We start from the raw sequence: 72089 nt of genomic DNA, 5'->3' as shown, positions 1-72089 counted from the left end.
TTAATATATAAATATGTATTTCATATATATATGAAATACATATATATATATGAAATTTCATATATATATATGAAATACATATTAATCTGTGAGCTGATTCTAGCCTAAAAGCTATCAGTATGATGTTGGCCATAATGTCTCTGAGAAAGTTTTAGGCAGAAGGAGTTGTGTGGGGGAAAAAAAAAAAAAATCCTGTGCCTAAATTTTAAAGAGGCAGCCAGTGTTGGATTAAGCACATGCAAGTAAGGGCATTAAAATATGTTTAAATGGATTTTATGTGTTACATATATAAATACATATGTATGTAATGCATTGATCTAGTCATCATTAGAAGAATAAAAACAGTCACTTTTACTCTCTCACTCTCTCATATTTTTAACAATGACATAAAACCTTCCATGCATAATCACTCTTGCAAAAAAAAAAATCTTAGTTTTTTTGAAAAAAAAAAAAATAAAGTCTTTTTTTTTCTTTTTAAATTATTAGTGATCTTCTGTCACTAACGTCCTCTAAAGCTTTGGTGTGGCCCAGGGGACAGATCCTTTAACCAGCATGATGACAGTACCAAAGTAAGAAAATTACAAGGAGAAAACAAACTTTTAGAAGCAAAATTGGGAGTAATAAAAATAATTCCCACCTCATTTCCATATTCAAGATTTTTATTTCAATTATTTTTTAATTTCTAGGGTTTATTTTATAAAGAATGATATCATTACTTTGAGAAAACTCTAATAGGTAAAAACCATGAAAAAAATGAGTTTTAAATATGTGTAAAAGGAAGTTATAAAATATTTCTCCAAATTAGAAAAAAAAGGTTTTCTTCTTCATAGGATTTAATATCTCCATACACAGTAAAAATGATAATTTTATAAGCCATGTTTTAACATAGCATACAGCTGCATTTACAGATTCGAAAAAGTTTTTAAACCTAAATAAGTCCTTAGAATAAAAATTTTATACAGTGTATCAAAATTTAAAAAATATATGTTTCTCCCTGTATTTCTCAAGTTGACTGCTGTTCCACACATCTGATCCTAAATCCTGTCACAATATCTTCTGAACTTACAAAGCTCAAAATCAGAAGACACCTCTCATCTGTATTACCAGCACCTTAATTTCAGAGTGTGATTTTCAACAGCCTCATATCATCCTGAGTATAGGGAAACTATTCTTCGTCATTCTGCCTACCAGGAAGTGACTGGATCCATCTAAGAGCCAATACACTTATATCTAACCCTAGAAAGCATCTCTCTTCTTAAATTTGAAGAAAAAGAAGGGAAGGGAAGATTACATTTAACTACTTTTATATTTGAATCACAGCACAGCTATCCTAGAAATGCTAATTTACTAATTTTCAAATTAAAAGATGACTGCCATGGAGTTTTATCTTGAGTAAAGTTCAGAATTATTTTTACTAAGTAGCTTCAATAGGTTGGTGGCTTGGATAAATTAAGTTGATGCAGATCTCCCTTTTGTTACACTTAATCTACTATGTCTTTCCCCATTGGGTAATTGTAGGTTTGCTATTAGAGGTGCAAAGCTCTTAATCTTCCTCAGTATGATAACTACAGCCACACAGTCCTGAGGACAATCGTGAAAAGAGGCAGAAAGCAGTAGCACATGCTGTTCATTCATCGGGTGCTGATAGTGCTTGTGACATGGGGCATTGTTCTGATTTACTTGAACAAATCTTCAGAGCTTTAAGTGATTTCAACAGAGACTTTAATCTCTTGCTGCAATTAGTGCTCTCCACAGACTTGACATATTATCTAATCATTATATCTCTGGCCTTAACAAATCTCACTGCCCTTTTACTAATTTGATTTAAAAAAAAAAAAAAAAAAAAAAGGGCTTCTTGTTTCCAGAGCTGGTGGTTTTTACCTCTAAAATATATTCTGATAACATTAAAATACATATAAAATGCCCACTTATAGCTCACAATATATATGACAGAAATCCTTTGTTCTCAAAATTCTACACTCTCAACAGTTCTTGAATTTTCTCGATGTTAAGAGAAATGTATACAAGCAACGGTAAAAGGTCAAAAGTGGTTTTCTATTTTATATTTCAGTTTTCACACTAGCTTTGAATACCACAATTATTTTGTGAAAAACTATCCACTCATCTCCACAAAAAACCACGCAGACATTTTCTCTGGTTCCCATCTTTCTATAGCTACTGACTTTTTCCAAAACATTTTCTTATAAAACTAATTAAACTCAGAATACAAAGGAAGAACAAAAGACACATATCAAACTCATTGCCTCTCATTTTATTTTTGCCAAAAAAGAAAGGAGAGAAGAGGAAATACATGGACATAAAACATAATTGACTCAGTTTTTTTATCAGCGGCTATAAAGGTCCATAAAGGGATATGGTTAAAGTATTTGCTAGGAGATAGTCTGGACTTAACAGTGGATTGTCATAAGCACAGATAAACAATTCAACATTGAATTCCATGCTTTTTCTCTACCATGCCTTTATTCATGCTGTTTTTCTACTTTGAATGCTCTTTCTTCCTCACTCTGAAAATTCCACTAAGCCTTCAGGGCCATTTCGAATGCATTCATCAGTGAAGCCATACCCCAAAATACCAAGGCTAAACTATTTCTTTCTCAGTGTTCCAAAACATATTTTATATTTTACATTATAATTTATAATCCAAACTCCTTATATATCTCCCCTCCACGACCACCAGGGTTAAGAAATACCCAGTATTACATAAGAGTAGACACACATTTATAGCAAACTGAATTGGCAATAAGCTTATAAGATCTCTTACACAGAAACAATCAGAAGTCAAATAGCAATGCAAAACTCAGTATATCCTTTTTTTTCTCATCCCTGTGATTACCTGGAGATATATATCTTTTCAATGAAATATTGCACAGCCATTAAAAATATGTTTACCAAAAGCTAGGGAATTTTTCTGATATACTGTTAGGTGAAAAAAGCAGAAAGTTAAATTGTATAGAATTTTGGTTTCAACTATGTATGAAATATATACACTGAGAAAAGACTGGAAGAAAATACCAAAGTAAATAGCCTTCAAGATCTTAAAATGATCAAATATATTTAACTCCTCTTTCAAATTCCTAACTTGGAAATAAGTGGGTGGCACTGACACCCCAAACAGAATCCCCACTGACAATTCCCAAAACTTAGGGTGGCAGAGACTGCAGACAGAAGTGGACTATGAAGTAACTGTCACTGTGGATTCTGCCCGCAGCTCTAGGCAGAGACACCTGTCCCCCCACGCAGAAGAATGGGCCATGATACTCATCCCGGCCCACCCTTAGAAAAGCCCAAAGTGAGCAAGAGAAGCTCCTAGGGTGCAGAGTTTGAGAAGGTGCCGATTCTCAGGTTCCTGCAGTCCTGCTAGGCTTGCCTCACACTAGTCAGCCTCATACTCTAACCAAATAGAGAGTATCTACCTATTTGGTTACATTAAAAAATAAAATAAAAACAAATTTCTAAAAAGATGCCCATTATCATATGGGTGAGAGTCTTGCCAAGAGGCTGCTGCCTACTCTTTCTCTACATCATTAAAAGTAGTTAGTCCCCTAATCTAGCTAGGTAAAATTTAAAGTAGTTTTGCTTTTCTTTCTCTCTTAAATTATATAAATTCCAATATTGTACCAATATACACTTCCTCCACCGCAAACACAACCATCACTAACAAAATGAACAATAGGGAATTAAAGGGAAAAAAAGCAGCCTTATGAGAGAATTTTTTAGTTTGAAAGATATTGACCAATCTAAAAGAATTAAAGCAAATACTCTTTTATGAAGCATATTTGCAGCAAAAACGAGACATTATTAAATATGATGTTAGTGTTCTTATGCAAATTTGAAAACACTGTATCTATAAAGAAAAAATAACAGAAATGGATGTCAAAACATACTATAAATTTATAATAATTAAAAAGTATGATACTAGCACCAAAATAAACATACACTAGAAATGAACACAGTAAAAATCTCAGAAACAACTCTGTATATTAAGAAATAATTGATTTGACCACACTGATATTTAAAAATTTGCATATAACTTTAAAACCTCATTACAAACAAAGTTAAAGGGTAATCAAATGTAAACAAAGATAAATAGAAAAAGCAAAACTAGGAAAACAACTTTTAACATGAGAAAGAGAAAGTAAATATTCTTACAACATAAAGAGCTACTTTAAAAAGAGAAATAGAGCAATATCTCAAAAGATAATTCAACTCAAAAAAAAAAAATATTGATCATTGCATTAGTTTGCAAGTACTGCCTTAACAGAATACCACAGGCAAGGTGGCTTACACAACAGAACTTTATTTTCTCACAATTCTGGAAGCTAAAAGTCCAAGATCAAGATGTTGGCAGAATTGGTTTCTTTTGAGGCCTCTTTGATTTGAGAATGGCTCCCTGTATCTTCACATGGTTCTTCCTCTGTGTCCAAATCTCCTCTTCTTCTAAGAATGCCAATCATATTGAATTAGGATCCATACTTTCATAACCTAATTTTAACTTAATTGCCTGTTTAACAATCTCCTCTTCCAGTAGAGTCACATTCTGAGGTACTGCGGGCCAGAAGGTTAGGACTTAATGTAAGAATTGGTTAGGGGAGGATATAATAGCCCCCCAAAGCACCTACCATTTGCCATTTTTCTAGGCACATCAATACACAAAGCAGATGACAAATCTTTGCCTTATACAGCTGACATTCTAGCAGAGATGTCCATTAGAGATAAGCAATAAACAGCAAACATAATAAATTATATAATATGTTAGACAGTAAGAAGTACTACAGAATAAAACTAAAAACAATGTAGTTTAAGAAGGATCAGAAATGCATAATGAAGATTGCAATTTTAAAATAGGATAGTGAGGATACGCCTCATCAAGTAGAAGGCACAAGAAATGACTGGGAAATTATACATACTCAAAATAATTAGAAATAAACAATAAACCTGAAATTTGCTCAACTCCAGCAAAGCATCATTTATCATCTAGTAAACTGACAAAAACATTTTCAAAATAACACCAAATGCTGGCCAAGGTAATGAATTAAGGGTTAATGGGAGTATACATTTGTACAACCACAAAAGAATAGGGAAATTAAAAGAGAAAGTCTACGGAGAAAAAGTTCCCTACATTGCATCATGATCAAAGATGAATATAAGATGAGTCAACAATCTAAATATGAAAGGCAAACACAAAAATAAATAAAACAAAGATTATAACAAAATAACATTTTAAGAAGCATCTACATGACCTAATGACAGACAAATATTTCTTAAAAGAGATTCCAAAAACACAAATCATACATTTAAAAAAAAAAGATGGATTTGATTCTGTTCAACAAAGAACACCACAGACAACAACAATGACTAGGAGAAAATAATTGTAACATCTGAAACCAATAACAGATTACTCTCTCAGGATATATGGGGAATATTTACACATCAAGAAGAAAAATATTCTGTAGAAGCTTAAGCTCATTTTAAAACAAAAACAAAAAGAGAAGAAAAATAAAGTAAGCCTATGAAAAACAAACAATTCCCTGAAAAGAAAGCCTGAACGGCTCATAAATAAATAAAAAGATACTGAAACTTAAAAATAACCAGAGAAATGCTAATGGTGATAAGAAGAAAGATACTAATTCATATGATTGGACTTAGAAAACTGTCAAAAGAGGAAAATACCAAGTGTTGGCAAAGCTATTAGAAGTAGAGCCCTCACACACTAGAGAGTAGTGTCACCCAAATATAATCTGGTAGTATTTAGGTTTAACTGCCCTATGCCCCAATGATTCATGTTTGCAGATGAATTCTTGCTCATAGAGTTCCATGAAGGGACAAATGACATGGTTGTTCACTGCAGGTACATTAAATAGCAGGTAAATGGAGCCTGAGTGTCCACTAACAGGGAAATGAAAAAACAAAATGTGGTAGAGATATAAAATAAAATAAAATACTATCCAGCAGCTAGAACTAGGTGGTCTACAGTTAACTACAACAAACTAGATATACATACAGCAACATGGATAGATGCCAGGGGCATTGTTATGAGTTAAAAAAATTAAGAAATATATATATTGGACAATATTATCTATGTAAATCAAAAACATACACACCCACAATGTAACTAGAACTATACAAGGATACACATATATTTGAAGACATATGTCAAACATGGTATCAGAATGGATGTCTATCAAGAGTAGGCAATGGAGGTGGCAGCACTTCCATAAAGGAAGGAAAAGAAAACATGAAATAAAACAAAGAGGGAAAAAAACAAGGTAAAGCGTGAATTGATCATAATAATATGTTAAGAACTGAGAAGTATTATAAATTCAGGTCTCTCTACCTGAGGGCCACAAAAGAGAGGGAAGATGAAAACTATTCCATATAAATTATTGAAATTAGTGCAATGCCAATTAGGAGTCCAATTTTTGAAGCTGAATCAGGTTTAAAATTTAATTTAGAAGCATAAATAGTTAAGAAGAAGCATTAAGAAGAAGCATTAAAATCTTCTACTAAAAGAGGAGAGAAGATTTACACTTCCAGTCATTAACAAAAACAGAAGCTTACAATAATTAACAAAAGATAGTATGGGTGTCACAAGAACATACAGTCAGGGAAATAAAGTTCAGAAGTGTACCAAAGATTGTATTAGATTCAGGGTTTGGAGGAGTTAGCCTTTCTTCAGTCTCAGAGCAAGTCCTTTATCTATGCCCTTAAAGCATACTCTCCCATCTCATCCATTGATTGGAAAGATGTCCACAATATACTAAATCTACAGTGAGTTAAATAATTTTACTTATTTTTATGATCATTCTAAATAAAAAAGAACCTAGAAGAAACCTCAAATTTTATCTAATCCAACAATTCTTAAATGGTTGTCATCAAAGCACTTCCACTTGGCTTGTTGTTCCTGTCCTTTGTCGGGACATGGATGAACCTGGAGACCATCATTCTCAGCAAACTGACACGAGAACAGAAAATCAAACACCGCATGTTCTCACTGATAAGCAGGTGTTGAACAATGAGAACACATGGACACAGGGAGGGGAACATCACACACTGGGGTCTGTTGGGGGGAAATAGGGGAGGGACAGTGCGGGGCAGGGAGTTGGGAAGAGATAGCATGGGGAGAAATGCCAGATATAGGTGAAGGGGAGGAAGGCAGCAAATCACTCTGCCATGTGTGTACCTATGCAACAGTCTTGTATGTTCTTCACATGTACCCCAAAACCTAAAATGCAATAAAAAAATATTTATTCCTTTATAATCTCACAAAGTCTAAAGGAATGGCAGTCAGAAAGTGAGGCTGTCCATTTTGGCTATCCAGTGTGGAATCTTCCACACCCTCTGGTATGATTTGGATTTGTGTCCCCACCCAAATCTCATGTTGAATTGCAATACCCAGTGTTGGAGGAGGGACCTGGTGGTAGGTGACTGGATCATAGGAGTGGACATCCCCCTTGCTGTTCTCATGACAGTGAGTTCTCACAAGGTCTGGTTGTTAAACAGTGTGTAGCACCTCTTCCCTTATCCTCTTCCTCCTTCCCCTGCCATGTAAGACATGCTGCTTCCCCTTCACCTTCCACTAGTATTGTAAATTTCCTGAGGCCTCCACAGCCAGGCTTCCTGTACAACCTGCAGAACTGTGAGTCAATTAAACTTCTTTTCCTTATAAATTGCCCAGTAGTTCTTTACAGCAGTGTGAGAACAGACTAATACACCCTTCCCACCCATTTTCCCAGTACTCTGAATACCCTCTATTTACAGGTGTTTTTCATCTATTTGTACTGGAAGACTCCCACTGCCCTATCCCAACTCCCCCCCTACCAAAAGTCTCTGACTCATCTTTAACATTTGCAGGTATTTGGGGAGGTTTTCAGAAAGAAGTAACTTCCAAGGTGAGAACTGAAGGAGAATGAATAGGGCTTAACCATATGAAGGAAGTGACATGGGGGAAAAGCCAAAAGTTCCAGATGACTTGACAGCAATTTGAACAAGTAGACACAAGAGGACTTAATGACTGACTAGGAGGCACATTGAAATGGAGGAGGAAAGCACGATGCTCTTTCCTGAACTGGGTACCTGAGAGGACGGGAATAGGATTAATTAAATTAGAAAACATGACAAAGCAGAATAAGATCCACAGTTTGAAATAAATCAAGGAAAATAGTATGTCCATTGGAAATATAGTGTTTTGATGCTAGTAAGATTCAAGCTAGATGTGTAGATCAGGATCCACAGCAGCCAAGCTTGGAGAAGAGAGAATGGAAGATGTAACCAACAGCCTGACTGTAGAGAGAGAAGGGCAGAGCTGGAGTGACAGAACATTGGGAAAACTCATTTCAGCCAACTGGGAGATTGAATGAAAAAAAAGATGAAAAAAACAGAGTAAAGAAAAAAATGGAAGTGTAACATAAGAACCTCTGTACATTTCAGTATGAAACAATCCAACTAGGAAACAAGAAAACAAAATGGTTGTAAAAACTAAAACCATACAAATGTATGAGAAAGAAATAATTTTAAACAATTTAGGTTGTAGTTTAATCGTAAAACTAAAAAGTAAAAAATATTTTCTTAAAAATATACATTGTAATTTTGGATAAGTTAATATTTTTAGAATATACTAATTCAATGTATTAATATGTAGACTATCATAACCTATCTCTATGTTAATGTTCAATTACACATTAAAAATATATATTACGTTTTAATATAGTCAACATTAATAAAGTTACATTTTAATATTTTAGCATAATTTTCCTTTCACTAAAAACAAAATATACTTATAGAAAACACTCATTTAATATTTAGTGTATATGAACCAAGAGTAAAATAAGTGAAAAAGAAAAAAAAATCATCCAATGTTCTCTGTAAATATTCCTGACGGCCTTGACTACCCTTGATCTTTTGAACGAACAGCCTTTTTACATTTGGAAAATTCTCATCTCAAGAATTCACTTTCCCAGCATAAAAGTCAGAACACAAAATGCAGTCTGCTTAGCATTCAGGCAGCTGGGTTAGTTTCAAATATGCCTATAGAAAACTTGGAATCAGATATCAGCAACAGGAGGTAACAGACTGTGTGTGGAAGTTCCTCCTCACCTGCATTCCATGTGTGGGTGGTGGCAGAGGTGCCTGGGATTCAATTGCAATAGCAGTGGGGGCATGATTTTACCCTATCTGATCATTCAAGTTCTCAGTACAAATGACTTTGGTGATGCATCCTGGGTGGCATTAGTTTCTTCTGAAGCACCACAGGATGACAGTCACAAATGACAGTTTCCCCTTCAGGTTACATGTGGAACATGGTTTATATGTTTCTTTTTCTGATTCTCTATGCATTCTAATATTTTTGTGCTAACATCATTTGTCAGAACTTCCCTAATCAATCAAAATTCACTCCTGACTGCTGCTGATGCATCTGCCAAAAAAAGGAATCTGGTACCTAGTACCTGAAGGTGCTCAGTTATGAAACTGCTAACCAAATTACCCCTGTGGTCACTGGGATGATGTGACCATTGGAGGCAATGCCTTGAGGGATCTAGTGACCATGGCCATAGAAAAGCATGAAGAACGTGAAGAGCACAAGGAGTATGAGTTCTGTAAGGAGCTGTCTGCTACGTACTTTACTGGACAGCTTAAATGAAGACAAGTTCGAAGTCCTAAATTCTCACCTCAAGGCAAAGACTTAAAAGCATAGAATGTGTATAACAATGGAATAAAAAGTTATTCACAGCTATAACAAGGCCAAAGTAGCTAAAAATATTTTTTCTTGCTGATTCCTTATCTTAATCAGAAAATATTGACTTTATACCTTCATCAAGTTTTTCTGTGAAAGGTAGAACAATAATTGGAAAATAGTATGCCCCCAAACATTAGAATGGAGATGTATAGGAGGTATGAAATAACATAAATTATTCCAATATCTAAATCTGCTGAGGAGCCCTTGCCAAAAGCAGCCCATTCCCTCCTGATTTGTGGGGTTGTTTTTAATTTGCTTGAAGAGCAAGGTCTTTCAAGATTTTTCTAAAGCAACTATTTTTTAAGGAAAAGACAATTCCCCTCAAATCCCTTAAGATTGCCACTGGATCTATAACCAGAATCAAAGTGTAGCATTCGATAGAGAGCCAGTTACAAAATTCAACCCAACAGAAAAACTTAATCATGAAAAAAACTGCAAGGGTGATTTTTATATATATACTTTAAGTTCCGGGGTACATGTACAGAACGTTCAGGTTTGTTACATAGGTATACACATGCCGTGGTAGTTTGCTACATCTGTCTCCCCTTCATCTACATTAGGTATTTCTCCTAATGCTATCCCCCTCCCCTATGCCCCTACCTCCTGCTACCCCTCCTGTAGGCCCCACCCCTCAGTGAGAAGTTTAAAATGCCCACATGGATTAACAGAAACTTTGAAGTAAGATGACAAGAGGATTAGACATGAAGTGTATGGAGAAAGAGGCACAAGGATAGACCTCCCAGAAAGGGCCAAAAATGTGAAAATATTTGTGTCTCATATGATGATTACCAGCATGCCACCTCTACACGAGAGGCTCCCAACAAAAATGAAAGAAAAGACAATGCAGCCTGTCAACGTCGGTCAATTTCCTTTCCCAGATAACCCAGTATTTGCTTAATAAATTTATTAATAAAATGGCCATGATGGCAAGGGTGGAGGTTTGCAATGTTTTGTCAATACATATTTTGCCTCACCTGGAGGATCTCATTGCAGAGAAACAAACTTGCAAGCAACAGAAACCGACAGGGAACTTCCAAGAGGGTACCAATCCCTGAGGACCAATCAGCAGTTAACTTCCCTGAATTTTTCCAATCATGGAAGGCCAGTAATTTATCCTTACAAAAGAGACACTTTTTCTAGATTTGGATTTGCTTCCTCTGTTTGCCACTCTTCTGCCATAAGCTATCATCTGAGTACTTACTAAATGTGTCATTGAGTGTCATGATACCACACACACACACACTGCTTTTAACAAACAACTAATTTTAAAGTAAAATAAGGAAGAATAATTGTTACTGTTTATGGAATTCATTGGCCTTAACAGGTACCTCATTACGAAATGCAACTGTCCACTAACAATGGTGAATTAGTTGATCGAAGACACACTTCTCATTCTGTTCAAAAGACAATAATGTAATACCTTGTGAGGTTGAAACGCAGTCCTAATAGATGAAGAATATGCTCTGAACCAGCCATCCATGTATGTCCCATATTTTCCGTAGCCAGAATAAATAGTTCCTGGAACCAAATGGTGGAAATCACATCTAACTTTTACAAATAATGACTTGCTTGCAAAATATTTATGTCCCATTACTATTCTGGTCTCTTCTATTTTAGATATTCTCATTACCCAAGAGAATGCTTTCACTCAGGGATGCAATAATCAGTCCAATTAAACACCTAAAGAAAAAAAACAACACTCAGTCTGCTACCTGGCTATTGATGACTCCTAATACCACTGGATGAATAGATTCTTTAGAAAATGCAGGGATGGGTTGTAATGTTGTTGGCTGAAGTGACTGCTCCTAATTTTCAATGAAAAATAGGAATCCCTTTTCACAACTGGGACAAGGAAGAGAATGAATAGAATTCTTGGAGTTCCCCTGGAGTGCCTCCTGGCACTACCCTACCCAGGGCTACAGAAGAGTAGGATGATGCCATCCAGGCAACACAACAAAGGCTCAGGTTCCTCAGAAACAAAGATTTCTATCCCCTGTCATGTAAAGAAATAAGATCAGACAAGGTGCTGGATTAAAGAAAAGAAGCCATGAAACAAATGCATAATAAGAAAGGAAATAAAATCATAGTAACTATGGACTCATAACTAGTTGAAGAAGCAAGAGCTGTAGCATCTCCCCATACTTTCTTCCTTGCTTTGTTGTAAATGTATTTATAAATTCTAATTTATTTGCTCCCTCCAGTTCCACTATTATTTTTGCCTGGGATGTTTTGATAGTGGCTAATTTCACATTTTGGTCCACAAGTTACAGAATGTCAAAACAGGATTACAATAAAACTAGAAAAGAAATGGATATCACTCAGAGAGGCCAGACTTACAGTCAAATGAATTAATTTAGGATATATTGGGTTGTCCCTTTTGAGGGTATTGTGATCATGTATTTACTTCCTCTTTTTTTTTTTAAACTTTATGTTCTGGGATACATGTGCAGAATGTGCAGGTTTGTTACATAGTTATACACATACCATGGTGGTTTGCTGCACCCATCAACCTATCATCTACATTAGGTATTTCTCCTAATGCTATCCCTCCTATAATCCCCCACCCCCTGGCAGGCTCTGGTGTGTGATGTTCCCCACCCTGTGTCCATGTGTTTTCATTGTTCAACTCCCATCTATGAGGGAGAACATGCGGTGTTTGGTTTTCTGTTCCTGTGTTAGTTTGCTGAGAATGATGGTTTCCAGCTTCATCCATGTCCCTGCAAAGGACATGAACTCATCCTTTTTTATGACTGCATAGTATTCCATGGTGTATAGTGCCACATTTTCTTTAACCAGTCTATCATTGATGGGGATTTGGGTTGGTTCCAAGTCTTTGCTATTGTGAACAGTGTTGCAATAAATATATGTGTGCACGTGACTTTATTATACAATGATTTCTAATCCTTTGGGTATATACCCAGTCATGTGATTACTGGGTCAAAAGGTATTTCTGGTTCTAAATCCTTGAGGAATCACCAACTGTCTTCCACAATTGTTGAACTAATTTATATTCCCACCAACAGTGTAAAAGTGTTTCTCCATATCTTCTCCAGCGTCTGTTGCTTCCTGACTTTTTAATGATCGCCATTCTAACTGGCATGAGATGGTATGTCATTGTGGTTTTGATTTGCATTTCTCTAATGACCAGTGATGATGAACATTTTTTCATATGTGTGTTGGTTGTATGTCTTGTTTTGAGAAGTGTCTGTTCATATCCTTTGCCCACTTTTTGATGGGTTTTCTTTTCTTATAAATGTGTTTAACTTCTTTGTAGATTCTGGATATTTGCCATTTGTCAAATGGATAGTTTGCAAAAATTTTCTCCCATTCTGTAGGTTGCCTGTTCACTCTGATGACAGTTTCTTTTGCTGTGCAGAAGCTCTTTAGTTTAATTAGATCCCGTTTATCAATTTTGGCTTTTGTTGCCATTGCTTTTGGTGTTTTAGTCATGAAGTCTTTGCCCATCCCTATGTCTTGAATGGTATTGCCTAGGTTTTCTTCTAGTGATTTTATGGTTTTAGGTCTTATATTTAAGTCTTTAGTCCATCTTGAGTTAATTTTTGTATATGGTGTAAGGAAGGGGTCTAGTTTCACTTTTCTGCATACGGCTAGCCAGTTTTGCCAACACCATTTATCAAATAGGGAATCCTTTCCCCATTGCTTGTTTTTGTAAGGTTTGTCAAAGATCAGATGGTTGTAGATGTGTGGTGCTGTTTCTGAGGCCTCTGTTCTGTTCCATTGGTCTATATATCTGTTTTGGTATCGGTACCATGCTCTTTTGGTTACTGTAGCCTTGTAGCATAGTTTGAAGTCAGGTAGCATGATGCTTCCAGCATCATTCTTTTTGCTTAGGATTGTCTTGCCTATATGGGCTCTTTTTTGGTTCCATGTGGAATTTAAAGAAGTTTTTTCTAATTCTGTGAAGAAAGTCAATGGTAATTTGATGGGGATAGCATTGAATCTTTAAATTACTTTGGGCAGTATTGCTTTTCACAATATTGATTGTTTGATATTTGTATTGCATTAAGAAAGAGCATTTTATGTCTTTTAAAAGTTTGAGTATGGAATATGAGTGTTTATTGATATTTGGTAGCCAAATAACCAGAAGGGGCATATTGTATTTTGGTTTTGGTTGGCACTAGTGGGAGGAATGGCCATTTCTTATTGATTTTGAGGCTCTGTTTCTAAATCAGAAATGGCATTGGTAGGGAATAACAAACAGCAACAATTGCATTTAGGATTACACAGGGATAGTAGCAACAGTGACAGTGTTCTCATTGGGCAAGTTATGCAACATGATTTCAGATAATCCTACCAGATACCTAATAACATTTACAGTTAATTTCCTTTTTTTTTTTTTTTTTTTTTTTTTTTTTTGAGACAGAGTTTCACTCTTGCTACCCAGGCTGGAGTGCAATGGCGCAATCTCAGCTCACTGCAAGCTCCGCCTCCTGGGTTCAGGCAATTCTCCTGCCTCAACCTCCTGAGTAGCTGGGATTACAGGCACGCGCCACCATGCCCAGCTAATGTTTTTTTGTATTTTTAGTAGAGACGGGGTTTCACCATGTTGACCAGGATGGTCTCGATCTCTTGACCTCGTGATCCACCCACCTCGGCCTCCCAAAGTGCTGGGATTACAGGCTTGAGCCACCGCGCCCGGCCTACAGTCAATCTCTTTATTGCTTAATTCAGCCAAAGTCAGCTTCTGTGGATTTCAAATGAAAAAAAAACACTGTGATTCATTTAAGGTCCTAGAAGGAAACAGGATATAGTTAAGGGTCTTTGAGGAGACTTTTATAAAGGTCTATATAAGGGGTCAAAGAGAATCAACAAAGGATGGTACAGTACCCTGAGACTAGCAACAAGAAATCCCCTAAGCCTTAAGGAGCAAGGGGACAGCATGGATACTAAAACCCACTGAGAGTAGCTATAGGAGAGGATCACCTGGTTGGAGCTGTGGTCTTCAGTAAAGGATCACAGCCACCCCATGGTAAGTTGCAGTGAGGAAAGAAGGTAAGTAAACATGCCAATCTCACTACTTTCCCATCCTCTGATCTCCTGTCTATGTATCCCATTGGCCAAACCTAAACAAAATCCAGAGGGTAAGACATCCCATTGATGTAATCCATAAAGTCAGCCTCTGGGAAACAGAAAAGGCTGAAAAAGAGTAGATATTAAATTTGGAGGGAAAAACAGAAAATATCTAGCACACTCTGGCAAATACACCCTCTCACTAGACATTTTAGTTTATTTCCAGGTTTACATGGCAATGATTATTGGGGCGAAGATTTATCAAATTATTTGATCACGCCGCAAAGATACAAAATTTCTTAGGTAAGAGGCAGAAAATGGTCTGAAAGAGTAAGCAAGAGTATTTAGGACTGATGAATACTTTGGGTTTCCCACTCCTTTTTGCCCTATGTATCTATTGAATGTCCTCCCAGTCCAGTAAACAATCCCTATAGCCTTTTAGTTTTAAGCATAAAAGTGCAAGAATTTCAAAATAAAATTTGTTTTACTAAAATCTGTAGGTATTCAAGCAAAAGAAAAAAACTTTAAATCATCCTTTTAAAAATCTATTTTTATCTTTCTTTATCTTTCACATCCAATCTATCAGAAAGTCTTGATATCTCAACCTCCAAAATATATCTCACATACATACACTTTTTCCCATATTTACAACTATAATCTAAACTATCATTGCTCACATAATCTTTTCAATGAGAAAAAAGTCAAATTGCTTCTTCACATTTCAGCAATTCTATACATTATTCCCCTGATTGATTTTCCTAATAGCAATTACCATTACCCGAAATCATATTGCTCATTTATTGTTGACTTCTCACTGTCTGTCTCCCAAATAAGATGTTACGTTCCATGAGAATTGAGAGCGGACTGTTTTATTTACAGATATTCTCCAGATCAGGGCCAGTGCCTGACAAATAGTAGATGCTGAATAAATTTGTGCCAAATAAATGAATCCTAAAGTATTCTTCAATATTGGGATTACTAGTACTCACTATACTGTACTTCAACCAATTTGTGTACTGTTGTTTTCATTGTGTTTGATGTAGGCATTTTTGAGAGGGAGGATGTAGACTGAAACTGCTTCTTCATGTTGATTTATACTATATGGTTATTGATTAACCTTATTGGTGTTCAATTTGTATATAACTATTAAAAGAGAAAATAATTCTATTAAATTGTATTTGTGATGTAATATAAAGGCAATGAATGATTTACATTATAAGAGGTTAAAAAAACAATGCCTTCTTTGTTTTACTATTTTGCCCAAGAGGCTATTTTGGTTTTGAACACTAAAATGCAAAAAAATTTTTAAATCAAATTCGTTATCTAAAGTCTACAGTACAGAATAACAGAAAATAAATGTAAAAGTTGAGGCTTTTACAAAACCAAAACTGAAAGGTTACAAAAACAAAACTGAAAGGTTCATCAAAGAATTTGCTAATTGTTCTCTCTGTAATAGTAATTCTCAGTAAATAATTCTTTCACTGAAGACCTTGGGAAATAAGACAGAATCCCCGATCTCAAGGAACTTATAATCTATGCAAGATCAAAATTAACAAAGTTAAATACAAGATAAGGTGAAACGTGATTTAATACAGTAGTCCCCCTTATCTGCAAGGGATAATTCCAAGACCTTCAGTGGGATTCCATAAAACCATGGATCACACCACCACAGCCATACACAGTCATCCCTCAGTATACCCGGGGGATAGGTTCTAGTACCCCCATGAATACTAAAATCTGCAAATGCCCAAGTCTTGGATATAAAATGGTATAGTATTTGCATACAGCCTATGCACATCCTCCCATATACTTGAAATTGTCTCTAAATTACTTATAATACCAAATTCAATATAAATGCTATATAAATTGCTGTTATACTATATTGATTCATGTGTATCATTTTTTGTTATCTCATTATTTTTATTGAAATAAAAATATTTCAATAAAATATTTTTGTTGTCACATTTTCTATCTGCAGTTGACTGAACCCGTCAATTTGAGCTGTGGATGTGAGACTATGTTTTTTCCTATACATACATACCTATGATAAAGTTTAACTTATAAATTAGGCACAGTAAGAGATTAATAATAACTATTATTATTTATTATAATAAAACAACAATTATAACAGTATGCTGTAATAAAAGTTATATGAATGTGATCTCTCTCACTCTTTCAGGATATCTTATTGCACTATACTCCTCTATTTTTTGACTGCAGGTAACTGAAACAATGGGAGGCAAAACTCTACATAAGAAGGGACTACTTTAACAGTGCAAACAAAACCAGGACAACACAAAAGAGGGGGCCCTATCACTTTTACTAGAAGAGTTAAGGAAGGCTTCAAAAGTCATACCTGAGCTGAGCATCAAGTCCAGAATCTAGGCAAGGTCAGGGTCAGGGGAATTCGCTATGCTAACGAGTTTGGATTTCACCCTGCACTCAATGCTGACTCTGACAGATTTTAGTGGAAAAAAAAAATATGGCAGGGTCATTTTTGTTTTAGGTAAATTAGCTTCATAGGATTGCAGAAGGCCAATTGGACAGAGAAGAGAGCAGAGGCAGAGAGATCAATTAAAAGGTTATTGCTATTTGTGGGGTGAAAAAAAATAGAGCAGAGATCATTAACTTCTTTGTAAGGTGACGGTGAAACAAAAGGAAAACTTCTCTTCTAATGTTTAGGTCAAATAGCGTACAAGCTATGAACTATTTTTCTCCTCCTAGCATTGACATGAAGAGATTTTTTGGGGGGCCACTGCTAAAAGTAAGGTAAATAAAACTCAGTGAATAAAAACTGAAAAAGTATTTTACCTTTCCCTCTGGGGTCTTTTTTCTTTTAGGTATGAAGAAATTGTATTTGCTAAGAACTTCAAAGAAAACATATTTATTGTTTTATTTAGGTATCTCATGTGGCACATGTAGTCTCCAAATTATATAGCACTGTGGAAAAATGATTCCAAAAATAAAAGAGATAGAGTGGTAAAATCAGCCAATGTCCCCATTCATTTAGGAATGAACAAGCAGCTCCAACCTGCCTGGCCAGTTGGAAGATCCTTGCCACTAAAGACGTTCTGAAATCCTCCTGCTTTATGACTTTTATTGTCTCTGTACTCTGCTGTTTCAGGAAGGCACACTGTAGTTATACCTATTTTATCACAAGTTATTTTTCCCTCTGAACTCTTTCCTGTCTGGCCCTTTTCCCCACTAATACATTTCCCTTGGCTCCTAAAATTCCATCACTCAGCGTTACCCGCACATTTTCACTTTCTTCAACAGCCTGTTCTCTTCCAACCTTATTTTACCAGAGAATCAGCTAAGAACACTGATCTTCAACTACATTCACCTCTGGTTGCTTTATATTCTATGATTCTTCTCTAGTATAACTTGCTAACCACTCCACTCCTTCCTTGATATAGGTAATAATATCTCTAATGAGTAAAGTTGCTAGAGATATACAAATTAGGAGTAAAAATTGCATTTCAGTTTAAGCATTTACTCTTAAGGTTAATTCCCTTGGATAGTCAGCCCATGATAAAAAGTCAGTACTGGATCTCCATCTGGTGGCCAAAATATCTAATTTTAAATTATAAAGGATCTCTTTATTTTTCACTCCATCTTCTTGAGAATGACTTACCAAAGATGAAACATATGATGAATTATCCTAAAAGGAATGCACAAACTAATTAACAATTCAGAAGATTATAAGTTTAATAATGTACAAATTAAAGACATCCTTACAAAACAAAGTCAAGTAATCTTAAAAATGGACCCCAATCTCATGCAGAACAACAAATAAGAAAGCAGATGTATTCTAAATTGAGCACAGAGAGAAATTTGGTCACACTCAAAAAATGTATTTTAAAGGGACACATTATATGTCAGCAATATCCGTAAGAACAGGGATTACAGTTAGCAAGACAAGCAAATTTCTTCCCTCTAAAAAGCTCACATTCTTGTGGAGAAAGATAAAAGTATATCTGTATTATAATGTGAGTTTGGCATTAAGGTTATGAAGTAAAATAGAGTAAGGAAATAGAGTTATGGAGATGAGAATATGTTATTTTGTGGAGAATGGTCAGGATTCACCTCTATAATAAGATAGTATTTAAACACTAGACTTAAGTGAGAGATGTATATATTCTTGAGAAAAAGTGTGTTGGGGCAGCAATGGTGTCTACAAAGGACCTGAGGCAGAAACATGGCTAAAGATTTATACAGGAGCAGCATGGCTAGAGAATGTGAGTAATTGGAATAGTGGGGGATGAAGTCAGAAAGACACTGAAGGGCCAGACATACAGGGACTTATATATAGGCTGCATAAGGACTATGAATTTGGAGGAGAACCCTTGAAGTTTTGGACATGATCACATTTGGGTTTTCATTGGTTTCGGCTATGTGAAGATGTGTGCTAGGGGGCCGACAAAGGGAGTAGCAGAGAGACCAATGAACAGTCTGTTGCAGTAATCCAGGTGAGAAACTGATGGTGGGGGCGGGGGACGGGTAAAGGTTAAGAGGGCTATGTTTTAAAGGGAACGTCAATAGGAATGCCTGTGGGATGTGGGAGAAAAACAGCAATGAACAATAATGCTGAAGTTTTTGTCATGACAACCAGGTGAACCGGAAGCCAATTACTAAGGTGGAGAACACTGGGGAAATAGCAGGTTTGGGGGAGGTAAACAAGAATTAAGTTTAGAACATACATTTAAATTGCCTATTAGGCATCCTTGTGAAAATGTCAAGGACACAGTAGAATATAAGGGGCTACACTTCAGAGGCAATGTAAGAAATGAAGCTATAAACCTCAAACAATTGGTTTGCACGTTGTATTGGTAAATGGAAAAATGTGGATGTGTTCTTCAAAACAGAGTAAAACACATTTTAAATTGAAGGTAGAACAATTCAGGATGTGTAGGTAAATTTTTAAATTGAGTAATCAGAGCTCCTCCTACATGCTGACCATACAGCTAGCCTAGGCACCATAATACACAAAGAAAATAAGTCTGCCAACATAGAGAGACCTCATCTCTACAAAAAAATAATTAGTTGGGTATAGTGGTATATGCTTGTAGTCCTAGCTACTGAAGAGACTGAGGTGGGAGGATCACTTGAGCCAAGAAGTTTGAGGTTACAGTGACCTGTGACCATGCCACTGCACTCCAGTCTAAGATGACAGAGGAAGACCCTGTCTAAATAATAATAATAATAATAGGAAGAAAAAGAAAAGGTTTTCAGGCCCAAAGAAGCATGAGAGTAAGATGGAATTCATGTCCCACTTCCCCTTCCCCTAACCCTCCCCAGCTCCCTCACTAAGTAATCATCTCTTGAAGCCACTTGCTTCATCGACTATGTGGACTGAATGCTGCCACAGGTAGCTACAAATTAACCTAATAATGCCATATGCTGGATACCATAACTCATGCCCTATAGATCAACAATGTATAGCTAATCACTAATCAATATCATTTTTGTAAACTAATGATAATTCCTAATTATCTTGCATTAGCCCACTATTTGTATCCCACTTTTCCTTTAAAAATCTGTTTGTAACAAAGGCTGAATGAAGTCCTTCCCAAGGCAAATTGGAAGTATTTCCCAGACAGCTGTCCTAATCTTGGCTCAAATAAGCTCTTTAAAATTATATTCGGTGTCTCAGTCTCTTCCTTTAGATCAAGAAGACTTACTGGAGACCTAATTACCCTTTCTTCTTTCCTGTTGCTCCCTTTTAGACTGTGAATGTCTATGCTATGTCTATCTGACCACTGTATTTTGGATATAGACAATTTGTTTTGATTTCACAGACTCACAGCTGGAGGAAAATTTGACTCAGAGCAAATTGTGTCTGAAGTCTCAAATGAGACTATGGACTTTTGAGTGACCCCAAATTTCATGCATTGGAAACTTAATACCCAAATTCATATGCTGATTGATGATGGGGCCCTTGGGAGGTATTTAGAATTCGATAAGATTGTCAGGCTGATGATGAAACTGATGGATTTATCAGAAGATAAAAACAGACCAGAGCTGATGCACATTCTCTTGCCCTCTCTCCATGTAATGCCCTCTGGCATGTTGTGACACAGCAAGAAGAGCCTCACAAGATGTCTGTGTCATGCTCGTGGACTTCCTAGTCTCCAGAATCATGAGCAAGATACACTTCCTTTCTTTATAAATTAACCAATTTATAATATTGTTATAACAACAGAAGATGAAATAAGACACACAAAAAAGTGAGATCATGCAGTATCTGTCTGCCTATATCGGGCTTATTTTACATAGTACAATGTCCTCCAGGTTCACCATGGCAAGATTTTCTTCTTTGTAAAAGCTTGGCTAATATTCCATTGCATATGTGTATATATGTGCATGTACACGTGTGTATATATATCACATTTTCTTTATCCACACATTTATCAATGGACATTTATGTTGTTTGCAAATCTTGGCTCTGTGAATAAAGCTGCAATAAACACAGGAGTGCAAATCCCTTTTCAACAAATACTATTTTCATTTCTTTTGGTTATATATCAAGTAGTAAAATTGCTGAATGTAGCTAGTTCTATTTTTAATTTTTTGAGGAATCTCCACATAGTTTTCTATAATGGCTGTACCAATTTACACAATAGTGTACAAGGGTCTCCCTTTCTCCACACCCTTGTCAACAATTGTTACCTTTTTTCTTTTTAATTAGACATTCCAGCAGGTATGAGATGATATTTCATTGTGGTTTGATTTGTATTTCCCTGATGATTAGTGACCCTAATCGCCATTTTATATGCCTGTCAACTATTTGTATGTCTTCTTTCGAGAAATGTCTATTCAGGTCCTTTCCCCATTTCTATACCATTTGAATACCACTGATAAAAGGAAGGTAGTTGCAGTGCCCCAGAATTACAAAGAAATAATATCTAGAGCTGACTCTAACTTACGAATCAATATCCACATGTGGCTATTTAAACTTAAGTAAAATCAAAAAGTAATATATTCATAGATGACCCAAACAAATGGAAACACATCCATACTCATGGATTGGTAGAATCAATACTGTGAAAATGACCAGCAGAGCTAACAGACAACCCACAGGGTAGGAGAAAATCTTCATAATCTATACTTCTGACAGAAGACTGATAACCAGAATCAACAAAGAACTCAAACAAATGGGAAAGAAAAGAACAAACAATTCTATCAGAAAGTGGGCTAAGGACATGAATAGACAATTCTCAAGAGATGATATACAAATGGTTAACAAGCATATGAAAAGATGCTAAACATCACTAATTATCAGAGAAATGCAAATCAAAATCACAATGTGACACCACCTTACTCCTGCAAGAATGGCCATAATCAAAAAATTTTTTAAAATAATGTTGGTGTGGATATGGTGGAAAGGGGAACACTTTTTACACTGTTGGTGGAATGTAAACTAGTGCAACCACTATGTAAACTAGTGTGAATATTCCTTGAAAAACTAAAAGTAGATCTACCATTTGATCCAGCAATCCCACTACTAGGTATCTACCCAGAGAAAAAGAAGCCATTATACAAAAAAAGATACTTGCACATGCATGTTTATAGCAGCGCAATTTTCAGCTGCAAAAATATGGAACCAGCCAAATGCCCACCAATCAACTAGTGGATAAAGAAAATGTGGCACATATGTACACCATGGAATACTACTCAGCCACAAAAATGAGTTAAATAACGGGATTCCCAGCAACCTAGACTGAATTGGAGACTATTATTCTACATGCAGTAACTTATGAATGAAAAACCAAATATCCTATGTTCTCACTCATAAGTGGGAGCTAAGCTATGGGGATACAAAGTCATAAGAACAATACATTGGACTTTGGGAACTCAGGGGAAAGGGTGAGAGGGGGATAAAGAATAAAAGACTACGTATTGGGTACAGTGCACACTGCTCAGGTGATGGATGCACCAAAATCTTGGAAATAAATATAAATCCTAACAATGCTAAAAAAATAAAATTAAAAGTAATTTTCCCATCTCAGTAGCTAATAGACATTGTGCTCAATAGCTACACAAGGCTAGTAGTTCCTGTACTGGACATATCACAATAAAATACTTTCATCATCACAGAAATTTCTACTAGAGAGTTCCAGTCTAGAATATATAAGGAATCCCTGCACGAGGATTTTTAAAAACCCAACAAAAAAATAGGAAAAGGATAAGTATAGGCTAACAAGCATAAAAAATATGCTCAAACATACTAATAAGAGAAATAAATGTTAAAATATTATATCACTACTATGACTTTAATACTAATAAAATGAATGCTGAGCAATGTCAAATGTTGGTGGAAATGTGAAAGTATAAAGGAATGATCATTCACTGCTGGGAGGAGTGTAGATTGGTATGGGAGGAGTATACATTGGTAAAGTCATTCTGGAAAGCAATATAACACTTCTTAGTCAAATTAACTATATGCTTTGTTTTCTGAGTAATTTCATTATTGATATATATTTTAAAATTATCATAAAGATCCATCCCTGGAACATGTTCTTACGTGTATATTGAAGTGTTGTGAGAAAGGCAAGGTAGAGAAAAAAAGGGTAGATGAGGGAAATGAGATGAAGGACTAGAGACAGAGACTGGCAAAGATATGGTTACAAATAGAAAAACAGAAATGGTGACAAATGGAGATACGTGTGACAGCCAAAGGAAGAAAAGGGAGCCTTAAAAATGGAAGTAAACAGTAAGCAACTTTGAAAAAGATCTGAGTACTCACTCTAGAAATAACAATAACAATAGATCTAACAGGAGCCATGGCAACCCTGAGGAACAAAGCTGGAGGGCAGTTATTAAGACCTATTATAAGGCTAGAGTGTTAATTCAATTTAGTATTTGCAAAAAAAATAAATAAATAAACCGATCAATGGAATAGAATCTAGTAACACACCAACACATATGCAGTCAGTTTATAGCATTTTACTATCATGCAATAGGGAAAAGATGGGCTTTTCAACAAGTTGTATTGAGCAACTGGCTATCCATATACATAAATATGAATCTTGACCCTTACCTCACAGCATACTAAAAAATTTATTTTAACTCTAAATGTGAAAGCTTTTTTGAAAAAAAAACAAAAAACAAAAACAGCAACCACAACTCTAGATTACCTTTGTGGTCATAAAATAGTCAATTATTTCTTAAATTGTAGGCTAAAATTAAATGGCTTGGTTTTAAAGTCTGAAGAAATAATTGCTAAGCAGGAAGACAGACTAATAGAAATTATTTAGAACAAAACACAGAGACAATTTAAAAATATATAGAATACAGTTTTAAACAAGTGAAAATGAGAACATCTAATTTACATCTAAATGAAGTTTTCAAAAGAGAATGGGGCAAAGGAATATTGAAAGAGATTATGCTAAGAATGTTCCAGACTTGAATGACACCAATACACATATCCAAGAAAACCAATGAATCCAAAGGTATTTTCAAATATCCAGAATCAATAGAAAAAAAAAAAAAAAAAAAAAAAAAAAAAAAAAAAAAAAAAAAAAAAAAAAAAAAAAAAGACAAGAATCCAAATGGGAAGGAAAAGGACAAAAGAAAGAAGTCAAAAATTTTAAATGCAGCATCTAAATTCCCAACAAGTCAAAGGTGTTTTCTAATTTGTAATCTAAGAAATGCTTATAAAAAGTGCAATGGAAACACAGTCACCACAGTAAGTAGAGGAGATTTGAGCTTATAGCCACTGTGTCAAAACAGCTGGAGAGGTGGAGATAATCTGCTGGTCAGGTAATTGGTTACTTTACAAAAGGAATGTATTAGTCCATTTTCACACTGCTATGAAGAAATAACTGAGATTGGGTAATTTATAAAGAAAAGAGGTTTAATGGACTCAGTTCTACATTGTTGGAGAGGCCTCAGGAAACTTACAATCATGGCAGAAGAAGCAGCAAAGGCACATCTTACATGGCAGCAGGCAGGTAAGTTTGTATCAGCACAGGAAAAACTACCACTTACAAAACCATCAGATTTCATGAGAATTCACTCACTATCACAAGAACATCATGAGGGGAAACATGCCTATAATCCAATCACTTCCTACCAGGTCTTTCCCTAAACACCTGGGAATTATAATTCAAGATGACATTTGGGTGGGGACACAAACCCTGACCATATCAAGGACTGAACAAATACTCAAATATATTGAGGACCATAGGAGCCAGGTTTCTGTCAGAGAAAGAGTTACAAATAAGAAAAGAGAGGACTGGAATTGGAGCTCCGTATCAACTTATTTTTAATATACAGAAATGACTGGATGTGAAAATAGATACAGGTATGTAGACATATGTATGTATGTTTATAAACTGGGAGTGTGTGTGTGTGTGTGTGTGTGTGTGTGTGTGTGTGTGAGAGAGAGAGAGAGAGAGATTTCCAGCTGTCCACTGGGAGCATAATCTCAACAAGGCCCAGATCTCAGTATATAATTATCATTCCTCACTAAAAGATACCAGATTTCCTTGGATAAACAGCTGATACATACACCTACAAATTCAAAAAAATAAGGCAAATATGATAAACTAAAGAATCTGGATAAATAGTTAAAAGGAATCATTTTGTTCCTGTAATATTTCTATAATTTTTAAATTATTTCAAAATAAAGTTTTTTAGACTATGTGATACATTTCACACCCAAGTTAGTAAACATTTAAATTTCAAACAATATTAAATGGTGGTAAGAATATGGAGAAATGGCAATTTTCATAAACTGATGGTATGATTATAATTTCAAAAACATGTAAAATAGTCTTGTAGTAACTCACAAAATTGAACATGGACAAGCCCTATGGCTTAGCTCTAGTTCTAGAATATACCTTAGACACATTCTTGTACATTTGTACTAAAGGCGTATTTTTAAAATATTTTATGATGCCATTATTTGTAGAACATCAAAATCAGAAACAACACAAATGTCCATCAAGCCCAATGGGTAAGCTATGACATATTCATGTAGCAAAATATTATATAGCAATGAAAAATGAGCCATAACTACATGCATCAAAGTGGATGAACCTCAAAAACTTACTAATGACCAAATAAGCCGGAAGAATAAAGTAGGATTCCATTTTATAAGTTTAGCAAGACAAAATTTAAAAAGTACTGCCGGGCGCGGTGGCTCACGTCTAATAATCCCAGCACTTTGGGAGGCCGAGACGGGGGATCACGAGGCCAAGAGATCAAGACCATCCTGGTCAACATGGTGAAACCCTGTCTCTACTAAAAATACAAAAATTAGCTGGGCATGGTGGTGCATGCCTTGAGTCCCAGCTACTCGGGAGGCTGAGGCAGGAGAATTGCTTGAACCCAGGAGACAGAGGCTGCAGTGAGCCGAGATCGCGCCATTGCACTCCAGCCTGGGTAACAAGAGCGAAACTCCATCTAAAAAAAAAAACAAAAAAGTACTGTGTAGACATACAAATGTGAGCAGTAAAATCAAACATCTATTATGTAAAGGGGAAAATTGTTGAAAAACACTCTCTTTTATGTATGTTTTATTTAACAATTTACTAAAGGTCTGGACCATATGGGATCACAGCTGAGTTTTATCTAATCTGAGCAGAATTTACTCCAGAAATGTAAGAATAATTCAGATTTAGGAAATCTATCAACATTATTGATTATATCAACAAATGAAAGGTAGAAATAGCATAATCATATTAATAAGTTCTGAAAAGGTATTTAATACTATTCAGCAGCCCTTCATAATAAAAACTCTAAGCAGAATAAGATTACAATAAAACTAGTTATTATAAACTTTAAAACCATGTGTTAAAAATCAACAGCAAATAGCCTATATTCTAAAACTAAATCCACTTCTATTTAAATCAGTATCTAGAGTGGTATTCACAATCAATATTATTAATCATTTCCTTGGAAATTTTAACACATGCTATCAGAAAAAGTGAAATAAATCTAAAGAATAATTAAAATATTTCTTTTATTTGTGACATTTTATAACTAAGATATCAAAATTATACATAAAATAATTTCATACACTGATAACATATAAAATATACTAAAAAATAATAGATTCTCTTTAATCCATTAAAAAATTATCTGGAAGCAGAAATAAGAAAACAATTCCAATAACTGAAATAAATTTAACTAGTAAGGATAGGACCCACATAAATACAAGGCTAAAATGTCATAGATATTTATAGTACCTGATAAAATTTTTAAGAAAGGTAGCAGTCTAGCTTGCTTTGGACCAACAAAAAAAAAAAAAAAAAAAAACCTCTAAAAAGCTGCTATGTTCATGGCAAAGACACCTTAATATCATCAAGATATTCAGCTCAACAATGTATTCAACATAGTTTTTGTTGAAACACCGAAAGTTCTTTTTCTCAAAATTGGAAAAAAAAAAGGTTTTTAAGTTTTCCATGGAGGATTAATTGTTCAGGAAAGGGCAAAAAAAAAAAAGGTATAATGATGAAGAACATTATGTAGGGGGAGACATGCCTTATTGGAAATCAAAACACATAAAACCAAGGAAAAGAAACAGTATATTTGTATAGCAACAGATAGGTAGATTAGTGATGCTGAATAGAAAATCCAAAAATAAATTCCAGAATATGCAAAGTTGAATATACTGCAACAGTTTTAATTGAATCTATATGAAAATAATAGATTATTTAGTACATAGTCCTGGCAAATTTTGCCATCAATCTACAAAAAAAATAAAATAAATTGTACTTTTGATTTATACCACAGGTAAAAATATATTACAGCCCAGGCACGGTGGCTCATGCCTGTAATCCCAGTGCTTTGTGGGGGGCTGAGGCATGAGGATCACTGGAGTGGTATTCACAATCAATATTATTCATCATTAATCAGGAGTTTGAGGCCAGCATGGGCAACATAGTGAGATGTCATCTCTATAAAAAAATAAAAATTAAAAATACTAGTTGGGTATGGTGGTTCCGGCTACTCAGGAGGCTGAGGCAGGAGGATCACTGGAGCCCAGAAGTTTGACACTGCAGAGACCTATGATTGCCCCACTGCACTGCAACCTAGGCAACAGGGTAAGACCCTGTCAAATAAACAAATAAACAAACAAACAATAGATGGCAATAGCATTCCATGTTGATTTAGAACAAGGCTCATGCTAACAATATCTAGAAAAGCATGAGCCATGGCTACACGCATCAAAAGGAATGAACTTCAAAAACTGGTTAATGACCAAACCATCCAGAAGAATACATAAAGTAGGATTCCGTTTTGTAAGGTTAACAAGAGAAAATTTTTAAATACATTATGTAAACTGGGCATGGTGGCACACACCTGTAATCCCAGCTACTTGGGAGGCTAAGACAGCAGGATTACTTGAGCCTAGGAGTTCAAGGATGCAATGAGCTATAATTAGGCCACTGCACTTCACCCTGGGCAACAGAGCAAAACCCTGTCTCTAAAAAATAATATACACACACAGACACACACACACACACACACACACACACGTATCTGTTTAGAGATGCAAACATAAATATAAATAGCAAAATTGTGAAATTATCAGGGTAACCAAGGTGGCAAAAATGTGTAAATCCAAAATCTAAGAAAATAGCACAGACAAAAAGAGTCAGCTTATATTCATAACAGCATTATTCCACAAAGCCGTGAATGGGAAACAATACAAATATCAACGGAACACACAAGGAATCACATATTCACACAACGGAATACCATACAGCAAGGAGAATAAATTGCTGCACGCTGCAATGTAGATAAACAGATTTTTTTAAATCAAATATTTTTAAATATATGTTACTTTTTTTTTCAGATTAAGGTGAATAACCTCCCAAGCTGAACAGTAGTTTTAGGGATCCAATTTAGGAGTCAAAAACATGATGACAACCAGGACAGCAATTATTATAGGTATCATGATAGTGTTTAGTTTTGGGGAACGCAGGCTTAATAACTAAGAAGGGATAGGTTGCTTTCAGTTACTAGTTGTTCATTACATGGGTGTGTTAAATTTGTGTAGTAGTCTGTTTTCATGCTACTAATAAAGACATACTAAAGACTGGGAAGAAAAGAGGTTTAATTGGACTTACAGATCTGCATGGCTAAGGAGGCCTCAGAATCATGGCTGGAGGCAAAAGGTACTTCTTAAATGGCGGTGGCAAGAGAAAAATAAGGAAGAAGCAAAAGTAGAAACCTCTGATAAACCCATCAGATCTCATGAGACATATTCATTATCACAAGAATAGCACAGGAAAGACTGCCCCATGATTCAATTACCTCCCCCTGGGTCCCCATTTTTCTGGGAGATACAATTCATGTTGAGATTTGAGTAGGGACACAACCAGGCCAAATCATTTTGCAATTCTTTAATACTGCTCTTTACTGGTATATCTTATCCTTCAATTTCAAAAAGTTTATTAAAATAAATTCCAACTTAATGACTTTAATGTAAAACTCAATCAATAATAACTGCAAAATTCAAAAAGCAGAAGGACCTGGAAGATTACATCCATGCGTAAGAGAGTTTCTTAATTCCATCTGAAAAGCCAAAGTCACAAAAAAGACAGACGTAATTAGTTATATGATGAGGTAAAACTTTGCTATAATCTTTTGCCATAAAAATTTCTGTAAACTGGTAAGAAACAAGGAGTTAACATTTGATACAAAGTGCAAAAGTTAAAATTAGAAAATTCACAGGAGAATAAATCCAGAATCAAAAAACACAAAAAGTGTTCAAATTCTCTAATAATTAAGAAACTCAAGATAATAAATCATTTTATACCACTCATACAGGCAAAAAATATTTAGAACACTACAAAATCTATTAATGGTGATGTGAGGAAGGTATTCTCATATATTGTTCATAGACATTTCAGCTGTTTTTGAAAACATTATGGTAACATCTATTAAATTAAAATGCATTCTTCACCCAGAAATCCCAAAAAATCAAAGCTATCTCAAAGAATCAAAGTTACCCTATGTAAGGATATATAGGCATGGATGCATAATGTAGTACTCTCAATGTGGCAAAAAAAAAGTTTAAGGATGAGTAACCACGAATAGAAAAGTTACTGAAAAAAAAAAATTAAAATACATCCACAATTTTAAATAGTATATATACATTTAAAAGAACAAATAGAACTACATTACCTGTCTTAGAAAGATTTTCAAGAGGTATACTAAGAAAAGCAAATGCAAAAAATTATGTCTGATCTTATTTTTCTAGAACAAATAACACAAATGTGTAAATTGCATTTATGTATTTATAGAAGTATAATCACTCATTCATTGATTCACATGCACGTGGAGAAAATCTCAAGTGTTGTAATGGCCTACCTCAGGCTGGGGTGGAGGAATTACATTAATAAGGAAAGGAGGAGGAAAGGAAATCCAAACAAGTAAAGGAAATGAAAAAGTACAGGAAAAAACTACACTTAGGAATGAATGACATAGTCATATTTATCCACTTATGTTAAATTAGGTACAAGACATATGCATAATATCATGCATCCTCAAAAAAAGTGCTATCCTCACTTTCAACACCTGGACTGGCTTTTTCCTTAAGTTTTAAAACAGCAGATTGTCACGGAAAGACAAGTAGAAATGAAGCAAGATTAAACATGTAGGACTGAATGCCACTAGATGTCAGTAGAACCACCCTAAAAAAATATAGAAACGTTTTTCTCAACTGCCGGAAAAATTTGCTCTTTTATCTACAATTTTTACCTCTTAGTATATTATATGCCTTGTACAATATTCAAATTAGAAGTGCAGATTACCAAAAGAGAAATAAAGTTCCTTAAAAGTCAAACTGTAAGCCTTATTAATAAAGGGAATATTGGTTAATTAATCCCTTAGAAAATAGGGAACACACAGCCCCTATTTAGTAAGGTACCTGTAGTGTTTTCACATTATTTTTAAAAGCTCATGAAATGTGCCCTTTGAAAACATGATAAAAGTTTATATTCAATTAACCATTATACATTTATCTCATATCTATTATGTATAAAATATGGAGGCAAACTGAGTCATTATATTTATTGAGTTTTTAATCAAGTAGGAGAAAAAAATGCAAATTAAACAAAATGTTATAAATAAACCAGTGCACAGTAATATATAATGACACATCAACTATCTTGAAACTCAGATATAGCCACATGACTTAGTATCCCAAAACCAAGTAATAAATAAGCAAGCAAGCTACTACTAGGCAGAAAAAATTGTGTCACAAACTTTTTCACTGAAACTCATACTTTACTCCCTACCAAGTCTTTTCATTCTTACTGTACCAACAGTATCTACATAATGGCTTGCCTACATATGTTCCTAGCAGCAATAATCATAATCATAATAATAAACCAAAACTTATAAACAACTGAAATGTCATATGTTCACTGAATGGAATACCATTCAGCAATAAGAAGGAATGAACTATTGACAGATGCTATGAGATGGATGAATCTCAACATTTTGTTTAGTGAAAAGAGTCAGACAGAAGAGACCATATATTGTATGATTCCACTTACATAAAATATTCAGAAAAGAGGCAGCTTTAAAGACAAATATTAGCATTTCCTTAGAGCAGAGGGTAGAGGCAAGGCAGTACATAGGGATTAATGGTAGTGTGAAACAGGAATGATAGCGGAGTGATAAAAATGTATTGAAACTTATTTATAGTGTTAGTTATACAACTTGGTAAAATTTAAATTTACAATTAACAATTTTCCCACAAAGAAAAGTCCATGCCCAGATTACTTTACTGGTGAATATTATTAAATTTTGAAGAAAAAATTAATGCCAACCCTACAAAAATGTTTTCAGTCATTTTCCAATCCATTGGTACCCTCATAGGAAATCCACACAAACACATGATTTAAAAACCAGAAATCTACATACCAGTATTACTTATAAATGTAAATGCAAAATTCCTTAACAAAATATTAGCACCAAATCCAGCACGATACTAACAAGATTGTATAACACATCTAAGAGGAATTTAACCCAGGAATCTAGAATTGATATGACATTCAGACACTCAAAAATCACATACTTCTCTTTGTCTTCATGGAAGGATTTCTTAGGATCACTAAACAGATAATTTAAGGGGAAAAATTTAAAGTCCTGTTTCATAAATTGTTCCAGTCACTATGTCATCACCAGCCAATATGAGCCATTGTCAAACAATAGCTCAATTCAGAAGCATTCATGAAAACAATAAGAAACTTTTCCTATGGGCAGAATCCACATCATTTTTGAATGGAAATAAAATAAACCTGAGGTAGGTTTCAGAATGCCATACAGTGGCTAAAGTGGTTGGTCAGTGCTCAGAAGGAGCAAGTCTGGAAGATTAGAGATAAGAAAATCTGGAGGAGGGTGTTGGAATGGACCAATGGTAATGGTCAGAGCATGTAAATCTTTTTTTGATTCATACTAATGCTTATCATAAGGTATCCACCACAGAAAAGATACTCAAAAACGAGGTGAAGAGAATTACCCACGGGGTGGCTGTTATATAGCCTCTGTTCTCAGCCATGTTACTGATGGCAGTGGTGGGTTGTCTGCAGCAGGGAGGTACGGGAGGTGGTGGTGGCAGCAGGAGTGCCTGTGGGAGCAGCAATGGTGGTGGTGGGTCCACTGTGCCCCACGTCCCGGACGCAGTCAAATGCACTGCCCCACCCTAGTACAGGCAGCACATGCAGCCAGGCAAGACCCATCCCCAGGTCTGGAGCCCCCACACTCTAGACCTTGGCTGCCACTGCTATGGGGAAGGTGCAGGGAGGAGGTGGAGCTGGGGCCTTGTTTCAGGGGCCTGGGGCAGGATGTGGGACTCAGGGACCAGGACAGCAGTGCAGTCACCACGGCCACTCCACGAGGGCACCAGGTTCCTGTGCCTTGGAAGAGGCTCTGCACAGAACCACCCAGGGCCATGTCCGGGGGGTCCACCCCACATCAGGGTGATTGCTGGGCCTGACACTCCCACCAGCAGGGCAGGCCACAATCCACTACAGGAGGGTGATATGGTTTGGCTGTGTCCCCACCCAAATCTCATCTTGAATTGTAGCTCCCATAATTCCCAGTTTCATGGGGGTACCCAGTGGAAGGTAACTGACTCATGGGGTTGGGTCTTTCCCATGCTGTTTTCATGATAGTGAATAAGTCTCATGAGATCTGATGGTTTTATAAAGGGGAGTTCCCCTGCACACACTCTCTTGCCTACCACTATGTAAGATGTGACTTTGCTCCTCATTTGCGTTCTGCCATGATTGATTGTGAGGCCTCCCGAGCCATGGGAAACTCTGAGTCAATTAAACCTCTTTCTTTTATAAATTACCCAGTCTTGCATATGTATGTTTTATTTGCAGCATGAGAACAGACTAACACAGAAGTGCCCCCCTGGGCAGGGCCGTGAGTCTGTAGAGGAGGAGCTCTGGGTACCCCTGAGTGTTGGGGCCATGAGGGGACCTCACAGAGATGTTACCCCTGCCCCAGACATTGGCCTGGGCCCATTGAGGACCTGGAGCCCCTGCTCCAGGCTGTGAGGGGGTGCAGCCAGGCTGCATACTCCACAGGATCCAGGAGCCGGTAGCAGCCCCACGCTCCCAGGTGCAGCTGCAGCTGCCACTGCAATGTCAGAGCAAAGTTGGGGCTGAGCCCCGGTGCTGTCACACCCTGGCCAGGTGTGTGCATGCGCAGGAAAGCACTGACATGCCAGCCACCTGCCTCCTCTGGACCTTCAATGCCAACAAGCACAGTGGGAAAGCTGAGGGAGAGGGTGAGGATGGCTCAGCACTGGCCTGTAGGTGCCCCTTGGTGCAAGCAGCCTCAGTGCCATGGATGATGGCAATAGGCAAATGGGCTCCTGGGCAGAAGGAGGCAGGTCCCTGATGAGGCCCCACCTTCAGGCCAGGGAGGCCCTGAAGACAGGGGCCCAGGCTGCCAGTCCCCCAAACTGGAGTGGGGATTTATGGTGCCTTTTCCTGGCCCACCCATGGCTGCCCATGAGCCAATCAGCATGCACTTCCTCCCCTCTGAGTCCCATAAAAGCCCCGGGGTTAACGAGAACAGAGCAGAGGATAGAGAGACAATGGGAAAACCAGCTGCAGAGAATAGCTACCCTCCTTGCTGAGAGCTGCAAACAACAGAACAATCTGCCTGTGGAGAGGAGCCACACACTCCAGGGCCTACTCTCTGCCAAGAGCTGCAGATGATGGGACAACCAGCTACAGAGAGGAGCTACCCTCTCTGCTGACAGCTTAACACTTGGGACAACCAGTTGCAGAAAGGAGCTACCCTCTCTTCTAAGAACTGAACACTTGGGATGACCTGCCTGCAGAGAGGAGGTACCCTCTCTGCTAGAAGCTGAACACTCATATGGACACCCTGGCTACAGAGAGGAGCTGCCCACTTCAGGTCTTCTCTGAGCTGTTCTATTGCTCAATAAAGCTCATCTTCATCTTGCTCACCCTCCACTTGTCTGCATACCTCATTCTTCCTGGTCACAGGACAAGAACACGGGACCTGCTAAGTCGCAAGACTAAAAGAGTTGCTGTAATACAAACAGGACTGCAACATGCCCCTTGCTTGACATGTTGCAGGCAAAAAGAAGGAGAGAAGAGCTGTGGCCCTTTGGGGAGCCCAGACCTGGGAGCTTCCCAAGCCAGGACTATGACTCCCGCTTTGGGGCCCTGTGGTTCCTGGCATCTTCAAGTTTCCAGGTACCACTGCATTCCCCAGTGTCAGCCAGGGAAGCTACTTGCAGTATGCCTGGTCCAGCTGCAGCCTCACAAAGAGCTGGCACCATGCCAGCACCTGGAGTTGCCTGCCCTGCAGCAGCAGCCAGTGTGTCTGACTGTGCAGTGGCCAGACCCCATGTTCGCTCACACACCCCCTCACCACTCCACATCTTACTCCAGTCTCCCTTAGAGGCATGGGATCCAAGCCAGTAGGGTGAGCAGAGCAAAGCCTGATGGGAACAAGCCCAGTGGGCCCGAGCAAACCTCAGGCAAAGGTGCCAGAGTTCACAGGTTTCCAGTCAGAAAACCAACACCCCAAAGATCCCATATTAGTCTATGTGCAAATGGTCCATGAATGGCAACATGGTAGAAGGGATGGACATTATCAATGAGTACAGTATGTGGCTGCTTCTCACCAAGTCATATGTAACAACCCCTACTGCAGATACTTTTGTCAGCAGAAGAGAGCCATGAGGAACCCTCACTATGGTATCATCTCTTAACAAGAATAACCTGAAGCTTGGTGACAAATATGTCACTCTGAATGCATTCCATGCTAGAGACAGTGATGACGGTCCTTAACAGAATTGGTACCTACTTTTGAATGTGGGTTAACTTCCTTGGCTATAGTAAATCTGTCAACGCCACAATGTAAGAACTTACAACTTAGTTACTAACATAAGATCTCATACAGCATCATCACCTCAGATAAGAAGACCCATTTCATGGTAAAGGAGATACAACAGTAAGTCCACAACTGTGCAACCACTCATCTTACCTCATATCACATTAACTGCCTGTCTGTCTAACACAACCGTAGAATGACCTATTAAAGTTTCAGTTCCTCCTCCAGATAAGCAAAAACGCTCTAGGTTTGAGGCACTAAAACAATGGTCAATGTATGGTGTGTTGTACCCAATAGCTGAAACACACAGAGCCTAAACCAAGTGGTAATAAGTAGGAATAGCCTCTCTAACCCTCTCTCTAGTAACTCGCTCTCAAAATATTATTTCCATCTCTATAACCTGAGTCTACAAGATATAGGAATTTGTTTCCTGGGTGGAAAGGGTGTGATAATTCCACTAAGGGACATAATACAATTTTTCCAAACCTGAAAAACTGCTGCCTAATCTCTTTCATACCTCATGCTGATAAATCAGCAGACAACTAAACTAGTCATAACACTGGGACAAGAGAATTACTTCAAGTATCATGGGGAGCTACAGTTGCTACTAAATATGAAGCCAGAGAGAACTATGCCTGGAACTCAGGGGATTCACCAACGATTTTTGGTACTTCCATGTCTGATGACAATAGTGAATAGGAAAGTGTAGCAACCTAATGGGTCCAGGCCAGCCAAAATGCTGGCCAAAGGTAAAGGAAACCTAAAATGGTAGACAAAATAAGAGATGATCAATATAAATTAAAAACTTGAAAACACTTTCAACCATAGAGAGTCTATTATGTTCCACTAACCCTTCTGGAGATAGTAATTAGTCATCTACTTGAAGACTTAAAGGACAGATTGGACTTACTATGTTGGCATGGCAGATGTGAGCAGCTTAAGTAATGGGCTGAAGCAGACGCCACTAGTTCTCTGACAAATGCCTTCAGTATAAACTCTAATTTCTGTCATAAATAGTGGTATCCCACAAGCCCAGTCACTTTCTAGTGCTGTAATGGCAACTCACCTCAAGCATGAACAGTGTGTCTTTGCATCTTCTGTCTGAGGACCTTCTCTAACACTACAGAACCTGCTCCAATTCCCATCCTTCAGATGTACAATTCTGGTATTCATTCTGACACCTTCTTAGAAATTGAGCTCCCATTGCACCTAACAGCAACCTCAATAATGTACACCATGTTACTTTTTCCTCCTCCCCTAAGTTGTGCTCCCCTACTCCCTTCTTCCTGCTCCCAAATAAATTAATTGTATCCAAGATCTTGCCTCACTTTTTTTATTCTGGGGAAATCCACAATAAAAGGTGCAAAATATGTACAGTCAATGACCCAGCAATTCTAGCAACGGGACCCAGCAACACCCAACAGAAACCATATATATAGTCATAAAATGGTGCATAGTAGTTCCTATATGTATTTGCAATAGATAAAAATTGAAAATTAATGTCATCAAAAGTAGAATTATAATACTTCATAATGAAACGTTATTCAGAAATGAAAATTAATGAATCACAGCTATATACAAAAACATAGATATATTCCACATATGTAAAAACTTGTGAAAAAAGAGCCAGATATATATGCCTATCACCAATTCCACATATAGGCATTATCCAAAAAAAAAGCAACATATTTTTGTTGTTGGTAAGATTCAGTGATAAAAAATTTAAAAATAATTTTTGAATTTCCTTCAGTGAAGGAATCACTACAAAAGTCAAAACAGCAGTTCATTTGGAGAGGAGGGCATAAATATTTGAGAAGAAAACGAGCTCCTATAGTCTTAGCACTGTTCTATTACTGAACCATGTTAGTGGTTACACAGGTGTGCAATCTAAAACCCTCAAAATGTGTATCTGTGTTTTCCGCTTTGTTACATTTCAAATAATGTAAAAAATATGTTACACATCAACATTACTACACACCTAATAATAATAGTATGGATTGAAGGCTATGGACACTGCCAAAGGAAAGGCTATTTTCCCCTTCCCAAGCCTGTCCTTTTTTTTTTTTTTTTCCTTTGAGGTTTTAGATCTTATTCCATTTATTTAATTTTGAAATACTTGTACTAGATAATTTTTTATTACATTCTTCTTTTCATCTTTAGTCTCAAATGAAATCCTAGTATAATACATGTAATTTTTAATAGCTCCTTTACTGTCATTCACTTGCCACAAAATTCACGTTTTAAGAGTGTATGATTTGTTGATTTTCAGTATATTCACAAAGTTGAGAAGCTACCACAATTGTTTAACTTGAGAATAGTTTCACTGCCCCAAAGAGAAACCCCACACTCATTAATAGTAATTTCTCATCCTCACCTCCCTCCAGGCATTGGCAACCACCAATCAATCTGCTTTCTAAGAATCTGCCTAATTTGAACATTTCATATAAATCTAATCATTCAATATGTGATCTTTTATAACTAGATTCTTTTGCTTAGCATCATGCTTTAGAGATCCATTTATGACATAGTATGTACAAAGTGACTTCAATAGGTTCATGGGAAAATTGGATTAAAATGATAAATAAAAATATACATCTTTACTTCTCAAGGTAAGCTCTATCCAGTTGAATACAGTTTTGTAAGCATCAGTGTTTGCATCAGTGTTCATGAGGGATATTGATCTAAAGAAACTACCATTAGAGTGAACAGGCAACCTACAGAATGGGAGAAAATTTTTGCAATTTATCCATCTGACAAAGATCTAATAGCCAGAATCTATAAGGAACTTAAATACTCTAGTAAAAAACAAACAACCCCATTAAAAAGTGGGCAAAGGACATGAACAGCAACTTCTCAAAGACATTCATGAGGCCAAGAAACATATGAAAAAAAGCTCAACATCACAGATGATTAGAAATGCAAATCAAAACCACAACGAGACATCATTTCAAATCAGTCAGAATGGCAATTATTAAAAAGTCAAGAAACAACAAATGCTGGTGAGTTTGTGGAGAAATAAGAAGCTTTTACACTGCTCCTGGGAATGTAAATTAGTTCAACCATTGTGGGAGAGAGTCTGGGGATCCCTCAAAGATCTAGAACCAGAAATACCACCTGACCCAGCAATCCCATTACTGGGTATATACCCAAAGGAATATAAATAATTCTATTACAAAGATACACATGCATATGTTCACTGCAGCACTATTCACAATAGCAAAGATATGGAATCAACCCAAATGTCCACCAATGTAGACTGGATTAAAACAATGTGGTACATATACACCATGGAACACTATGCAGCCATAAGAAGGAACGAGATCATGTCCTTTGTAGAGACATGGATGGAGCTGCAGGCCATTGTCCTAAGCAAACAAAGGCTGGAACAGAAAACCAAACAAGATAAAGATATGTCCCCACTGATATGTGGGAGCTAAACAATGAGAACATATGGACACACGGAGGGGAACAACACACATGGAGTCCTGTTGGGGAATGGGGTGGGGAAAGGGAGGGCACTGGGAAAAATAGCTAATGCATGCTGGGCTTAATACCTAGGTGATGGGTTAATAGAGGCAGCAAACCACCACAGCACATGTTTACCTACATAACAAACCTGCACATCCTGCACATGTACCCTGGTACATAAAATTAAAATTAAAAACTAGTAAAAGTGAAGAGATGAAGAAAGAATAAAAAAGAACTAATATGTTTTGGAAACAAAAAAATAGAAAAAATGTATAATGATTATCTTTGGTCAAGAGAAACTTTAAAGTGAATTCAGTATTTCATCACAATAAATTCATGTTATATTTAATCTTATATTATCCTTTAAAAACACATACACATATAATTTCAGACTTTAAAAATACACACTTGTGAAAAAATTTTAACTCAAAATAATCAATACACAAAACCAAAAAAAATTTCCCCTGGACACACACAAATAATAGCAACAATACCACAACTGCTTTAAAAGTGGCATTAAGAGCTCAATATTCCTCTAAAAAGCAGAAAAAAATTATGCTGATATTAAGATACACAGATTTAAAAAGTAAAAGCAGAAAATGTTCAGACACTTTGAATCTTCAACATGACAGAGTAGGTTAAATTTCACAATAATTATGCTAGGAAAACACAAGTATCTGAATAATTTGTCTTTAACAGTTTGGGGTATGAGTATTCTATTTCACATCAATATACAGTCTTGAAAAATGTACATGTGAATGTTATTTTTAAAAATATCAATGATCTTAACTGTTTTGCTTACAAATCACTTTTTTCTATATTGAAAGTCATTTTACATGAGATTGAAACCTCATTTTTATATAGAGTAAAATTAGAAAGAAAAAGATTTAACAATCCTAAACTTTGAAATATAGTATTTTATATAGTAATTTAAATGTTCTACTGTTCTCCAAATTTTTAAATAAAAATCTGTTCCCAAAATTTAAAAACAACAGATCTTACTAACTTAACACAAATGTTTTAGGGTGGAAAAAAGCATTATTCTAATGTTGACTATAAACTATAAAATAAAACTTAATCCTAAGAAAATATAAATCCTAAGATGAAAATGCTACTTTCTATTTGAAAGTTCTCTGAATAAAACCACACTATTACTATACATCTTCTATGTTAAAATTATATAGTATAATAAAATAGAGACTGAAAAATAATACTTTCAAAATAAAAAATAAAAGAAAAAATCTAGTTTTAAATTACAAACTATCTTAAAAGAAGGCAACCTAATTTCAGACATATCTTCAGCTATTTTCTTTATTGGACTTGTGTCCAAATAGGAGAAATATCAATTAAAATTAACTGAAATGTAAACTTGTCAAAACGTCATTTTCTGTAGGATTTAATAATTTAAATGCTGCAAATCAATTTTCTAGTTTATATATTTTTATCATTTCCAAATTTAAAATATTGTACATTAAGACATAACTGAAGTTAAGGGAACTCTGAAAACTAAAGGCAAATGATTGGTCCTTCCTGATTAAAGTGGTGTGCCCCACCCCCAAAAGGCATTATAATATAATGCTCTTTGACATTCAAATTTATTTTCTTTTTAAGCAACTAAAATCATTAACTTTGCCATATTTTATGGTGACTAAACAACAAAAGCACCCCAGTGATACAACAGCTATAGAAGTTGGGTAAAATGTGGGGGCTGGGCGCCGTGGCTCATGCCTGTAATCCCAGCACCTGGGGCAGTCAAGGTGGGTGGATCACCGGAGGTCAGGAGTTCCCAGACCAGCCCGACCAACATTGTGAAATGCCATCTCTACAAAAAAATACAAAATTAGCCAAGTGCCATTGCATTCCAGCCTGGGCGACAGAGCAAGACTTCATCTCAAAAAAANAAAAAAAAAAAAAAAAAACAAAAAAAAGATGTTCTGTAAAATGAATTATATTCCAAAGCAGAGAGCCTTCATAAGTGCAAATAAACTTCAAAATCTGGCAGGGCTTAGGGGAGAGGGAATGACACAAAAGTATTCAGAGAGTTTAGGTTACAAAAAGTAAATGTTAAATTCTTTATTCTAAAATAAACACAAACTAGAGATGAACTTATTTGAAAAAAATTGATAAAGTTTCCAACTCTTAAGTAAACTTTAACTTTCAGGATACCAAATTCAAACTTACAGTATTTCTGGAAATTATTTCCCAACATCAAAGAAATGACAATATCGACATGCTCAACATAGACATATAGATATTAACACATTGTCCCTAGCCTGCTTAGGAATTTTCTAAATTTTTGCAAATATTCTTTCAATCTCCCTATATCCAGTTCTTCAGAATTGTTTGGCTTATGCTAACTCTTAAGTGCACTTGTATAATTTTATGGTTCTATCTTTGCATCAAAACAATACTCTAAACTTGCTCAATTAATATTTACTTGCAAAATAAATTTAAATTCAATAGTAAATGCAATGACAAAATATTGATTCCTTTTCCCCACTGGATATATTGTTCTTAAATATCACAATTATCTCCAAGTAGCTAGTAACCAAAAGTATAAAACCCAACTAAAATTAAATATCACCAAAAATAAAATGATAGAATATTATCATCGGGAAAGATGGGATTATGTCTGACTTCTTCTCTATTTCCTTTTAATAAATATCACTCCTACGAGCACTTATATTTTCCAGGGAAACGACAGCATCAACTCTCTCTATTGCAATTACGCCTGGACAAAGTAGCACCTGAAACAGAGGTCAGGAAAGACATCTGAAAAGTATCAGACGGTAAAAGGGTATTTATTGCCTTTGAAACCACATACAAAGAAGAATAGTTCATCAAATAAAATATTTTCAAGATATCTCACACTGGTGAACCATATTTACTAAATAGTAATCTTTTTAAAAGCAAAGCATCGTGTTCTAGGTCACAGAAAATTTCCATGGCAAACTAACATTGTCTCCTGGGGAAAAAAAATCTGAAAAATTCATTTAACATGATTTAATATTGGAAGTTGTTGTGCTATGCTTACCACTTTAGCTCTATAGCATCTAAACCAAAATAGCAATTACTGGATATCCTTTGTATCATTTGTTATCAAACTAATGCATACGTGATCTGAGCTTCCATTTCCTTCTACTGAAAAACAAACAAAAAAAATCAGGAGTATATTGTATTATAATCTTCAAAGCATTATGGGTCTCAAGAGTTACTTAAGACTTACTCATTTTAAAAATTCCTACTATAAACATGATTTCCCTTTTACTTAACAATTCCTAAAAGTCACAATATAAAAGGTAAATAAGGAAAAATATTGGGTATAAATAAGTTATACATATCTTATATGTATAACATATACTATATATAACGTAAACTATACGTATAATTATAATCATATGCTATATATATAATTCTGTGTAACAACTAAAAACATCTAGTTCATTTAGCAATGTATGTCCACAATGGAAAATATATATAACCTATTCCTTCTTTATCTGGAACTACAATTGTCTCTTACTCATAAATCGTTTCTTACTCATAAATTATATCTTCAGAATGGAAATTTAATGATGAATGTAACCATTACACTAAATACATCTGTGTGTATTCACTCTAAATATAGTTCAGTTCTTGCTTAGCAGCATCAAAAATTATTTTAACTTATGATTTCACAAAAATACTTTCAAAACAAATATAGCTTTATCAGGATAATCATTTGTATTTCTAACAGTTAGTGAGCATTTATTATGTACCAGGCAACACTGAAAATGCTTTACATGTTTTAACTTATTTAATCTTCACAACCACCCAAAGGGGTGGTTAGTATTATGATTTCCATTTTACACAAGAAGAAACTGAGGCACAGAAGAGTTTAAAACCTTACCCATGGTTTTATCACTAATAAGAAATAAAACAAATATTCACACTCAGGGAGTCAGCCTCAGCGCCCATACTTTGCAATGCAAGCAAATTCATAAACCTGTATGACTCGACAGTGTTGTGTTCTCAGGACTCAATCTGACATTTCACATGCCTATCAGCCATTTTCCTCTGGATGTCTAGATGTTACCTCCTGTTTAAAATATCAAAAACTCTTCTCTAAAAATGAGTTGACTTTCCAAATTTCTTTCAAAGATGACTTCCAGTTAAATAAGCAACTATAGAAGGATAGGTACGTATTACCATTAAGCACTGCCTCATCAGCAAAGAATGAACAGATATTTCTGTGCTTTTTTGAAAGAGTTATTACATTCTCTAGTTCCTATAATCTATACAAGGATTTTCAGGCAAAAACAAGCATGTGGGCAAGCAAACATGATTTTAAAAAACAAAAACAAATGAGAAAACATGCTGGAAAAAGACGAACAAGTTTGTTCTGGAGAAAATCGTCTGCAGATAAAAACAATACCTTGAATATTTAAACACTGATGTTAAAATAGGCTGACACTATGGGAAAGTTACGCCACTTTCCTAATTGTAAAGGGTGGCAACTGCTGCATTTAGAACAATACCTGGGCAAGATAAAATAAACATATTACACAACTAGGCCATTTCTAACATAATATTTTCACTATTATATTTACTCTGAATTAAGCTTAGCTCAAAATTACTGTGACTCATTATGTATAGCCTGGACTCCAAATACAGAAAGAATAGATTCTAAGAGATTTTATATATAAAGGGTAAAATTATTTTTTCTCACAAAATAATTCAGGAAGTTATCCACGGTCCTCTCTATAGTAGTGATTAGCAACCTTAGCTGTGCATTACAATCACCGGGAAAGCTTTAAATACCCATTAGTAAAGCTCTTGACCAATTAAAACAGAATGTTTAATTTTTAATAGGGACCCAGGCATCAGGGTTTTTTGAAAGCTTCCTTTGTTAATTCCAATGCAAAGTCAAGGTTGAGAATCACTGTAATAGAGTCCATTTTTAATGCTTTTTTACTAAGACTCTTCAAATATTGATGCCTTAAACCAAGAGGAACTACTAAAATCACTTTGCCCAAGACTCAGTAACTTCAGGCAATAATGGTGGAAGAGTGATAGAGGTGGAAGGAGCTGAGATAGCAAAGGTAATAAAACCAGTTTTTTTATGTTGTTTTCTTGTTTTAAGGCTATGATTATAGCAAGTATGGAAATTTATAATTAATCCATGAAACCATATTTCTTACATTTGTTATAACAAAGTCATGATTTTTTTCCTTAAACAGGACTTCAAATCTTTGTTTTGAAGTATAATTTAGTGTTTGGTTTTCTAACTACTTTTACAATAGCTACTTTAACTCACTTAGTGATTCGCTGTGTGTTTGGAGTGCTATGAGATAGAAGCAAGGGCCCAAAGTGGGTTCTTAAAGAATTTGATGGAAAAAACATTTAAAAAACGTAGACATATACACAGGCAAAGGAACAACAAAGGATATAAGAGCCAAAATGTATGGCTTGGTGCCAAGCATTTATAGGAAACTCTTCCTCAAGTAAGCTTACTTTTCAAAAGAAAGAACAAATAACAAACGAAAGTGGTCAGAGAAATCTGAGCTTAACATCTCAGTCCCTTACCTATCAGCTTTAAATTCATGGGCAAGATATTTAATTTCCCTGGGACTCATCCATAAAGTGGTGATAACAGCTTGGAGGAGAATGCTTCTTCGTTCCTTTCCCACTCCTTATGTTTCCTTCCATGTGGAGGTTCATGGGTGGGGCACTCTCCTAGCATAATACTCCTAGCCTCTTTGCTCTCCTTAGTTCCACTTTCCAGAAGTAAGGTCAATCTCACTGGTCCACTTGGAAGGAGAAAGACATATGTTTGATTAGCCTCTTCTTCCTCTTCCTTTTGGAGACAATGGCCTCAGGCTGTTTTACATGGGTACCCACCCCCCAAAGATGATACTCTTGTCTACACCTATAATTATCTGTATAAGTCTAAATAATTCCTTATTTCACTATTGGTAAGCCAATTTTTCCATGAATATAAGCCACAGCTTTCAATATTGTTCTTGGTTTTATTTATTTTGTTTATTTTGCTTGACAATTATCTTTCTCCTTCTGAAACAGATTATTTGAAAGTGGGTTAAAACTCAAAGAAGTAGAGCACTAGTTATTAGGCTCCTAAAGCTTTATATCAACATACTTTATAGAGTTGTGATAAGCATTAAATGAGATAATATATATAACACTTTTGGCACAGTGCCTGAAACATAAGCATTCAAAATAAAGTGGCTGCTTCTATCGCTACTATAACCACTACTGCTATCAGGAAAGATTTGAAAATTAGATAGCAAAGTGGGCCAATTGTAAAGCATTTATCAATTCACTATGGAGCATCTAGGTAAAATTTTTAAAAATACCTTCTAATACTACATCAATAAAAACAAGACACTTCTACTCACTGAAAGAGTACAGCCTGTTATGACAGTAGTTATAATACAGAATGTGGAATAATACACATTTTATTTATAAAGTGAAAACAAACATTTGCCAGGGAACATACTTTACAGCCTACAAAATCCTCAGTAATTAATCCATAAAGAAAATGAATGTAATGTGCATAAACAAAATCAGACAATACTATAATTCACAAAATATTAAAATGTTAACAATATTTTAGAATTAGTTTGACATCTAAGAGATTTAGGAGAAAATATGCTACAGTCAGTATATTTATAAATCTATCTGGTTTAGAAATATGCTGGAAGCACACTCAAAAAACCTAAAGATATATGTCATATGATATAAAACAATATGTAACAAAAAAATTATTCTTCAAAATGAGCCCAGGAAGCTCACTAACAATAGCAAGATTTATTAACATGAGATCTACAGACATTTAGAAGTTTTATGAAACCCTTGAAATTATTTGTCAAATGTCATACGTGTACATGCATGTGTGGTTAAAATCTTTCATTATATTCTAAAAATTTTGCCATTCAAAAAATGTAAAGATAGTGAAGCAACATTTTATAATCATAGTGGCCACTTCCAGTTCATCCATTTATTCAGACTTTCTAGTGAGTTTTCCTGCAATATATTTTCAATCTGGATAATATTAGTATATAAAAAAACTTTAAAAGGATCAAAAAATAGAATCTACAGAAGAAAACTGACTTTAGAAAAATATCTATTTACCATTTTTCTTCTGAAATAATTTTTTCTTTATTATGCAATGTTTTTACTGATGTTCTAAAATTCATTGTCTTATTTTCCTGTATTCCTTCAGCTGGTAGTTTTTCAAAAAAAATGTCAACATAACTGCTATTCTTCAAACCATCAGGCAGTCCCCAAAATGAAGTTGTTGTACATGTATCAAACAAAATAGTACTCTGGAAATGTTTTCCACTATCAACTTTCTTTCTCAAATTTCTAGAATGTGATCTTTTACTAATATGAATTTTCCTTAAGAGGTTCTTATCAACATCTTTCCTCTTTGTAGATTTCTGTTTACACTTCTGTTTCTCAGTGCATGTAAAATTTTGTTTCTTGCAACAATTTTGATTTAACAATGGGAAAATAGGCTTACTCTGTAATTTATATTGGATTTTAGTAGATTCCACAGCAGTAATTGCATGAAGATGAGCTGAATCTTCAGAATAAGCTGCAAGACCAGATGCAACTAATATGTCTGCCAAATTGTTTTTCTCATGAATGACATCTACTTTCCATTTCCTTTCAGAATTATATTCTCTAAACTGAAAAACTAAGTCTGGTTTACTTAGAAAATCTCGAAAAAAGCTTTTGGCATCTTCATTCCAATGTTTTCCTTTAGCAGGTAAGATACCATATAAAATACATGGATAACTCAGCCTTGGCAAATTCAAAAGTTCCTCAGGAACAACTTTAAGATTTATAATTTCTGAATAATGTATATAAAAAGAAAATCCATAGTCAATCAACAAAAGACGTAAAGACTGATGTGAGACTTCAGAAATTTCTACTCTATTCCACTGATCTTCTGATTTATATTTGAACAAACAACTAGAACCAGGAATTATGAACTTTTGAGGAAATGTTTCTAAGGTCTCTGGTAGATCAGAAAGCAACATAAAAAGATATTTCATTATATCAAAGGAATCTTCTAACTGAATATAGAAGTCTGATGGATCAGAAACAGAAGTTGCAATACCAGAATACTGCCTATCATTTTGGAATTGTGCCCAAGTAAACGATTTTATTGCACATGATGATATAGGAGTCTTAGATTCAATATTGTAAACAATTTCTTCAGGTCTAAGTTTGTTTTCTTCAATAGGAACTGAATTCGGATTTAAGTATTCCAAAAGTAACTGGTCATCTACCAAAATCTCTACTTCCCAAACAGCATCTAAATATTTCAGGAAAAGGATATTTATTTCCAAATGAGCAAATAAGCACTCAAATGACATATTCTTAGAATTTTCAAACCACATCCATTTACAAGGTATGGCTTGTCTAGGAATATTTCTTATTTCATTACTAAGCAGCTTGGTATTACACACAGGCACTGTTTCATAGACACCACAATCTACTAAAAAAACAAGTACTTTATCATCAACATACTTTTCTTCTACTTTTGATCGATGCCACTTCAAGGTATTTTTAGATTTTGCCAAGCATTCTAAACCTTTTTCAATACTTTCCATTGATAAAAAAGGGGAATTTTTTTCTTCTTCAGTAATTAATACTATTAAATCTGATAAAATTTTTTTATTTTTGGATAATGTCACATAAAATCTTCCACTTTTTGAAACATGAAGCATTTCAGCTTTTTCAAGCTGTCCAGGTTTGAACTCTTCCAAAGGAATTTTAAACAGCTGTTGGTTCAAATTCACAGAACTTTCAGACTCAATTGATCTTCCATTGTTCATTTCATTATCATCACCTGGGTTCGCCTTTTGAGAGATAACCTGAGGTATTTGCAATGCTGACTTCTGTAGTTTTGAACATGCTTTCCATTTCAGTAGTTCATTAATGACACATCTTTCATCACAGATCATATTTACTTCCCATCTCTGATCATGCTTTTTCAAAAATTCACAATAAACTGTTTTGTCATGTACTTTTGAAGTAAAATAATCCACAGTTTTGTTGTCCCATATTTCATCAGGCTCGTTCCATTTTACTCCACTAAGAAAAGAATGGATTCCTAGCTGAGGAACAGTTAAAAATTCCCGCTGAAGTTCATACATTTTAGATGTGTTTACTATTGCAGAGTTACCATAGTCAATAAATTCTACTTCAAAAGAATTTCCTGGCAAAATTTTCTTAATAACTGCTCTGTAAATACAATTGTCACCAGAATATTCTGCAACTACAAGATCTCCCACTAGAGGTTTAACTGATTTTCTCTCTTTCAATCTCTTTGCTCTTGCATTTAGAGCATCAGCAAGTCTGATAATCACACTTTCATTCTCAGCAAGCTGAATATGGAAACTTGCTGGATTACTGATATTAGATACATACCCTTTAACTTTGGCATTCAAATAAATTTGGGGTTGAGGAAGGTCTTTGATCTGTGGCCTAATAAGGTCATATGGGTTTTGTAAGGCTACTTGACTTAACTCTCTGATAAAAGACTGTGATACAACCTTTACTGATTTTTGGCCCACACCACTTTTCTCAAGAATATGTGCAGATCCAGAGACAATTTTTACACCTTTAAGACCATCATTCAAAGAATTCTTCATTTTGTTTTTTGGCACAGATTCTATTTTATAACAAACTGATGGTTTCAAAAACCTGGGATATATACTTTTGGGATGCATCAATTTATCTACTTTTCTTTCAGAATATGTTACGAGACTAGTTTTATTTGTCATATTATGGTGATAGTTGTTTTCTTTTTTGCCTTTCAAAGAAGCAGTAAATCTCTTATTCTCATTTATTTTATCACTCTTTTCCATGCAGCATGCTTGGACACCATGTTTTTTTCCATAAGCATGAAGCAACATTTTAATTTTCTCATTTATATATTGAGGTCCATCATACAATTCTATACCAAGCTGTCCATCTGACTCCTTGGACAATATTACTGCCTTTAATGGTTTTCCCAAGAAATTGTCTTTAAACCAACTACTGATTTCTGCTGGAACATCTACATCTCTAAGATCTGACAGAAAACACTTAATAGCTTGCATAGGTGTAAACAACAACTCTGGAAACTGAGCTGAAATGGCTCTCAACATATTTTCTCCTACTAATTGCTTATTTCCAAAGTCTACAAAGTAGACTAGAAACTCAGATGATGAATCTGTTGGTATTGCTAAAGCTCTGTATGAGAGACCATCCTCTACATACTTAGATATGCACAATCTCATTTTATTAGAATCATATTTTGGACAATTTTTGAGGTTAATAATCTCTGTGATTTTTGTTTCTATCATCTCTAGATCTTTATCATTTCTGCCAAGCTGGCAATAAAACTTTTTGGGACTACAGATATGAGATATATACACTTCTTCTTCACTTCCAATTTTTATATTAAAGGAAGAATAACAGTAACTGTAAAGACTAGCTAAAGATGAAAATGGCTCTGATAATGTGATGTATTGAGCAGAGCCACTATTAATAAGAAATTCTTTTGCACTAGTAAATGAGGATTGTAAATCTACTAAGTTATATAAACGGTTTGGATACACAAGAAATAAGGCATAGATGATACAAGTCAATGATCCTCTAGATGAAAAGATAAAATTCCGAAAGTCTCTGTATGCTTCTCTTGTCCAACTGAATAATTTACAACTCACAGGTTCAACTAAATGGTTAAGACAACATCTGAAGGCTTGAGCTTCTAACAAAAGAAAACGTGGGTTAATAGCGCAGAGATCTTTAATTAAAACCCTTCCTTGGTAACCATAGTCAACAAATACTATGTCAACTTCTTTTGATAGTTGAGTCAAAACAGCAGCTCTATACCACCTCCCAGAATACTTAGCAACACAAGCAATCTGCCCAATCTGATAAGGATCAGAATGAATGCTATAATAATTCTGAATTTGCTCCATTAGTAATTTTAGGTCTTCTAACTTACATTGGAGCTGGCATGAAAAGTCACCTGGGCCATAAAAATAAGAACATTTAACTTCAAGAACTGTTCCTGGCTTAAAAATATGTTCTTTATAAGGCAGGGATGACTCAGGTCCCACAGACAAGGTGAAAGGATTTTTTAAATCTGAGAAATTAACAGCTGGGGACTTTGGCAAAGACAAGTTTTTTTCTATCAGGTTATTTGAATGGTACTTTTTAGACGTAGGTCCTTCAAGAAGGGCAGATATGACTTTTTTAATACTAACTTTGTTTTTAGATTTTGAATTTAACATTGAATATTCACTTACAGATTTTGGAAAATACTCTGGTTCTACTTGCCAATATTCTGCATATCCAGCTTGTAACATAAGAGAGATAACATCGGTATTTTCTGAGGCTTCAACACTTTGAATATTTACAGTGTACTTGTCATCTTTTTTTGTGATAACCTGAAGCAAAATTGCTTTGTTCAAAACTAATTTTTTAAAATAATCAATTGCAGCCTTAGTCCATAAATCTTCAACAGGAAATACATGTGCAAGTGAACAGCACATGGCTAAGGCAGGCAACTCACAAAATTCTGGAAGCAAAATTTTTACATCAAAAAATGGTATGGAATCAGTATTGCCATAATCCAAAAAATAAACATTAATCTTATAACCATTAATTTCAGTGATGACAGCTCTATAAAAATGTCTGTCCTTGCTATATCTAGCACAACAAAACAATCCAGGTTCAGGTTTTCTTAGAATCATTTCATCGTTTTCACATAAATCATAAAATTTGTTTATATTTTTCATTATTTCTTGAAATTCATTCTGATGGTCATTAGTGCGTACCCAAAAATTTGATGGGTTTAATACATATGCTATAAAAGCTACATAGGCGGCCTCTATCTCCATTTCTACTGTTTTAACAGGAAAACCTACTTTCAAAATGCTTTTTTCATTTAGATAGTCTATTGACCATTCAATATTTCCCATAAAACCCTCAACTGCAAAGCTGTTTACATCAGATGCATTTGTCTCACTCAAGATATTGGAAATTTTTGAATCAGACATGGGACAAAATACTTGTGTGCCTACAGTCTTCAGTAGACCCTTAGAATTAACTGTAGACTCTCGGCTTTGTAATGTCACATAATACAAATGCTCATCCTTATTGAACCAATCAATGTGTGCATATACCACTTGACCTAACAAGGCCTGTTTAAATATACTCAGTTGAAATGTTCTTGCATCTCTATCTGGACTGTGCAAACATGTCAGAGAACATGGAAATGAAAATAATGGTACTAAAATAAAATCCTGTTTAAGTTTTTTTACATAAATTGAGGGTATGGCCTCACTACTCCCATAATCCATAAACCAAATTTTTACTTGATCTGGGGACAAGAGCTGCTGAAGAATTCCCCTATGCCACTGTCCATTTTGCCTTTTGGCAACACAAAGTAGTCCAAAATTATCACACATGGGGCTGGTTTCTTGACAGACAGTATCATAATGCAAAGTCATATGTGCTGTCAAGTTTTCTAGCTCTGGAGTCCATTTTATTAACTGGCAATAAAATTTACTTGGGCTCAATGCAGATGATACCTTTACACTTTCAGTACTTCCTACTGACAAAGATGGCTGCAACTTATCCAGAACATGTTGAATATCAAGTGAAGTATCTTTATTATCTAATGACAATTCAGGTATTTTATGTTGCAATAAATCTGGCATTTGTTGAGGGAATTCTTTTAACATTTCCACAAGAAGACGAAATGAATCTCCATCAACAAGTCTTCCTAATTGTAACTCAAGGGCCTGAGATATAATTTTTGGCACTTCAAAAAGAAACATTTGCAGAGGTAAAATAGCTTGCACATAACCTTTTACTTGTATTCCTACTAATGACTTGAAATAACTCAAAGCCTTAGGAGACCATTTTTCCCCAACTGGTAGTATGTTGGCAAAAATACCAAATACTACCCGTGGCGGTAGCTCAAATAAATTGCCACAGGCTGAAGCAATCTGTGCACCAGCAACTCTTAGTTCTTCTCCGCGATCTATGAGCAGCACTGTATAGAGTTCATTTTTCTTTTCCACAACTCTTCCTCTCTGCCATTCTCCAGATACTCTTTCTTCCACCAAACAAAATTCATCAATTTCAACATTATTTTTCACTTTTGGAGTATGTTGTATTTCCTTCTGCAATATGTGGTAGTCAAACTCACATTGATTATTTTTTATGCCTTGAAATTTCACCAGAATATCCTTGGGAAGACATTCAATATGTGATATTGTCAGATCCACATCTAAAAATGTTGGTAAGAGAGATGTAGAATCCATTTTCTAAAAAGCAAATAATAATTACTCATTAGCTATCAAAATTAACTGCAATTAGCCTTATGTTTGGCATATAAACATAGGTCTAAAAATAATTATATGCCTGTATTTTTATCAAATTTAAACATGTTGATAAAAATTATAAACACCAAACAAGATGCTGGTGAAATAAAATCTAACTGTTCACTGCATTCTACACTTTTAAAATTTTTTATTGAAATAAGTATTAAAACATGCTTTAAATAGATAGAATATCATCACTGGAAAACAGAGAAGAGTAACCTTTATTTTCCAGAAACTTTAACAAATTCCAACTGGATATTGGACAGATGTGATATAATGAAAGGAGCCAAATTATGCCCATTAGGGACCTCCTTCTCCTCCTGTGAGAAAACCATTTTCCTTTATGTAAACTCTTTCCCACAACCCATAACTCAAAGAGGTGAGTGCTAGAAGGGCAGGTGGTGAACCAAAAAGGGGCACATTGTTTGCACTCCCCACTTTGTGTAAATTCACAATATTTGGACTCTATCAGCATCATTATGCAACTCTGGGATTTATCTTTGAGGAAAATCAGCTGAGACCTGGACACCACTAAGTGAAACAGAGCATAGAGACACTAAAGTAGGCTGGGTGTGGTGGCTCACACCTGTAATCCCAGCACTTTGGGAGGCTGAGGCAGGTGCATTATTTGAGGTCAGGAGTTCGAGAACAGCCTGACCAACATGGTGAAACCTCATCTCTACTAAAAATACAAAAATTAGCTGGGTGTGGTGGTGGATGCCTGTAACCCCAGATACTCAGGAGGCTGCAGCAGGAGAATTGCTTGAGCCCAGGGGACGGAGATTGCAGTGGGCCGAGATCGTGCCACTGTAGTCCAGCCTGGCCAACAGAGCAAGGCTCTGTCTCAAAAAAAAATTCTTTTAAAAAGAAAAGAAAGAAAGAAATAAGACAGAAGATAAGTAGGTTAGGTACATCCAGGCCTCATTACTGGCATCACTGCCCACAATAAGTTGAAAAGGGAAGGAATCTTTAGCACCAAGGCAAAATTTTCTATCACAGTTAATCTGAGGATTAGGTTTCTAAAAATGATAAGGCAAATATTCAAGAAATGTAAATATTTCCCAATTTCAGGGAATCATCATCTATTGTGACAATACAGCTCAACTATTCCTTGACTCTGAGTTAAGAGTTGACAAGCGGCCGGGCGCGGTGGCTCAAGCCTGTAATCCCAGCACTTCGGGAGGCCGAGGCGGGTGGATCACAAGGTCAAGAGATCGAGACCATCCTGGTCAACATGGTGAAACCCCGTCTCTACTAAAACTACAAAAAATTAGCTGGGCATGGTGGCGCGTGTCTGTAGTCCCAGCTACTCAGGAGGCTGAGGCAGGAGAATTGCCTGAACCCAGGAGGCGGAGGTTGCGGTGAGCCGAGATCGCGCCATTGCACTCCAGCCTGGGTAACAAGAGCGAAACTCCGTCTCAAAAAAAAAAAAAAAAAAAAAGAGTTGACAAGCATCAGTTTATTTCTATGAGGATGAGTAAGAAAAACACTAGATGCCCTTCCCCACAAAATAAGGGAGCCACTTAAAAGAAATCAAGGAAATGCTACTCCACAGAAACAGATGTACTGAAAGAAATAGCAAAGTCCTGCTATCAAAAAGGTCAAAAGGTGAAGATATAACAACTGAGATTAGGATGAACTATACATACATGATAAATTTAAAACTATAATGGGAAAATTAAACCTAAAATAAAGAAAAATTAGAAGAAAATTTTGACAGAATACCTCAAAGCTCAGAGGAAAAAGATAAAAAGATGAAAGAGGAGTATGTAGGACCAGAATAGAAAGTCTCGCCAAAGTCTAAATGTTTTCAGGCCTTCACCCAATTCCCAAACTTTACTCGGTTTATAGACCGATTAATTTCTTACATGAAGAGATCGCCAGGTATGCTCAAGAAAGAATCCTATACTGGATTATACCAAAATTATCTTCCCGGCATTCACTAAAGAGCCCTGTAACCATTCATATGGGTATATGGGAAAGAAATAATTTACATACATCTTTCAGGAACTATGACACCCTCCTTCTTTATGTATAAAAAGTAGATGTACCCAAGAGATCTTCTTCATTAAATGGAGGTGGTATATACAGTACATGTAAGACAAAGCAAGCCCAAAGGCACAAGAAGTTTTTGAATAGGTTACTCAAACTATCAGAAACCTACTCTTTCATATCACTATCCCTCCCTCAAATAATACAGATGGCCTCCTGGAGAATTTCACACCAGAGGGGGCAAACATCTAGTTTATACATGGCTCTCACTTAATGCCAGTAACTTCCAGAAATAGATTGCTGAGGCATTACACCCCAACCCGAGTGAGGGGGTGGGGATGGGGGTAGGATGGCAGACTAAGAAATGAGAGAAAATCTTCACAGTAGAAAGATCTACCATTACATCTACTTTGCCTAAAGAAGACATTGCCTGAGTTAATAATCTATGCATATCAATATGCAATGGCTAATAGTTTCTGCAGGATCATCAGGAATGCTGAAGGAGCAAGACTGGAAAACTTCAATCTGAAAAGGTATATGAATACGACTCTATGAATTGACACATAAGAAAATTTTAGGTCCCATGTGACACTCACCGAAGAGCCCCACAATGAAAAAAATTATTAATCGGGTAGACAGCATAACCTACTCTGTGGATGTGAGTCAATCTGCCTGTCTTTCACCTGCCTCTACAATGCTCACTCAAAAGGATAATGAAGAAAGTTCCCAGTACCATGGTAAAGCTCCTACCCTTGTGCGTCTAAAGACCAGATGAGAATAGCTCGAAGAAAATTCAGGAAAAAATACATATACATAATTTAAAACTATTCTACATAATGAACAAATATATTATTTTAAAGACATAATTTGAATCAAGATGTTCTAGATCCAACCCCTACTCAAATATTATAATCCTTAGAACAGTACTATAACACAGAAAGTACTTACACTGTATACACAGGATTCAGATATCAATACTCAATTAATTGTGTAAAATTTGGGAAACTATTTTTCCTTAGAATCAGACTCTTAATCTGTAAAATGAAAAGTTTAATTAAATTAGGATTTTTCAAACCATTTTTCTGCAGCAGAAATACTTCTTAAATTGTAAATGCAAAGGTATTTTTTGCAAAAATCAAAGTACTTATCAAATGGATTTGTGTTCTAATAATTTCATAAGTTTATAAAATTTAATTGTGAAGTCAGGAAATAAGACTAATAAAGTTATTCTATTAAACACAAGCTGACAGAAGCTTCATGATACAATTTGACTTATGATGTTTGATAACACAGTATTGGGAAAATCAGGCCCAGACATAGGCAACAGTCTACCTGCTTCCAAAATTATACATAATCCAATAGAGTCAAACAAAAATATGGGAGAGCCACAACTTAAATAATCAATGAGTTACTCCAATGGTACTAACTAGTGCTGTTTTCTGCTTTTAAATTTAGTATATAATATCTGAATATTTTATATAAAAATTATGTTTTAAAAAATCAAATTTAAATCCAAAGTTCCCAAACACCTGAATTAAATCTAAATAAAAAATATACAGCATCACAGTTCCCCTGAGGTTTGAGGAAAATATAATCTGCAAACACTATTAAAATTGATAGGGAAAACCCTTTTCAAACTAAAATTCTCTGATTCTATAGAACATATATTACAGATAATGGCACTTGTTGGAGTTTATCTTTTATAAATTAACATCAAACAAGTCTAGAACAGTAGAGTCCACTAGAAACACAATTGAGCCATATCTATAATTTAAAGTAACCCAGTAACACCATTAAGAAATAAATGAGACAATTGAAATTAATTTTCATAATCTATTATAACAATATATCCTATCATTTCAACATGTAATCAATATATTATTATGATGATATTTTATTTCTTTTTTAATACTAACTCTTCAAACTATGGTGTACATTTTACACTTAGCATACATCTCAATTTGGACTAACCACATTTCAAATGCTCAAGAGCTATATGTGGTTAGTGACTACAGTATTTCAAAGTACAAATCTAGAACTATGATACAATTTTAAGTTTTAAATATCATAGATTTTTGTCAAACCAGGTAAAATAATAGTTCCTTATATTAATAAATCTTTATAATGCTTTAAATTTTTTAAAGGTTTTTAGTACACTAGTTTAACTGATCTTCACAATAAGATTCTTCGTTTTTCAGACCACAGAAGTGAAGATCGATTGAAACCAAAATTGATCAAAATTGAAATCTAAAAAGAGATTTAGGTTTCTGATTAGGTTTTCTGATTATCAGTCCAGTTCATCATGTACATTATTTCTACTGCTTCACACTGTTGTTTCAACTAAAGCATATAATTATGGACAAGAACCAAAATAAACATGAAAGATACAAATACCAAAATATATATATATATATATATATATATATATATATATATATAAACAAGTAAAGCATCATTCTGGGACAAAATCTGCTTATTAATTCTTCCTTTTTCAAAATTTAAGATCATTCTGCTCAAACTTTGGCCAGTATGCTGGCAAGGTTACTATGTTCCAAACAACTCATTCAAGTTGAAGCATCTGTGCTTTGGTTTTCCTCTTCCCATCTCTTCCATATATTCATAATAGTTTCTAGATTTGCGTTGCTAATGACACTAATGTGACGAAAATAAAACTGGGCATTCTATTTGAGTATGCATACCTCAAGCATCAGGGCTTCATTTTTCTAAACGTTCTTTACTGAAGTTCACAACCAGGAGTAATTGTGTCCCCAAGGGAATATTTGGGGGCATCTGGAAATATATTTAGTTGTCTTAACTGAGGTAGGAAGTGAGTGTCACCCGTATCTAGTGGGTAGAAGCCAGGGATGCCGCTGAATATCCTATAATGCACAGAAGAGAACATTCTTCCGCAAACAAAGAAGTATTCAGCCCAAAGTGTCAATAGTTCTGAGTTTGAGAAACTGCTTTAGTGAGAGCAAAAATAAACACCAGATAGGTAGAAGAACTAATTTAATAAAACTATCTAAAAGAATTAGAAGAAAATACAAGAATAATTTTCTGCTTTTACTAAGGAAGACTTCTTTTAGGAGACAAAATCCAGAGGCCATAAAATTTTTTTAACATATTAATTTTGTTAATTACAGGCAAAAATAAAGCTATAAACAACATTAAGATCAACTGAATTTACTGCATGAAGGATTTTCTCAGGCCAAATATCTTCATCATCTGTGACTCCACTATCATCCCACATACAATCCTCCAGGAAATTCTACTGGGTTCATCCCCAGAGCATATAAAAATCTGACACTTCCAACTCTGCTGCCATAATCCTGATCTAAACTACATTCTTCTGTCATCAGTAATACTACCTTCCTCACTAGTCTTAAACTTAACTCCACCCTATCCCAACCTGTGAATGTTCTTAGCATTGTAAGCAGATGGATCTTTTAAAAATATAAGATACAACATGTGAAAAGAGAAAAAAAAAATTCAGTGACTTCTAATTTCACTGACTGAAAACTAAAGCCATCAAAATGGCTTTATGAAGTCCCAAAAAACTAATCATCACCACCACCACCAGGACCTCACATTTTCTCTTACCTTATTTCCTTCCCATTACACTCCCCTCACTTATTACACTGAAGCTGCAATCCCTCCCTTGCTATTCTGTGAATCTTTTCACCTCTGGGCTTTGGGCTTAACTACTGTCAGAGCACAGCTTGCTTCCTCACTTCCTCCAAGTTTTGGTCAGAAGATGCCCTTCTAGGTGAAGCATGCCCTGACCACTCTAATTAAAACTGTACCCTCCCCACAAACTTAACGTTCCCTAAGCCCCTTCCTAACCTCTCTATCAAAAGCAACAAAAAAGTTCTATTAAATTAGTGGTTCTCAAATCTTTGTTCTCAGGACACATTTATAGTCCTAAAAATCATTGAAGATCTCAAAGAATTTTCATTTATGTGACTTATGTCTACCAACATTTATCATTTTAGAAATAAAAATAGAAATTTAAAATACACTTAATTCATTTAAAAATAATAAACCCACTAGCAACATAGATATTTTCATGGGAGATAGTTATATTTCTTAAAACCAAAAAATCAGTGAAAGGTGACATGGTTTTATAATTTTTACAAATCTCTTTAATGTCTGCTTAATAGAAATTAAGTTGGATTCTCATATCTGCTTCTACACTCAATTTGTTGCAATAGGCTGTCCTGAGTGAAGGATGTGAAGAAAATCTAACTACACACAGATACACAGTTGGAGAAGAGAGAACTTTAAAAGCTTTTTCATATAACTGAAGACATTCTTCTTTGATATGCACAAACACTCAATGAGTAGTAGTTTCTTTGTAGTTTACAATGTGGAATATAAAATTATAAGGGAACTTTTTGTATTGTTATTTTAAAATCCACTGACCTATTTTGTACTTTGAATGAAGTTTTTAAATATGCATGATTTTATAAGATAACATATGGATTAATTTGAAAATATTGGTTGAGTTGTACAGAGCTCCCACATGTTGACATATTACATTACCCAACCTCCCCAAATAAAACTGATTGGTATCACCAGCAATCTCAACAGAAAAGTCATCGAATTTTGGCACACCATCAAACTCAAAATGGCAGATATAACTTTTCTCAACTTTTTCCAGGTTTTACTTAAAACTTGGATTTTATCATTGACAAATACTGTCAGTTATTTTCCTTGAAGTGAAGAGCTTGCTTCAATGCTCAAAGTACCCAAATCTGACTAAGTTTGCTACACTAGTTTGCAACTCAAATAGTTACATCAAGTGCTTTTCCAAGAGATGATCTGCACAATTCAGCATCAACAGAAGTGCTTTTATGAGTACCTCCCATTTCATCACATGGAATATTAAAAAGACATACTTTCAAGGGTCAAGCTTTAATATCATTCATTTTTACTGCTAGATCATTCATTTTTACTGCTAGATCAAGGACATTTTAAAGTGAAACTGGCATCTTTTTTTTACTGCAAGTGTTTGGTAGTAAATAATACAACAACTACCAATAGTTTGGTACCATCGCTGCCTTGATTCACAGCGAGGTGCCAGCAGTTTTATCTACCATTGCTTTTGCACCATTAGTGTCAATATTAACACATTGAAAAAGGTAAAGATCGACAAGATGCCAAGTTTATTCATGAGAAAATAATAATATTTTCAATAAATACTCCTGAAAAAAAAATGGATACCCACATGCAAAAGAATGAAGTTAGACCCCGACGTCACAAAATATACATGAGATGTTCTCATATTTACAATGGTTTGACTTACGATTTTTTAGCTTTACGGTACATTTTTGGGGATATAATCCCATAGAAATCTAAGAGCACCTTACAACTTAAAAAGGAGGTATAGTTTCTACTCAATGTGTATTACTTCCACACAATCGTGAAGTTGAAAATCCTATGTTGAAACATGGTAAGTCACAGACCGTCTGTTTTGTTGTCAGCATTAAATTTATCTTCAACTTACAGTATTTTCAATTTACAATGAGTGTATCAGGATGTAATCTCATTGTAAGTTGAGGTGCATCTGTACATAAATTACCTGAAAATGGATTTAAACCTTTGGGTAAGAACTAAGGCTGTCAATCCCTTAAAAAGTTTGAAATAAATCTACATGACTGCTATGGTTTAAACATTTGTCCCCTCCAAAACTCACATTACAACTTAATCATTGGGGTGTGGAACATTTAAGAGGGGTGAGCAGGTCAGGAGGGTCCTGTCCTTATGAATGAATTAATCCATTCATGGGTTAACAGGTTATCAGGGAGTGACATTGGTGGCTTTATAAGAAGAGGAAGAAGGACCTGAACTAGCATGCTCACCTCCTGACCATGTGATGCCCTGTAGCACCTCAGGTCCTGCAGAGGCCCCACTAGCAAGAAGCCTCTCACCAGATGTAGCCCCTTGACCTTGGATTTCTCAGCCTCAATAACTTTAAGAAATAAATTCCTTTATTTATAAATTACCTAGTTTCAGGTATTGCTATAAGGAACAGAAAACATATCAAGACAATAACCTAATTAGACAATGGCATCTTAAATATGGTTTCAAAAGCACAAGTGACAAAAGACAAAAAACAGATAAATTGGACCACCAAAGTTTAAAAAATAATGTGCTCCAAAGGACCCATCGGAAAAGTGAAAAGTCAATTCCCAAAAATGGCAGAAAATACCTGCAAATCATCTATCTCATAAGGCGCCTGATACACAATCTATGTACAGACTCCAAACTTAACAATAAAAAGACAATGCAGTCTTAAAATGAGCAAAAGAGTTGACTAGATATTTCTTCAAAAAACATATGCAAAAGGCAAATAAGCATAAAAAGAGATAGTAAACATCATTAGTCATTAGGAAAATGCAAGCTACAATGAAAAGCCACTTCACACACACTAGGATGGCTGTATTTTTAAAAATGAACAATTACAAGTGTTAGCAAGAATGCAGAGAAATTAGAACCCTCCTACAATCCTGGAGGTATTATAAAACGGTGCAGCAATTTTGGAAAAGTTTGGTGGTTCCTCAGAAAGTTAAACAGCAATTCCATTACCAGATACATACCAAAGAAAACTGAAACATATATCCACACAAAAATTTGGACAGAACCATTCTTAGTAGCATTATTCCTAATAGCTAAAAGTGAAAACTACCCAAATTTCATCAACTATTGAAGAAGAAACACAATGTGATAAGTACAAAAATTAGTGGGGCATGGTGGCATGTACCTGTGGTCCCAACTACTTAGGAGGCTAAGGTGGGAGAATGGCTTGACCCTGAGGGACAGAGGTTACAATGGCCAAGATCATGCCATTGCACTCCAGCTTTGTTGACAGAGCAAGACCCTGTCAAAAAATAAATACTAATCATATTTTTTTTAAGAAAACACTTGTTTTCCCATGGATTATATTAAGCGAAAGTGATTTTTTCCTTCTTTCTGATTTTTCCACTTCTAATTTTTCTATAAATTACCATATATTTCTTCTCTGACAGTGAAGGAAAAAAACTGAGACAAAACTCTTCAAAATGCCATAAAGTTAGAAGAAAATTTAGAAAAATATTTGAAATATATTAGGATAAGGTGGACTATCAAAGATAGAAACCCAAAAGTCATAAAAAGAATGAAGAACACAGTTAGGTTAAAATTGCTATACAGGTTAAAATTCTGCTAAAATTGCTATACAGAAAAGAATATCGTATGAATAGACAAATGACAGAGATATTTTTTAAAAAAACTATAACGTGAAACATAGATTAAAGGCATCATTAACATAAAAAATATGTTCCATATCACTAGTATGGGTAAAACAAAAATAAAAATTCCTCTTTCATGTACTATGTTAGAAAAAAAAGATATATGAATGATTATACCCAGAACAAGTGGAAGATGTAGAGAATAAAAGTTCATAGGTTCCAGGTAAGAAAATAAATTCTTATATTTTTGTCATGTAAACTGATAACACCATTAATACTAAAATCCTCACATCTTTTGGTTCCAAGATTATTCTTGATAATCTATCCTTATGAATATAAAAATACATATTGAAAGATGTTTATTGATTAAAACTATAAAACACTGCTGAGAGAACTTAGATGACATAAATTAAAGTTAAGGTATCAATTCTCCCCAAAGTCACCTACAGAACTGACATAATCCCAGTTAAAATCCTGGGATGCATTTTTGCAGAAATTCAAATGCTGATTCTAACCTTTTTATGGAAATGCAAAGGAACAGAACAGTCTAAATAGGTTATAAATAAATAAGCTTCTGGAAAAGATTAAAGTTTGAGAACTTGTGCTTACCTGAGTTGAAGACTAATTATAAAGTTACAGCACTCAAGACACTGTGGTACTGGTGTAGTACTGGTGTGGAAACATAATTCACTGGAACAGATCAGAGAATCCAGAAATAAGACCCAGATGTATAAGGTCAATCATTTATCAATAAAAGATAAATAATTTTCAACCAAAGTGCCAGTAATACAACAAATGATGCTGTAACAGACAGCCATATGCTTAAAAGGGGGAAAAAAAACTGACCATATACAAAAAATAATTGTAAATGGACTATAAGAACTAAATATATAAAACTTCTCAGAAAAAAAATAGAAAATCTTAGGTACCTTGATTTGGCAAAGATGTCTTAAATAGGACACAAAAAATCTGAACTACCAAAGAGGGGAAAAAATCAATACATCAGAGTTTATCAGAATTAAAATATTTTTCTCTTCCAAAGCCACAGTAAAAAAACTAAAAGGCAAGCCACAGAGAGTGAGAAAATACTTGGAAAACATAAAGTCTAGCACCTGTCTCTAAAATATATAAAGAACTTTTACAACTCAATGGTAAAAAGATAATCCAATTTAAAAGTAGGTAAAATATTTAGCAGCCACTTTACCAAAGATTTATGGATGGAAAATTAGCACTTGAAAAAGACATCAATTGTCACCAAGCAAATGCAAATTAAATTGCACTAAGATAACACTTAACATCCACTAGAATGACTGAAATTAAAGGGCAACGATGCCAAACATTGGTGAGGGTATGGTGTAACTGGAAAGGTCACAGACTACAGAAAGAACTGTAAAACGGTACAAACATTTTGGAGAACAGTTTGGAAGTTTCTTTAAAAGTTAAATATATATATCATGTACTTTCCACATGATCCAGTCAATCCACTTCCAAGTATTTACTCAAGATAAATGAAAGTATATGGCCATGCAAAAGCTTGTAGGAGACTGTTCACAGCAAGTTTACTTGTAAGAGCCAAAACAAAACAACCCAATAAATAATGGAACCATACAATGGTTGTACAGCATAAACTAGAAACTATCCAACAATAAAAAGGAATTAAGCAATGAGACTCATAAAAACATGGATGATTCTCAAAATAATTACGCTGAAACACAAAGAGAATACACATTGTAGGAATCCATTAGTATAAAATCCTAGAAAATGCAAATTAATTTATAGTAACAGAAAGATCAGTGATTGACTTGTAGAAGGGGAGCTTGGGTTGGAGTGGGACCAAAGGAAAATTTTGAAGGTGATGGATATGCTTATGATGTTGTTTATAGTGGTTTCCATAGAGCATACGTGTGTCAAATATCACCAAATTGTACACTTCAAATACGTGGAGTTTGTTATTTCTCAGATATACTTCACTAAAGCTATAAAACAGACACACAAGCACAGGCACTTATGCACAACATCGAAGTTCATTAATGTAGGAACAGAATAATTCATAGAGGATCTACTTTAATATTTGTAATTACTAATAAAAAATTTTTGGTTCTGATGAATACGTCTTAAGACCTATTTAATTTGGGAGTATGACTGTCAGAGTAATATGAAAAGATACTAAAATGATATCTTACATATATACATGAATATATGTTTGTATATAAATAGAGGAAAGTGTGACAGGTACATATCAAATAAATTAGGAGATGGAACTGGAAAAAGAGTTCCAGAGGGTAAAAGAGAATTCACTTTACCCTCTGTTTTCTCTGACATGCTGTAAAGAGCTTATATTTCTTGTCAATTTCAAAAGGTTAAAAAAATGAACATATTATTAAAGTGGTACAACAATTGACTCGTCAAAAATAAATTTCTTCAATTAAGTGACTCATCAAAAATAAATTTCTTCAGAAAAGCACCTCCTTACCTTCACTATCTTTATGTCTTTTGGACTATATTAACACTCTCTTTCTCTCTCTCTCTGTCTCTGTCTCACACACACACACACACACACACACACGCAACAACTCATGCACACCTTGGCATTAGGATCTCTCTCACACTCACACAATCACACCCTGGCATTACGATCTCTTCCGCACACAACCCTAGCATTCACACACACACACACACACGCAACAACTCATGCACACCTTGGCATTAGGATCTCTCTCACACTCACACAATCACACCCTGGCATTACGATCTCTTCCGCACACAACCCTAGCATTATGGTATCTCACACTCATACGCACCCTGGCCTTAGGATCTCTCTCACACTTACACACAGCTTGGCATTAGGATCAGCCATTATTGATCCCATATGCTGGGGGCTCCCCTCCTTGATAACTGCACTTTTTGAGGAAGGGCTGAGTCTGAGCCGCCGCCATTAGAGGCAGGAGAACACACAGCAGCTGAGGACCCCACGACAGACCTCAGATCGCAGCCCCGACCCTGGGAGGCCAAAGCCCCTGTGGGTCAGAGGAGAAAAGTGTGAAAGTACCATGGAAACCAATAGTACCTGGAGCAGGCTAACCATACATAAGCAGAGCCGGCGTTTACCAAGTCTCTGCTGCGGGTCAGGCCGTGCTTCCACAGCTGGAAAAATACTGCTAGAGCCCAAGATGGCGGCAAACTGGTGACCGATTCCCACCCCTCGTAATTCCGCAGGGGCCCCAGGGAGCATGTGCGGTCTTGAAGGCAGTGTGGTGGGGGGAGGCCTGCAGCTGCGCAAAGCTTCCCCGTCTGGTGCTGTCTCCGCCTTCCTGAGGGCGGAGGCTGTGTCTGTCCGGTAAGGGCGGTGCCCACTGGGAGTTCAGGAAGCTGGGGTTAGGCTCCAGGTGGGCAGCCCAGCCTTGCCTCTCAGACAGGGGCCATAGGCAGACACTGGACGGGTTAATGTGGTAGAGAGGATGTAGTGTGTCATATGAGTGTGACACATTGGGGTGGTGTCACCCCACTTCCGGCTGTGCAGATTAGAGATGATGCAGACGGATCCATCTTGTGACTACCAGGATAGAAACTCAGGAGTCCCCAGGGAATTAGTGAAAGGAATGGCTATTTATCGAGCACCAGCTAATCAGATATTTAGCTAAGTTATTGCAGTTAATTCTGTTTCTCTGTTTTGGAGAATCTTGAATTGGGTCCTCGAATTAGATGGTATTAATGTATGTAATGTTAATTTCCTAATGTTATAACCAGTGTTATATTATGGTTATGTATGTAAAAGTCCTTGTTTATAGGAAATAGACAAAGTAATGGTGGTTATTGCGCAAAATGTCAGCAGTTTACTTTCACATGGGGAGGAGACCTGTTCCTTCTACTCTTCTTGGAACTGTCCTGTAAATTTGTAGTTATTTTTCAAGAAAAACTGTATTTGAAAAATTACACTAGTCTCATAAAATGAGCCATGCAACTCTCACTAGTTTTCTTTGTTCTGCAGCAATTTATATGACATTATATAATAAGGACAGGAATTAACTGTCCCTTGAAAAATTAGGAACTCAACTATAAAGGCATCTGGGTAGGGTTTTGGGGGAGGCAAAATCTTGCCTTCCACATCAGTTGTTGCATGCTCACAGATGGAGTCAAGTTGTCTGTTTCTTTCTATCATTTCCTCCTTTATTGTGTATGTTGATTATATATTTTTCTTCTTGACCAGTGTTATTAATCCTCTCTGTATTGTTTTTTCTTGTTGTAATTGTTCTCCATTTTATTTTTCCTTATCTGTATTCTTTCTATTTTGTTTCTCTGACTTTATTATTCACTTTTTTAGCTTAATGTTTACTCTCTATTTTTTACCTTTCTTATTTCCTGAAAAATATATTTAAGTTATGAATTTCCCTTCAAGTACTACTTTCATTGTATCTCTTAAGTTTTTAATGGCATTTAGTTTAAAATTGTCCTAATTCCTATTGAGATTTCTTTTGCCATCGGGGTAAAAGATAATTTTCCTTAATTTCCAAATATGTGAAAATGTGTTATTAGCTTTTTGATATTCATTTGTAACTTACTTGCATTAATTGCACTGTGCCAGAGAATGTGGTCTGTAATACTAGTTATTTAAAATTTCTTGATACTTGCTTCTGTCCACAGTACCTAGTCATTTTTAAAATTTATGTCCATAGGTCAAGTTTGTTAATTGTGTTCAAGTGCTACTATATTGTTACTGATGTGTTTGTCAGCTTTATCAGTTACAGAAAGTCACTTTTATCAGCTAAGTCTCCCTATTTGTCTTTTCTATACTTTGTTAAAAAGTACATATTTAAAATTTCTGATGAATTGACCATTTTATCAATTTGTAACAGCTTTCTGTGTGTCAAGAAAAATTTTGCCTTGTCTTCAGGTATTTTACCTGACATTTATTTAGCATGGCTAAATACATTCATTGAGTTGGTATTTGCCATGGTGTATCTTTTTATATCCTTTTATTTACTAACGTTCCTTCTTGTCCTTATACTATAGTGTGGCTCTTATAAACAACATGTAGCCCAATGTTATTTGTTTACTCTTTGTTTAATCAGTCTTGAAAGCTTGCATTTCTGTTTGGTCCATTGACATTGGTTATGATTTCTGATATTTTGTGACTTCTACCATTTTTTTTTTATGTGTTAAGTCTTCCTACTTTTTCTAGATTTCTTCAGGAATGCTTTCTCTTGAATTGATTTAATTTTATTCTATCCTTACATTTCTCCTTTCAACTCCCTACCTCCCCCCCCGACACCATTTTCTCCTTTACCACTTGGGAAGTAATTTTTCCTGGTATTATCTTCTCGTACTGTCTTTCTGGATCTATCTACTGTTTTCTGCTGTCTTCTGGTACTATCTAATTATTGGTGGCCACTCAACAATTTTTAACATTTAATTGAACAAATTCTAAAGTTAATATTTTTACCTTCTTTTTAAATAATACAGAGGACCTTGGGACACTTTTACACACACACACTTTTCTCTTTTTGTAGTTTTATTGATATATCATTGCTGTATATATTTTGAGAATACATATGATATTTTGATATATATATATGCAATGTGTAACAATTCTCTCAGGTGAATTGGGATGTCTATCAGATCAATTTTTGTTTTTTTGAGAAACTTCCATACTATTTACCGTGGTGGCTGTTCTAATTATATTCACACCAAGAGTGTATTGATGTTCTCCTTTCTTTGTATCCTCAACAGGATTTATTTTTTGTCTTTTTGGTAATTGTCATTCTAGCTGGGGTGAGATGATATCTCATGGCTGTTTTGATTTGCATTTCCCTGATAATTAGTGATGTTGAACTTTTTTTTCATATACCTGCTGGCCATTTGTGTGTCTCCTTTTGAAAAAAATGTCTATTCAGGTCTTTTGCCCATCCTTTAATTGGATTATTTGGTTTTTTGCTATTTCATTATTTAGTTCCTGATAGATCCTAGTTGTTAATCCCTTCTTGGAGGGATGATTTGCAGATATTTCCTCCTAGATAAATTCCACACTTAGAGCTAATCTATTTTTGACAAAGGCACCAAGAACCTACACTAGGGAAAGGACAGTTTCTTTAATAAATGGTGCTGAGAGAACTAGATATCCATATGTAGAAGAATTAAACCAGATCCTCATCTTTCACCATAAATAAAAATCAACTCAAAATGGATTAAAGACTTAAATTTAAGACTTGAAACTACGGAATTACTAGAATAAAATTTTAAGGAAATGCTACAGGACATTGGTCTGGGCAAAGATTTTTTGAGTAAGACCTCAAAAGCACAGCAACAACAGCAAAAATAGACAAATGTCATTACATCAAGCTAAAAACGTTTTTCACCAAAAAGGAAACCATAAACAAAGTTGAAAGGCAAGCTACACATACTGCTTTCTAACTTATATGCTTTTTAACTTGAAATCTGCTAGAAGTCTCTGTGAACATCTAATCAATCTTACGTTACCCATACATCAGTTGACTTATACTCATCCTTCAGTTCTCAGCTTAAAGGCTGCTGCCTCTGAGAAGACTTCTGAGTCTGGGTGTAGTCATGACTGGAATGCTCTTCTATACACTGAGAAATGCCCAAAAGTTTCCCAAAGGGGTATACAGGCATAACAGTCCCAAACGAATCAATTTTCAGACCCTTATCTTCTGAATGTGCTTTTTTCCGAGGTTGAACTGCCTAAAAGAACCAAAACACCTGCAAGCTAGAATCAGCTGGTTGGTTCCTCTTTTCTCCTTCCTTTTCACTGTTGCCCAGTTTCCCATTTATAAATAAAAATGTCTCCTAGCCAGGTGCAGTGGCTCACGCCTGTAATCCCAACAGTTTGGGAAGCCAAGGTGGGTGGACTACCTGAGGTCAGGATTTCAAGATAAGCCTGGCTAAAGTGATGAAACCTTGTCTCTACTAAAAATACAAAAATTAGCCAGGTGTGATGACACATGCTTGTAATCCCAGCTACTCAGGAGGCAAAGGCAGGAGAATCACTTGAACTCGGAAGGCAGAGGCTGCAGTAAGCAGGGATAACCCCATTGCACTCCGGCCTGGGTGGCAGAGCAAGACTCCATCTCAAAAAAAGATGTTTCATTGCCTATATTTATTATTGTCTGTTGCCCTGAAGTGTAAATTCCCCTCAGACACTGAACAAATAAGCAGCTGTTTAAAATACTAGCAACAGTGAAACCTTCCTTTGTAGGGCCATTGTGTCTTTTTCCATATTATTCAAATTTCTGTGAGACACAAAGCACAACATTAGAAGTGGAATATTTTGATGCATGTAGGGCTGTTGATAATTAGACACAATGTGGAGTTGAACGTGAGTAGAGTTGCCAGATTTAGCAAGTAAAAATACAGAACCCCGGTTAAATTTGAATTGCAGATAAATAGCAATTTTTTAGTATGAATATGTTCCAGATATACTAAAGCACTGAAAAATTATTAGCTTCTGAAATTCAAATTTAATTTGTCATTGTATATTTTATCTGAAAACCCTAGGAAATGTGAGGACATTTTTTTTCTATCTCTTTGACATTTTTAAACAATACAATGTGCCCAAGGGAGAGTTCTGTTAAAGCAAACCCAAAAATGTAAGTAAGAAGTCTTAATGTACTTAAAATTTGAAATAAAGAGGTATTTTATTTTATTGAGGCTGCAGACTTCAACTCCAAGGTTTTGTAGAAATGAACACATTATAAAATTGAAACTTCATTGATCTGGTCAGGCATGATAGCTCATGTCTGTCCACTTTGGTAGGCCAAGGCAGACAGATCACTTGAGGTCAGGAGTTCAAAACCAGCCCGAACATGGCAAAAGCCCATTTCTACTACTCAAATACAAAAATTAGCCAGGCGTGGTGGTGCAGACCTGTAATCCCAGCTACTCAGAAGGTTGAGGCACAAGAAGTGCTTGAACCTGGGAACCAGAGGTTGCAGTGAGCCAAGATCATGCCACTGCACTCCAGCCTGGGTGACAGAGCAGGACTCTGTCTCAAAAAGAAAATAATAATAATAATCCATTGATCTGTACACTGAAGATGAGTGCACTTTATGTATGTATGCTATACCTCATTGAAAAAGGAGTTCTGAAAAAGTATCTTAAAATTAACAGTGTATTTTCTGAGTATATGTGTTAAATAAGGAAACTAAAAGTGAAATAATAACACATATAATTTTTTTAGAGCCCCTTTGTTAAGCTTCCCAGAAATTAAGATTGTATACCATTCTAATGGCTAAGTAGAAGATCATTTTTCAAGTCAGGTAGTCTCTAATTTTAGTACTTTATTTTTAAAAAAATGATTGAAGAATCTAAGCAAGTACTCAATTATCAATCAATTAGTAATCAATCATTACAGATGTGAGAGCATTAGGGGTATGAGAGCAAAATATTTAAGAACCAGTAAACTAAGTATACATTCTCATGGTAACCTGAACTTTTCCTCTTACTTGACATAATCTATAAATACATATCTATTGATATGATTATTTGATGTCTATGTCTCCATCAAGTCTCACGGAAACAATACTACACATATTGTTTATCCACAGTGAATCTAAGTCAAAGATTGAATGAGCAAGTGGATTACTGTGCCAGTGGCATTTGCAGTCCTGGGATTAGATGAGATCATGTAGTAACAAGTAAACAGAAAAGAGGATGGAACTCTGGAAAACAGCAAAAGATTAGTAACTCCTTTTAGTACAAAGACCATCATTTGTCTTTGCAGCTTTTTCTCTTTTCCTTTCCTGCTTTGTCGCTAGGGAACATAGTGTTTTGCACACAAAAACAATTTCAAAGTAAAAATAAACTTTCTCCCCCAAACTTAGTCGAAGACACAGAGTACATAATTACTGTTATGAGTGTTCTTTTCAGGGAAATAGTTACCTTAGAAGACTGCACCTTGTTCTCTTCACTGTCTTGTAGGAGAAACAGATATGAAATACACAAGATATAAGTAGTTCCATAGCCCTCCAAGGAAGTTGTGAGTGATCTTTCCTTGGAGCCTGACATTGAAAAGTCAATTTTCTTTTGTTATCACTCAGTTTAATAAATCATCTCTGAGTGCATCATGTCACACATGTTCTAGTCATGGGTAAGAATGTTTTTCTTCTAGTTCCCATATCCTCTAATATGCTAAGATCAAGTCAATTTTGTGTGTGTGTTCCTTCCACCCACTTTCTAAAACTTTAGCTCTAAATAAGTTAATGTGGATGACTTCCTTAGATAGTCCCTATCTGGTTGGATTTGATTTTCTATCTTGTCAGTATTTTATATGCCACAGGGAGGCAGCATGAACTTGCCTACTGATAATCTCTCTTGATGCCTGTACATCTGCGGACATCCTATCACTTTTTAAAGAAAGATGTCTTTTCCATTTAAGATGTAATTAAATCTCACCATTTAAAAAAAAATAATACTCGGTGATAATGGGACATGGGGAAGCAGATATCATTATATGCTTGTGTTAGAATGTTAATTGAGACAATTGAAAATTACTTATCTGAAGCCTTAAAATTGTTTATGTCCTTTGCTCTTGCATTCCCTTTCCTCACACTCACTCTCCCATTCACAGTAATTTCTCTTTATAAAATTATTGCGATTGTGAGCAAAGACTTAGCTACAGGGACATTCAGTACAGCATGCTCATACAAACATCAACTAGAAACAATATAAATGTCCAACAAGAACACATTCTGCTCATATGATAGCTAGCTCTGAGGCGGATAAAAATGATATTATTGAAATTTTTCTGAAAATGTGGTATACATATCCCCAGATATGGTCCTCAAGACAGTTGTAAGTGGTACATGAAAGGGAAGCATGTTTTCTTTACACTGTATCCCTTATCTGATCCCAGAAACAGTATCCCAGCTGTGTGGCCTCCCTCCTAGACAGGCAGAAGGCTATGACTTCCTACGCACACCCAGGCTCTTCTCTTCCCCAGCCTCCTCTAGGACTTCCTTGTCCTACTCCTTCTCCAAGGTCCAGGCTTCATCCCACTCCATTTATTATTATTTTTTTAAATAAAGCAGTAAAAGAATGTCATCTCCATCTAAAGACAACACCAAATACAAATAATCATTTATTTATTTGTTAGATTTCTCAGCAATATTTTGTAGCTTTTATTATAGAGGGTTTGCACATTTTTGATGAAGTTTTTCTTTTTCTTTTTTGAGACAGGGGTTCACTTTGTCAGCTGGAGTGCAGTGGTGTGATCATGGCTCACTGTAGCCTTGACTTCCTGAGCTCAAGTGATCCTCCCACCTCAACCTCCCAAGTAGCTGAGACTACAGTCATCTGCCAACACACTTGGTTAATTTTTAATATTTTTGTAGAGATGGGGTCTAGCTATGTTGCCCAGACTGGTCTCAAACTCCTGAGCTCAAGAGATCCTCCTGCCTCCACCTCCCAAAGTGCTGGGATTACAGGGATGAGCCACCTCGCCTAGCCTCCACTCCCTTTCCTTCGCACACAGCTCTTTCTGATTCCCCAGCACAGCCCTCCAGTTGGTCTGGCAGCCAACCAGCTCCACCCTCATTGCCCTCAAGCTCCTTTTCTTAATATTTCCTGAAACCCCCAGCTCTGCCCCTTCTCCTAAGCTCTAGTCTTCCTTCCGGTCCTATGATGTGCTTGCCATATCCCTTAGAGAAAATCTGTCCTAACTGCTTTTAACCCACAGGACACTGACTCCTCTACTCCAGCCTCCCCTTTGTCCCTGGAAGTCCCCAGTTTCTTCCCCATGCCATTGCTCCACCCTTAGCTTCAGCACTCACTTCCCCAAGCCTATAAACTAGACTCTCCTTTAATTTATTCTGGCCCTTTTATTTTCTACTTCTTTCTCTTTCTTTCTTCTCTTATAGCCCT

At 35.5% G+C, this 72089-nt stretch overlaps 1 protein-coding gene across 1 annotated transcript; it reads right to left on the bottom strand.

Annotated features, from left to right (window-relative positions):
- Positions 1 to 45726: 45726 nt before the first annotated feature.
- Positions 45727 to 61909, bottom strand: TDRD15 (tudor domain containing 15). The gene is made up of 3 exons (XM_017526621.2): positions 61827 to 61909; positions 54937 to 55022; positions 45727 to 51939 (listed from the first exon to the last, which is right to left on the bottom strand). The coding sequence occupies exon 3, from the start codon at positions 51934 to 51936 to the stop codon at positions 45727 to 45729; it is 6210 nt and encodes a 2069-aa protein (XP_017382110.1). The 5' UTR covers positions 51937 to 51939; positions 54937 to 55022; positions 61827 to 61909.
- Positions 61910 to 72089: the final 10180 nt, after the last annotated feature.

The sequence above is a fragment of the Cebus imitator genome, unplaced genomic scaffold (assembly GCF_001604975.1).
Source record: "Cebus imitator isolate Cc_AM_T3 unplaced genomic scaffold, Cebus_imitator-1.0 Scaffold1, whole genome shotgun sequence".
In the NCBI taxonomy this organism is placed as follows: domain Eukaryota; kingdom Metazoa; phylum Chordata; class Mammalia; order Primates; family Cebidae; genus Cebus; species Cebus imitator.
Note: the sequence above shows the minus strand (reverse complement) of the source record. Positions and strands in the feature narration are given on the sequence as shown.

Bases quoted from the DNA above. Each gene is read 5' to 3' on its own strand.
- TDRD15 (XM_017526621.2), bottom strand. From the start codon at position 51,936: ATGGATTCTACATCTCTCTTACCAACATTTTTAGATGTGGATCTGACA.